At 40.5% G+C, this 70,252-nt stretch overlaps 1 protein-coding gene and 1 non-coding gene across 3 annotated transcripts; one reads left to right on the forward strand and one right to left on the reverse strand.

Annotated features, from left to right (window-relative positions):
• The first annotated feature begins 6,732 nt into the window (after positions 1-6,732).
• On the forward strand, positions 6,733-52,137 carry FRZB (frizzled related protein). Of its 2 annotated transcripts, XM_002712232.6 has the most exons (6): positions 6,733-7,588; positions 16,977-17,024; positions 40,625-40,690; positions 47,687-47,891; positions 48,223-48,286; positions 51,202-52,137. In XM_002712232.6, exons 1-6 carry the CDS (start codon positions 7,132-7,134, stop codon positions 51,316-51,318), a joined length of 957 nt encoding a protein of 318 aa, XP_002712278.1. In that variant the 5' UTR covers positions 6,733-7,131; the 3' UTR covers positions 51,319-52,137. The 2 variants fall into 2 exon arrangements, with proteins under 2 accessions (XP_002712278.1, XP_089185165.1); XM_089329039.1 differs by lacking the exons at positions 16,977-17,024; positions 40,625-40,690; positions 47,687-47,891; positions 48,223-48,286; positions 51,202-52,137 and adding an exon at positions 12,913-13,097.
• LOC127491883 (U6 spliceosomal RNA) lies at positions 17,928-18,033 on the reverse strand. Its single transcript, XR_007920815.2, has one exon. It is a non-coding gene; the product is annotated as a U6 spliceosomal RNA (small nuclear RNA).
• Positions 52,138-70,252: the final 18,115 nt, after the last annotated feature.

The following is a 70,252-nucleotide window of genomic DNA, read 5'->3' on the forward strand; positions in this document are numbered from 1 at the left end:
TAAAAAAATGACTTACTATATGATCCAGCAATTCCATTCCTAGGTATCTACCCAAGAGAAATGAAAATACATATCCAAGCAGAAACTTCTACACAAATGTTCATAGCAATATTATTCACAATAGTCAAGAAGTGGAAACAACTGAAGTGTTGTGGGGAGCAACTCAGACTAGACTAAGTTACTGGAATTAAGACTTATTCTATGCATCTGCTCTCCCACAATATGGCGCTGGGAGAGGAGTAAACAACTTTTACACAGCTGCCTCCAGTTCGACCAATAACCTGCAGGAGCTGATCCTGCTCCTGATTGGAGGAGAGCAGCGTACTCGGCGTGTGGGTAGCAGAGTTGGGATTGGTGGAAGAGGACTATAAAGTAGGAGAGAGACAACATGCACCAGGAACATCTAAGGGGAACATCCGGATAACATCTGAGCAGCCCCCGAGAGAGCCGGCCGGCGGTGTGCCGCTCCCCCGCGGAAGTGGGGAAAGTGGTGGGGGGAACCGCCCCTCCACGGAGGTGGAGGGTCGGTAGCCAACCCGGGAAGAACCAGCAGCAAACCCGGGAAGGGCTGAGCAGACAAAAGAACAGCGCAGGGTCTAGTGTCGTCCCTCCGTGAAGAGGGGGAGCGACAAGTGTCCATCAACTGAGAAGTAAAATGAGGTATATCTGTGTATATATATATATATATATACTATATAATATTCATGTATTATTATTCACCAGTATTCACCACCAGTAAAACATAATAATGTACTCATACATGCTACACTGTGCATAAACCTAAAAACACACAGGGGGAAAGAAGTCAGTTAAGAAGACCACAGATTGTGTGAGTCCATGTATACAAATAGGTGTGTATATATATATATTATATATATATGTTCATATATGTTCAGAACAGACAAATAGCTATGTTACTGGCTGTTTAGGGTTGGAAGGTTAGGGGGGAAATGGAAAGTTCTAATGAGTATGGGATATCTTTTGTTGGGTGAAGAAAATGTTCTAAAATTGCTTGTGGTAATATTTACACAACTATGTGAATAAACTGAGAACCACTGAGTTGTATACTTGAAACGGGTGAACTGTATGGTATGCAAATTATAACTCAATACAGTTGTTATAAATCAAGTTATCTGAGGGACGGCGTGCAGTTTAATATTCATACTAAAGTGTACCAAACAGTTCCTCATGGGCACTGGGTCAAGGTTGGAGGAGTCAGTTTCCAGGCAGAGGCAAGGCAGCGCTGATAGGAAGAACACAGGACTTGTAGCTGGATTGCCTGGACTTCAGTCCGACGTGGTCTCTTACTAAGTCATAGGAGCTGAGGAAAATTATTCATTCATTCTGTAGCCCAATTTCCTCATTGTAAAATGGGAATAATAATGGTACTATGTTATGGGGTTGTTGTGACAATGAAAAATTTTAACAGGGCCCAGTACAAAATAAATGTTGAATAAGTACTTGCTATTATTATATAGGATACCAAATTCAAAGCATAACTCTGGTGCTGACCAGATTCCAACTTTTTCTGCTTTCAGATTAGTAAGTAATCACATGAAAAAAGGATTCCAAATTTGAGTAAGGGAAAATAGATTTCTAAGGCACAAATTTCAGGCAGATAATAATATTAAACAGTAGAAGAGTAAAATATTTGCATTAGCCTCCTCATCTTGCTACATTCTAAGAAATAATATCTGTGTCTGTGAAAGGTGATTAAGTACACCCTAAGAAAGAAGCAAGATGTCTGCATTCACCCTTTGAGATTTAGGATTAGGAATTAGTCACTAAAGTTGTAGCATGGAGTGGATCCTGCTCTTCTGGCCTAAGTTGCATTATACTAATCTGATTCTTAGAGATGGAAGAATGGAGGAAAAAATTGAAAGAGTACTAGCCAATGATAGGATTGGGGTTTCAGTTAGAAAGGATCTTGGAGCAACACTTGTACAGGATGATTAATATTCTTGTGTTAGCAAGAATCTCAGTGAGTTAGGGTGCCCAGTTGGGGTTAGTTAATTGACTGGTGATGTTGGGATTACTAAACCTATTTCCAGGAAGGGTTCTATGTGCACTGGGAGAATATACGTTGAGACTTAAGCCCTTTACACTGGCTAATTTATTTTGAAGTATCTCACTTTGACTCTAGAAATATTTCAGTAGCCATTAAAAAAAATGTTTTTATTTATTTGAAAGGCAGAGGAGAGACATCTTCCATCCGCTGGTTCACTCCCCAAATGGCTGCAATAGTTTGGGGCTGGGCCAGGTGGAAGCTAGGCTGGGAGCTTCTTTCGGGTCTCCCACACGGGTGGCAGGGGCCCAAGCACTTGGGCCATCTTTCACTGCTTTCTCAAGCTCACTAGCTGGGAGTTGGATTTGAAGTTTAGCAGACGGGACTCCAAACTGAGCCCAAGTGGGATGCTAGCATTGCACACAGAGGCTTAACCTGCTATGCCACAATGATGGCCCCTTTGTAGCCATTGTTGACATTCTGATGAGCAAAGCTGAGGAAAAACTTTAGAAAAAATTCATTGGATTTGTAGTTATATAGTTGCCGACTTGACCAATTTGTGCTCTGATTATTTCTGTATCCACATAAGAGACTGGTTCAGCTTCAAGGTTAACAAACCACAGATGACTGAAGACAAGGTCGGTTACAGCTTCTTATCGACTGTTTTGTAGAATTTCTAGTCTTATGGAGATAACTTTAAGGTTAATTTCTAATTTGAACCTGGTCATGTTTTGGTGTTCAGTTTTCACATTATCACTTTAAGGCCTAAAGCACAAGTTGTTGATCTTCTGCTTCTTGATTTATCCTCTAAATTTGGGTCTGTTTGAAGCCCCTCATTTTCTAGGCTACAGCTCATCCACAGTGGATGAGCATATCTCCTAATTTTCAAACTTAGCTATCATTATTTACTTAGATTATATTTCATTTCTAAGAGAAGACTTTAAATTTCAAAGATTTTGAAATTTTACTTATATTAATTGTACTATTTTATTTATTTAAATTAATTCCTTTTATTTTCCTTTGACATTTTTAGAATATTGTGTTTCAATTATATCAATCAACAGCTCTCATATATATATATTTTTATTTTTGACAGGCAGAGTGGACAGTGAAAGAGAGAGAGACAGAGAGAAAGGTCTTCCTTTTTGCCGTTGGTTCACCCTCCAATGGCCGCCATGGCCGGCGCGCTGCTGCCGGTGCATCATGCTGATCCGAAGGCAGGAGCCAGGTGCTTCTCCTGGTTTCCCATGTGGGTGCAGGGCCCAAGCACTTGGGCCATCCTCCACTGCACTCTCGGGCCACAGCAGAGAGCTGGCCTGGAAGAGGGGCAACCAGGACAGAATCCGGAGCCCCGACCGGGACTAGAACTAGGCGGAGGATTAGCCTATTGAGCCACGGCTCCAGCCTCTCATATATATATATTTTTTAAAAGATTTATTTATTTATTTGAAAGGCAGAGTTTCAGAGAGGCAGAGGAAGAGGCAGAGAGAGAGAGAGGACTTCTATCCACTGGTTCACTCCCCAGATGTCCACAATGGCTAGAGCTGTGCTGATCTGAAGCCAGGAGCCAGGAGCTTCTTCTGGGTCTCCCACATGGGTGCAGGGGCCCAAGGACTTGGGCCATCCTCCACTGCTTTCCCAGGCCATAGCAGAGTGGATCAGAAGCGGAGCAGCCAGAACACAAACCTGCTCCCATATGGGATGCTATGCCACAGTGCTGGCCCCTCTCTTATATCTTTTTATTTTTTTAAAAAAGATTTTATTCATTTATTTGAGAGGTAGAGTTACAGACAGTGAAAAGGAGAGACAGAGAGAAAGGTCTTTCCTCTGATGGTTACTCCTCAAATGGCCGCAACAGAGCTACGCCGATCTGTAGCCAGGGTCCAGGAGCTTCTTGCCAATCTCCCACGCTGGTGCAGGGGCCCAAGTGCTTGGGCCATCTTTCACTGCTTTCCCAGGCCATAAAAGAGCGCAGCTGGGACTAGAACCAGTGTCCATGTGGGATGCTGGCGCCTCAGGCGGAAGATTAACCTCCTGTGCACAGCGCTGGCCCCATCCTCTGGTGTCTATTTTCAAAAGAAACAAAAGATGGATTCTTCTTTCAAATATCAAACATGCTGTTTAGAAAGGTAGAGCATACCCAGAAGAAACAATGGAAGAAAAAATTTTGAATAAATTGGTAAGTGCTAAGAATAGTTTGTGTAAATGAACAATGTTCAAGGGAAGTAACTAGAAAAATGAGCAGAATTGAATGAGATACTGAGAAAGGCTTTCTGGAGGTAATGAATTTTTTAAAAAATATTTATTTGAAAGGCAGAATTACAGAAGGGGGGAGAGAGAGAGAGAGAAAGAGACATTTCTTCCATACTTAGTTCACTCCCCAAATGGCTACAGAAGCCAGGGGTTTCTTCTGGGTCTCCCATTTGGGTGAAGGGGCCCAAGTACTTGCTTTCTCACACCATTAGCAGGGAGAAGGATTGGAAGTGGAGCAGCTGGGGGCCGGCACCGCAGCTCACTAGGCTAATCCTCTGCCTACGGCATCGGCACGCTGGATTCTGTTCCGGTTGCCCCTCTTCCTGTCCAGCTCTCTGCTGTGGCCCGAGAGTGCATTGGATGATGGCCCAAGTCTTTGGGCCCTGCACCCGCATGGGAAACCAGGAGAAGCACCTGGCTCCTGCCTTCGGAGCAGTGCAGTGCGCCGGGCCACAGCAGCCATTGGAGGGTGAACCAGTGGTAAAGGAAGACCTTTCTCTCTCTCACTGTCCACTCTGCCTGTCAAAAAAAAAAAAAAAAGGAAGTGGAGAAGCTGGGACTTGAACTGGCATGAGACTTCATGTGGCAGCTTAACCGAGGCCCCTATTTGGAGTTTTGGTAAAGACTGAGGAAATTCAGACTGAGAGGACATGTGTTAGACAAAGGGGAGAGCCGACTTTGTGCAGGGAAAGGAAAACACTTTACCTTAGATGGGTGTAGAGCCACTAAAGCAATTGGTTTGCTGTTCTCATGCTGTACGATTTAAGATGAACAAGTAAACATATTTAGCAGGAAATCTATTATATCTGCCCCTCACTACTTATCTATTTTCCTTATTCAGAATGTCCCCCAAATATTCTAATATTGACTTGTTTTCTCCCTAAATTTTAGATGCTGGCCCATTTTGCATCTACTTCTATAATTTCTGACTTTGTTTTCTTATGTGATATTAAATAAGAGTAGCCCAGGAAAAGTTTGTGTACTAGCTGACTCCCTATCTACCATCTGTTGTTTTTTCTTTTCTTTTTTTTTTTTTCTTCCTAAGTGGAACAGAGTTCCTTTTGAAAAAATTTACTGCAGTCACAAAGCGCTGTTTATGGTCATTTTAGAGATAAAATTCCATCAGCTCAAGTTAGCGCTGGCATTTATACGTGCTGTCAAGTGCACGCTGGGGAACGGAAACCAAAGTCTCTCTGGGTGCTCTGAAGTGGGGACACACGTTCTCTGCTTATTATCCACGGGGAGAATTATTTCAATGATGCAGAGCAAAGGTGACTTCCTGTTTTGTTTTAGGTTTTGTTTCTGCCTCATCTCAGTGGAGGCTGTTTTCTGACAGTCCGCAGCCTTTGGCTCACTGATTTCCCATTGGAAGGGCTTGGTGATAGGGGCTCTGCAGGTCATTTCACTTACAATACGCTGAAAAGGGACGGGATGGGGGGGAGAGGAAGAGAAAGAGGGAGTCATTAGTGGAAGGAGCCGACCAGGAGAGCATCTGTTTTCTATTTTCTCCTCTAAATGGAACTCATCTGGATGGAGATCTCGGCTTGTGTCGTTGCTAGCACTATCATCATCACCAGTTAGTTACCTGTATGGGGTTCAGCGGCATTGGTGACAAGAGTTCGATGATAAATGCCATTTTATAGCAGTGAGCAAACTCAGACAAAAAGACCAAGTGCTTTTAAGTAGTTACTTTCCACTCGTACGCTTAAAAGTAAAACTCGAAAGTTCCATAGGGCAAAGAAAAAAAAAAAAAAAAAAACTACTGGGTTCCTTGCTTCTGGCGGCCTGTTTGGAATCCCGCCCAGCGTGGCTTCTCTTTTTATGAAAGGCAACCCCCGACCCCGCGCAGACAGGCACACCGCTGCAGTCGCGACTCTGGGCGGTCAGGGCTGCCCGGGCGCTGGCAGGCGCGCCCGAGCGCTCCGCAGCTTAAGCCCCTTTCCCTCGCGTCTGACTTTGTGCAGAGCCTGTGATCGCTCGTACCTCCCGGGAGAGAGGGGCTCAGCGGGTTCCCAAGAGGGAACCTGGGGGGCGGGAGGAAGGACAGGGAACTTTTCAGTGCGGGGCTGGGGGCTCATCTTTGGGGCCAACGTCGGGCGGGTACTGTCCTGGTTCTGGCATCCTCGCTGCTGGGCAAGGCTTCCCTCCGCACTGCTCCTGGGAAACCGAGCTGGCAAGAGGGAGCAGGCGGCGGAGGGCGGGCGGAGCTCTCTGTCCCGCCCGGAGATGGGAAAGTGAGGGGCTGCGGGATCTGGGGGCACCGAGACCTCCGGGCCACGCTCCTCCCGCGGGGGCCCGCTGGCAGTCGCGGTCACAGGGGCGGCTGCGCACACCGAGACTTGCAAACTCTTCCTGCACCCTCCCCTCGCACGAGAGTTCCCCCTCCTCCCCCTCTCCCTCTCCCTCCTCCTCCTCCTCCATCTTCTCCTCCTCCTCACTTTAGAGGATTTAATGCTGCTTCCAGCACCTTTTTTGTGATCCGGGGGACGTGATACCCCAGAGCTCGAACTACCGCAGCGGAATCCTACTTTTGTTTTGATTCCTCCCTCGCTTCCCCCCTGCGCTGCGCGCATCTGATTGATCTGCGAAGTTCGACGCTTCTGCCAGCGGGAGAGGAATAAATAGATGCTGTTGCCCCCGAAGGCTTAAGCCTTGGGAAAGAGCGGCCAGAGCGGCAGGGGCGGTGGCGGCTGGAGCTCAGCGAAGCTCGTGGGACCCCATTGGGGGAATTTGATCCAAGGAAGCTGTGAGATTGCCGGGGGAGGAGAAGCTCCCAGATCATTGTGTCCACTTCCAGGGGACGGGAGGAGACGGCGCAGCGGGCCTCTGGGCGTCCACGGCACTGCTGCACGCTGCCCCGTCCTGCCGGGAGCATGGCCTGCGACAGCCAGGCCGGGCTGTTCGCCCTGGCCGTGTTCTGCTTGCTCCAGGTGCCCGGAGCCTGGGCTGCAGCCTGCGAGCCAGTGCGCATCCCCCTGTGCAAGTCTCTGCCCTGGAACATGACCAAGATGCCCAACCACCTGCACCACAGCACCCAGGCCAACGCCATCCTGGCCATCGAGCAGTTCGAGGGTCTGCTGGGCACCCACTGCAGCCCCGATCTGCTCTTTTTCCTCTGTGCCATGTACGCGCCCATCTGCACCATTGACTTCCAGCACGAGCCCATCAAGCCCTGCAAGTCTGTGTGCGAGCGGGCCCGGCAGGGCTGTGAGCCCATCCTCATCAAGTACCGCCACTCGTGGCCGGAGAGTCTGGCCTGTGAGGAGCTGCCGGTGTACGACCGAGGCGTGTGCATCTCCCCCGAGGCCATCGTCACTGCGGACGGAGCCGGTGAGCTTCCACCCTGCGCACCCTCCCCTCTTCCTTTACTCTGAATTCTGCCTTTTCTCTTCGGATCACTTATCTTACCCTCTGTCTTACTGTTCTATGGAACACCACGCTTCTTTTCTTTAACTCTCACCTCATCATCCTCCCAAAGGGCTGCCCTCTATTCCAACAGGCAATGTGAGTTTCTAAAACATTCGGTTCACTCCACCCTCTCACACTTCCCCAACATTCTGACCCTCTCTACGCCTTTTTTGTATGGTGATGCTCTTAATGTCCTTCTTAATGTTTGTAATCACTTTTGAGTTTTCTCGCCTGGTTCTGTTTTTGCTGCTTGCTAAGGTTGTGTGGAGAAAACAGAAAGCTGAAGCCCCCATTCACTTTTAATCATAGAGATAATTTCTAATCATTAAGGATAATTTCTAGTTTCTCATCATGCCAAGATAATTTCAGTAACCTTGCTCCAACCCACAGATGTTAGTGGCATGTGTTTGCTTAAAACCCAATTTGAGCAATTACCTTCACCTTAAATTTCCCTCTCCTTTCAATGAGATAAATTGTTCTTCCATTCCAGACTGAAACAGCTGTGAAGCATTGCTATGCACTGCTAATTAGTTTCTGTGGCTTGCTCCAGCAGTAGAGCTGGCACACTGAAATTACTGGGCTCTTTCACATGTCCACATGCCTTTAGGTCATTTTGCAAGTGGCTTATGGATGGAAGAAGTTATATTTAAGGCATGTTATCATCATACATTCATGTAATGTTATTTTTAATCTCACCCCTCATCCCAGTCTCATACACTATAAATGATTTGTCTTTAATGGCTTGTTTTATACTCTCAATGTGTGCCTTAAGAACACCTTCATTTAGGTCTTTCCCTACTGTAAAACTTCATTGCAGTTCTACATTTAACAGAATCAATCACAAGTTGTTTTCTCACTAGTGTGTAGTTTGATTATGACATTCCTAATTCTGACACTCCCATTGAAACCTGGTTCTTCATGGTCCATTTAATTCAAAGTCAATACCACTCCTGCCAACTAACCCAAACTTCACTTTCACCCTTCATATATATATTCTCTATAAAAAAAAATCAAATTTTCACTTTAATACCTTCCTCAGATGTGTGTTGACTTGGTTGCCTCCATTTCTGTTCGTTTCTTGAATATCAGTTTTTCTTTACTCAGCCTAGGCTCACATCTCCAGTCCATTACTGTGTAATAGTTTCTAGATACCAGGGAATTGATTTGTAAAAATACTTTCTGTGCACATTGATTTTGTTAACCCTGAATGATAGGGGAAAGAAAAAATACTTGCACAAATAGCTGAGAAACCAATACCAAGCAGAACGAGGTCATCCCACTTAGTCTATCACTCTTTGAATATACCTCTTGTAATCTTGACCTTAAGACCCAGGAGTTGGTTGTAGAAAAATCAGAAAGAAATGTATTTCTTTTTACTCTTTGAGCTTAAGGAGCACCCTGGAGCCTTTGTGCTCACTGTAGTCATAGGCTCTGCAGACTCTGGAAGAGCTCAATGCACTTGGCTGCCCTGCTTTGCCAGGCACTTAGCATCCGTTAAATGCTGGCACTGCTCTCAGGCCAAGGGCGAGGAATGAAGTGGCAGTGGTTCATGCTGAAATGCATTCCTCCCCTTGAAGGACAAAAGTTGCTCTTAAACCCCTTTCGAGGTGGACCTCCAATGAGCCAGGTTTGGCATGGTTAATAGCTCTCAAAAAACCATAGTCAGGATGGATAGGAAGCAGTTCCATTAAGTGTTCCTGAGTCACCTATCACTGTGGACCAAACGGGGAACAATTGCCTCATTGAAGGACTCAAATAGGACATGCATGGAAACAATTTGTTAGTCCATGGAACTTGGTTTCTGAGCTTCTTTAAGATATCATAATACTTGCTTTGCTGACAGCATCCTTGCTAGAAAAATAAGTAGGAGTAGGCGGTAGTTGGAATCATAATTTAGTAATGGTCTCCCCACCCCCTACCATAATCCTCAGTGTGAATCAGATAGTGGTGGCAGGAGGGAGCTGAAAGGGAGGTGGGAATAAGTTGTGGAGGGTGGATTTTAGCCTGAAGGCTCCCCTAGCTTCCAGGGCTAGCTTGTTGAAAATTACATTCCCTGTGTTGGGTCAAACTGTCAGACACCTGGAATTACTTAGGAACTACCACATGTGACCAGTTTAATTTACAGTGCAATATATCCCTTGGTTTAGTGGGCTAGGACAGTTCACCAAGCGGGTTCTTTTTTCTTCCTTCAGGTATAAACAGAATCCCTGTGTCTTACAACTAGAATCTATCCAGCCAGATACAAAAATGAAGTCTCCCTGAATAAAACGGGATAATGTTTTACATTCCTTCAACATTAAGAGGATTTTCAGATTCTACCATTCTAGGGCTTTGTTCCCTCATTGTGTATTATTATAACTCCACAAGCAAGCTTAGAGCATTTTACAAAGCTTAGTGTTACTGTAATGGAGTAATGCTTCAAACTATGTTTTGCTTTAAAATACTAACGGTAAACATACTTTTATAAAGAATAGGTCACATCCTGACTATTAATATTAAATTCACACAAATTTTTTTAAAAGATTTATTTTATTTATTTGAAAGGCAGAGTTACAGAGAAAGAGAGAGAGAGAGAGAGAGAGAGACAGAGACAGAGACACATCCGCTGGTTCACTCTGTAAATGGCTGTAAGGTCCAGAGCTAGGCTGATCTGAAGCCAGGAGTCAGGAGCTTCCTTGGGGTCTCCCCCATGGGTGCATCCTCTGCTGCTTTCCCAGGTACCTTAACAGAGAGCTGGGACTCGAACCGGCACACATTTGGATGTTGGCACTGCAGACTGGGGCTTTAACCTGCTGCAAAATGGTGTCAGCCTCATGGATTTTGTTCTTACACATTTTATATTTCCATGCATGTGGTTTCATGTATGAGGGCAACTTTATCTAATTCAGTTCAATTTAGCCATTCTACCAGTTAATTAAACATTTAATTAAACTTTTTTAAAATAATTTTTTATTATTTGGAAGGCAGAGTGACACACAAAGAGAAAGAGACACAGAGAAATTTATCTATTGGTTCCTTCATCAAATGCCCACAATAGTTAGGGCTAAGCAGGACCAAAACCAGGAGCAAGGGATTCCATCAGGGTCTCCTGTGTGGGTGGCAGGATCCCAAGTTCTTGGGAAGTTATCTGTTGCCTTCCAGGCACATTAACAGTAAGCTGGATTGGACGTTGAGGTGTGACTTGATCCCATGCACTCAGATTTGGGATGCGAGTGTCCCAAATGGCAGCTTAACTCACTGTGCCACAATGCCCAGTCCTAGTGAAATCTTTATTATTGCTTGGTGAATAAAGAGTCAGGCAGATCAGTTATTAAATCTGTGTGTATGTGTTTTAAAGATTTATTTATTTATTTGAAAGGCAGAGTTAGAGAGAGAGAGAGAGGTGTCTTCAGTCTGCTGATTCACTCCCCAAATAGCCACAGAAGCTGGGGGCCAGGAGCTTCTTTCGGGTCTCCCACATTGGTGCAGGGGTCCAGGTACTTAGGCCATCCTCCACTGCTTTTCCAGGTGCATTAGCAGGGAGCTGAATCAGAAGTGGAGCAGTCAGGAGATGAACTGGTGCCCATACGGGATGATGGCACTGCAGGCGCTGGCTTACTTAACCCATTATACCACAGTGCTGACCCCAGATGTTGAATCTTGACTTCTCAATATCAACTGTTGCTAAGGGAAGATTATATAACTTCTTCTTCTTCTTCTTCTTCTTCTTCTTTTTTTTTTTTTACAGGCAGAGTTAGTGAGAGAGAGAGAGAGAGAGAGAGAGAAAGGTCTTCCTTCTGTTGGTTCACCCCCAAATGGCCGCTGTGGCCGGCTGCTGTGCCAATCTGAAGCCAGGAGCCAGGTGCTTCCTCCTGGTCTCCCATGCAGGTGCAGGGCCCAAGCACTTGGGCCATCCTCCACTGAACTCCCGGGCCACAGCAGAGAGCTGGGCTGGAAGAGGAGCAACTGAGACAGAATCTGGTGCCCCAACTGGGACTAGAACCTGGGGTGCTGGCGCCGTAGGCAGAGGATTAGCCTAGTGAGCCGTGGCATCAGCCTATATAACTTCTTTGATTCAAAGTTTTAAAATCTGTAAAATGGGGGCAAAGCTAATTATATCCTGAGGGTAAGGTGAAGATGAAATTAAATAGCACGTAAAGCTCTGAACCTAGGCCCTCATACATAGTCAGCCCTGATCCAATTGCTGCTGCTGCTACTGCTGTTTTAGTGTTATCCTTGTTATAGGAAATTGACCGGTACTTTCTGTTTTGTGTTCTTAAAAATATACTAGTAAAGCAGATACAAACTGGAACTTCTATCAGTTCATCTCTGAGAAACAAGCTCTATACTGCAACATAACCAGAAGAGAGATTTTATTTCTTCTGAATATATAAAGTTAATATTTCATTTCACACAAATCGACCTGCACTTCAGGCTCAAGAGCATATCCCTTTGGGAGCAACAGAAAAAAAGAATGAAGTCCAGTGGATGTCTGTTAATTACAAATGGTTTATCTCAGAAACCCAGAATCCAAGCATTTAAGAAAGTTTATGGTAAGATATTTCACAGCTATTTCTACAACACCTACAGTTTGCCACGCCAAGCACTCCATAATCACTCCTCAGTCATTGCTGGTTTCCGTGGTAGAACTAACTTGTCATCCCAGCTCTTGCCCAACACATTTCTGCAGGCCCTTTCTCGCCTGGCAGAGCTGCGCCAACTTTCACATGCAGGAACTGCTGTTTAATCATTTCTCCACTCCTGGAGGAACAGGCAGCCTTTTCTTTAGCCCTGGTCTACAAATATTTGAGGGGCCAAATACCAAGAAGGAAGAAGAATTATTTACTGTGATATGAGAAAGAAAATAGAATGGAAAGGAGAAATGGAAATTTTAGATTAGAATGTTTTCTCTCCAGTCCTAAAGATCACTTATTATGTAAAATATAGAAAGACAGTCTGAATATGGTACAGAAAAGTATCTCAGAATGTTATTAAATTTATTTACAGCTAACTTGATTATCAGTGGAAATAGAATCTTATGTAGTCTCTAACCCCTCTAAACTGTATTTAATCATTCACTTTTTATCTCATTTCTACCACATTTTCAAATAGCTGTGACAAACAGCAAACTGACCAAGTTATAGTAAACCTTTCTATATTTACTTGATGTCTAAAAAGAAGAGACCATGGAGCCGGCATTGTGGTGTAATGGGTTAAGCCACCGCCTGCAGTACCAGCATCCCATATGGGTACCAATTCCCATACAGGTACCAGTCCCAGCTGCTCCATTTCTGATCCAGCTCCCTGATAATGCACCCGGGAAAGAAGCAGAAGATGGTCTAAGTGCACTCACGTGGGAGACCTGGATGAATCTCCTGGCTCCTGGCTGCTGCCGCCATCTGGGGAGTGAGCCAGTGGATCAAAGCTCTCTCTCTTTGTAACTCCCTCTCTCTGTAACTCTGCTTTTAAAATAATATATATATATTTAAAATAAATTTAAAAATAAGGAAACCAAGAGTTACCATATTATAGTTTTGAATAAAGAATTGGCTGTATTTTCTCAATTTTGAGGAAAAAATTTTGGAGTTATAGGCCCTTAGTTGGAATTCCAGATTTGTCATTGATTTTGTGTTCAAACATGTCATTTTGCATTGACATTGATTGGATATTGTGAAGAAGAAAATATTCATATGAAGTGATTCATTTATTTTGTGAATGGTGAAGCATAATATAAGTGTTTTACAGCAACATTACTGGGAAGAGGACATGACATCTGTAGGATAGGGCTCATTAATAGCAACAGAATAAAAACCAACACATGTTCTGGGTGCTCTTCTACGTACATTATGCATGTTAACTAACAATTACATAGGAGGCACTATTCCCATTTTGCAGAAAAGGATGCAGAGGCACATAGAGAAATTAGGTGACTTGCCCAAGTTAATACAGCTTATAGGAAACAGAATTCAGGGGTCAGCATTATGGCATAGTGGGTAAAGCCACACTGGCTTCCCATATGGGTACTGGGTCATGTCCTGGCTGTTCCACTTCTGATCCAGCTCCCAGCTAATGTGCTTTGGAAAAGAAGCAGAAAGTGGCCCAGGCGCTTGGGCCCCTGTCACCCACATGGGAGACCCTGCTGAAGCTCCTGGCTCCTGGTTTTTGGCTTCAGCCTGGCTCATCCTGGCCATTGGGACCATTTGGGCACTGAATCAAGGGGTGGAAGATCTCTCCCTCTCTATATAACTCTGACTTATTTATTTATCATTTGAGAAGCAGAGTTATAGATAGAGGGAGAGACAGAGAGAAAGGTCTTTCATCTGCTGGTTCACTGTCCAAATGGCTGCGATGGCCGGGGCTGGACTGATCTGAAGCCAGGAGTCAGAAGCTTCTTCTGGGGCTCCCACATGGATGCAGGGGCCCAAGTAGTTGGGCCAGCTTTCACTGCTTTTCCAGGCACATTAGCAGGAAGCTGGATTGGAAGAGGAGCAGCCAGGACATGAACTGGCACCCATATGGGATGCTGGTGCTGTCGGTGGAGGCTTAGCCTACTACACCAAAGTGCTGGCCTCCAAATAAATCAATCTTTAAAAAAAAAAAAAAAAAAAGGCTTAAAATCAGAATCCTTTCTTCACTATACTTCCTCTCTTACTAAGAAAGATGATTTGAATTTTAAAGAGAAGCTGTGTCTTTTGCCCATCAGATTGCAGTTAAAGAAAATTTTTGTTGTATTTTGAAAGCCTGTTTAAATATGGCTTAAGAGGATAAAAGAAGGCTCTGGACAATAGATTCCAAGAGATAAGAGATTGCTGCATTTTTGGGATAGCAGAGAACACTCCAGATTCTCATGTCTGATCCAAGCCCCTCGGCATGCCCTAAAGTGAACTCATCATCTCATTGCCCTCAAGCACTGCTCCTTTCTGGTGTTTTCTGTCTTGTGGAGAGGCATCACCATACCCTGGTCATGCAGGCCCAAGAATGAGCCTTGATTCTACACATTTCCTCGTCTCTCACATTTGATAGGTAGCAAGCGCTGTTAGATCTACTCTGAATCGAATTCCCTTTCCTCCCTGTCTAATGCCATTTCCTTGGTTTGGATTTCACCGTTTCTGACATAGACTGTGGCCGTAGGATGGTCGTTGGTTACAGTATTCCCCCTTTGAACACCTGCAGGATGATCTTTCTGAAAAGCCAGCTTCTGCTTAAAATCCTTTGATATCTGCCACTGGCCTTCATGATCTCACCCCTCCCAGCTCTTGAGCTTCCTCTCTGTTTACACGCTCAGTGTTTCAGCTTCCCTGGAGGACTTCCAGGTCCCTTGATGGCTACGGCAATTTCTCAGCCTGGTACTTTTGCAATCCTATTCTTCATTTGGAAGACATTCCCGACCTCCCCCAGTTCCTTTCGGACTCTTCTTCCGGAAACCTCTGTGCCCTCCACTGGAAATCCTTGGGACAGTATCACCTATTTTAATTTAAAATTTTGTTGATAAAAATCATTAAAATTCCTGCAATCAAAGTTTTTAGAAGATTTAATATGCAAAACTCATACAAAACACTGTGTATGAATTTCAGGGTATTTTGCATCTGATTTTTATCTGATTATTCTAATAATTGACTTCTAAGCATTTTTAAAAGTGTTGAAACATTTTCTGGTGAATAAGAATGAAAGAAAGAAAATACTCTTCTTGACTCACTTGTTTCAAAAGGGTTTTCTTTTTCCAAGAGAAGAGTTTCTTCCTCATTTTTATTTCAGTCTTTGAACACTCAACATTTTAAATGTAGATCACTGTAATTGCTTCCTTATAGGTAGATTATTTTATATTGGCCATATAAATTTATCATGTGATTGTTATTCAGGAATGGAAAAAACTATTGGAAGATTACTTTAAAATGTGGGTACATTTCTCATGAATGATGTATTTGAATATAATAAAAGCCATTAAATTAACAGTTTATGCCAAGTTGAATTAAATGTTTTAGAATTATTGTTTGTCACTTGCTTCTCTATTCATTTATTGGATGACTGCTATCTTTCCTTGGATATAGCTTTTTAAATAGCAGCTGATGCTTACTCAGCCCGAGAAAGTAATTCATTAATTATAATTGTGGTTATTGCCCTAAAACAATATTAATCCCTCCTTGTTAAGTTTACTCATGATATGACCCATGAAGAAAAAGCACAAGAGTGCTGTTTTTTGTTGTAACACAGAGACACATTTAGCTGAAGTGTTAATACAAATATGAAGCTCTTATATAGAAGTACTGAGCTGGAGTGCCAAGAACATATAACTTGGTACAGCATTTGAACATAGTGCTCTGCTCAGGCACTCAGCATTACTCATTAGGGGCTGCTTTCTTGATTAGAACACAGAATACCTTTGTTACCATTTTCTGGGATTCAGACATCCTAAAATTAGTGGCAATTTCTCATTATTTGTCACATCTATTAATTGCACAGCTTGAATAGTCCCTGGACAATAGACTTCCTCTCTGGTGAAGAACTATTTAGACTGTGATTAAAATATGGCATGAGCTTGCTCCCTGAGTGTTTTCCTTAGGCACTAAGGATTTAAATGTATCCCAGTACCGTGTGATAAATCTATTTATTGAAGAGATGTGTTTGTTTTTTTTTTTTTTGAAATTCATTTATTTATTTGAAAAAGTTACAGAGAGAGAGGAGAGGCAGAGAAAGAGAAAGAGAGCAAGCGAGCGAGCGAGAGAGGTCTTCCATCCGATGGTTCACTCCCCAACTGGCCGCAACGGCTGGAGCTGCATCAATCCGAAGCCAGGAGCTTCTTTCGGATCTGCCACGCAGGGGCAGGGGCCCAAGGACTTGGGCCATCTTCTACTGCTTTCCCAGGCCACAGCAGAGAGCTGGATAGAAAGTGGAGCAGCTGGGTCTTGAACTGGCACCCATATGGATTGCGGGTGCTTTGGGCCAAGGCATTAACCCACTGCACCACAGCCCTGGCCCCTAGCTTGTTTTTGTAATCAAGTCATAAATGTTGGGTGAGTGCCTATTTGTACGGCTTTATTGTGATAGGGTGCTCATCATTTACATATTTTGCAAAATTTTAACATTAAATTCTGAAATTTCAGGCACAGCTGAGGATTCCAAAGAGCATCACCTTTTAATCAGATGGAAAAATAAATCTCATCTGTATTCAACTCACAAATGATCAGAATGCCAACCAGGTGACCCTAATAAGAATACGCTTCCTGAGACACCTGGGTTCTCACCCAAGTCAAACATTATGGATTTATATTTTTAGATATGAATTCTTTATTAGATATGTTATAGTTCTTTCTTTATTCTATCTTCCTTTCAGATTTTCCTATGGATTCTAGCAATGGAAACTGTAGAGGGGCAAGCAGTGGTGAGTATATCACCATCTTCTCGGTTTTCATTTGTGGTTAATTTATTCTTCAATGTAACCTAGATACTCAAGTCTTCTTTGTGAATGTTTTTGTCCTACATTTTAAAAATAAACTTATACATTATTTACTTATTTATAATAACTTTGTTTCTAATATTAACATATAACAACATTGACTTTTTATTTTGGTATATAATTTGGTATACATGAATTTTAAAAGTGTGTATGGATATGTAACCACTGTCACAATCAGGAGACAGAACAATTCCAAAACCCTGAAGAACTCGATCAATCTATACCCATTTCTATGTAAGATTTCCCCACATTTCACCACTGGCAATTACCAATCTGTTCTTCATTACTGTTGTTTTGTCTTTTTGAAACTGTCATGTAAATGGAATGCTACAGTATGTAACCTTTTGAGATTGACTTTTCATGCAGCATTATGCCTTTGAGTTTCATCCAAGTTGTTGCAGGTATCAATATTTCATTCCTTTTTATTGCTGAGTATTTTATTACTTTGATGTGTTATCATTTGTATATCCATTTATTCCTTGAAGGATATCTGGAGTGCTTGCAGTTCGGAGTGGTCATGAAGAGAGCCGCTGTAAATATTCATGCACAAGTTTTTGTCTGAACTTAACTTCGTTTAAAAGTTTTTGATTAGCATGTATTACTTGTACATTTGTGTGGAGTACAGTGCAGTATTTTGAAACTTGTAAATATAGCACAAACTGATCAAACCAGGAAATTAGCAGGGCAAACATTTCTGTTTCCTTATCATTATGTTTGGAGTCTACAAGCTTTTCTCTTGCTAGTCTCTAAGGCAGTATGTAATACATTATTGTGAATTACAGTTAGCCCACTAGAACCTATTACTGCTAACTAATTGTTCTGGTCCTCAAAAACATGGAATGCTTCACAAATTTGCGTGTCACCCTTGCACAGGGCCTTGCTAATTTTCTCCTTTTGGTTCTAATTTGAGCATATGTGCTGCTAAGGTGAGCACTGTACATATATTTTCATTTCTGTAGGGTAAATATCTAGGAAAGAATTGCTGGGTTATATGGTAAGTGTATATTTTACTTTGTGGAGAACTGCCAAACTGTTTCCAAAATGGCCCTCCAATTTTGCCCTAGCAATTTGTAAGAGTTCCCGTTGCTCTATATCCTCTTTGGCACTTGCTATTGTCAGTTTCATTTTTGTTAGTCATTTTAATAGGTGTGTAAAGACAGCTCATCAAGGTTTAATTTGCATTTCCATTATGGATAATGATGTTGGATATCTCTTTTTTTTTTTTTTAAAGATTTACTTTATTTGTTTGAAAGTCAGAGTTATACAGAGAGAGGAGAGGCAGAGAGAGAGAGAGAGAGAGGTCTTCCATCCGTTGGTTCACTCCCCAGATGGCTGCAACGGCCAGAGTTGCGTCGATCTGAAGCCGGGAGCCAGAAGCTTCTTCCGGGTCTCCCATATGGGTGCAGGGGCCCAAGGACTTGGGCCATCTTCTACTGCTTTCCCAGGCCATTGCAGAGAGCTGGATTGGAAGTGGAGCAGCGGGGTCTTGAACCGGCAACCATATGGGATGCTGGCGCTTTAGGCCAGGGCTTTAACCCACTGCACAGCAGTGCTGGCCCCTGGATATCTATCGGTTTGCCTATCATTCACATATATCCTTTTTGTTGTGTCTATGCAATTCTTTTATCCATTTAAAGTTGTATTTTTTTTTTTTTTTTTTTTTTTTTTTTTTTTTGACAGGCAGAGTGGACAGTGAGAGAGAGACAGAGAGAGAAAGGTCTTCCTTTTGCCGTTGGTTCACCCTCCAATGGCCGCCGCTGCAGCCGGCGCACCGCGCTGATCCTGGCAGGAGCCAGGAGCCAGGTGCTTTTCCTGGTCTCCCATGGGGTGCAGGGCCCAAGCACCTGGGCCATCCTCCACTGCACTCCCTGGCCATAGCAGAGAGCTGGCCTGGAAGAGGGGCGACCGGGACAGAATCCGGCGCCCCCACCGGGTCTAGAACCCGGTGTGCCGGCGCCGCAAGGTGGAGGATTAGCCTATTGAGCCACGGCGCCGGCTCTAAAGTTGTATTTTTTTTTTACTATTGAGTTTTGACAATTCTTTATTCATTATGGATACAAAGAACCCTTTTTGATTTCATTTGTTTTCTTTATTTTTTGTTTTCAGTTTTATTGACTTCTATTTCTTTCTGTCTGCTTGCCTTGGATTTAGTTGGCCTTTTTATTTTTTAGGTCCTTAGGGTAGCACTTATGTTTTGAGACTTTTTTCTCTTCTAAGATAAAGTTATAAATATTCATCCTAAGAATGACTTTAGTTACATCTCATAAATTTAATAGTCTCATTTTCATTTTTCTTCAGTTCAAAATATTTTATAATTTCCCTTGAGTCTTCCTCTGACTTGTGCATAATTTAGGGTTATGTGGTTTAATTTGCTGTTGTTTGGGGATTTTCCAGTTGTCGCTATGTTCTTATTTTTTCTAATTCTTTTATGGCTAGAGAACATACTTCGTATGATTTTAATTCTTTTAAATTTGTCAGTTTACTAAATTTTTAAATTTTGATTCTTTTAAATTTGTCAAGGTTTATTTGTTAAGGACATGATCTATCTTGTTGCATACTCCACCTGGAAGAAATGTGTATTTCTATTTTCTATTTTGCTTTTTGTTGGAATGTCCTTTAAATGTCAATTTGATTCAGTTGATTGATGCTGTTATTTAGTCTTTTATATTCTTGCTGGTTTTCTGTCTAGAAGATCTATTTAGCATTCAAAGAGTTGTGTTTCAGCCCACAAATATTATTGTGGAGTTTTCTAATTCTCTTTTTAGTTTTGTCAGTTTTGCTTCATGTTATTTGATATACACCAAATATTTTGTGTTCACTATATTATGTGTTAATAGTGAATTGATGTTTTCATTACGTTATGTCTCTCTATATCTGGTAATTTACTCTAAAGTCCATTTTGTCTGACATCAATGTAAAGGTACTTCAAAAAGTTCATGGAAAATGGAACTAAAAGTATGAGTTTATTTTGGTACAAAGCATTTTTGATGCAAAAATATTCTTTTCCCAAGATACAGGAAACTCATATTATAGAACACACCATGCATGGATTTCAAGGTTTTTTTGCACCAAAATGAACTCATACTTCTAATTCCATTTTTTGATGAACTTTTTGGAGTCACTCTGTAGAGCTGCTCAAACTTTCTTTTTATTAGTGTTTTCAAGTGGATCTTTTTTTTAAACTTTTATTTAGTAAATATAAATTTCCAAAGTGCAGTTAATGGATTACAATGGCTTTCCCCCCATAACTTCCCTCCCACTTGCACCCCTGCCATCTCCCGCTCCCTCTCCCATTCCATTCCCATCAAGATTCATTTTCAATTATCTTTATCTACAGAAGATCAATTCAGTATATATCAAGTAAAGATTTCATCACACTTTACTTTACTTTAAGTAAAGATTGCACCCACACAGAAACACAGAGTGTAAAATACTGTTTCAGTACTAGTTATAGCATTACTTCACATTGGACAACATATTAAGAATAGATCCTACATGAGGAGTAAGTACACGGTGACTCCTGTTGTTGACTTAACAATTTGACACTCTTGTTTATGGCATCATTAATCTCCCTAGGCTCTGGTCATGAGTTGCCAAGGCTATGGAAACCTTTTGAGTTCGCCGACTTTGATCTTATTCCGACAGGGTCATAGTCAAAGTGGAAGTTCTCTCCTCCCTTCAGAGAAAGGTACCTCCTTCTTTGATGGCCCCATTCTTTCCACTGGGATCTGACTCACAGAGATCTTTCATTTAGGTCTTTTTTTTTTTTTTTTTTCCCAGAGTGTCTTAACTTTCCATGCCTAAAATACTCTCATGGGCTCTTCAGCCAGATCCGAATGCCTTAAGGGCTGATTCTGAGGCCAGAGTGCTATTTAGGACATCTGCCATTCTATGAGTCTGCTGTGTATCCCGCTTCCCATGATGGATCGTTCTCTCCCTTTTTGATTCTATCAGTATTAGCAGACACTAGACTTGTGTGATCCCTTTGACTCTTAGAACTATCAGTGTGATCAATTGTGAACTGAAATTGATCACTTGGACTAGTGAGATGGCATTGGTACATGCCACCTTGATGGGATTGTATTGGAATCCCCTGGCATGTTTCTAACTCCACCATTTGGGGCAAGTCCGATTGAGCATGTCCCAAATTGTGCATCTCCTCCCTCTCTTATTCCCACTGTTATATTTAACAGGGATCACTTTTCAGTTAAAATTTAAACACCTAAGAATAATTGTGTGTTAATTACAGAGTTCAACCAATAGTACTAGAACAAAAAATATACTAAAATGGATAAAGTATTACATTGTTCATTAACAGTCAGGGCTATGCTGATCAAGTCACCGTTTCTCATAGTGTCCATTTCACTTCAACAGGTTTCCTCTTTGGTGCTCAGTTAGTTGTCACTGATCAGGGAGAACATATGATATTTGTCCCTTGGGGACTGGCTTATTTCACTCAGCATGATGTTTTCCAAATTCCTCCATCTTGTTGCAAATGACCGGGTTTCATTGTTTTTGACTGCTGTATAGTATTCGATAGAGTACCTGTCCCATAATTTCTTTATCCAGTTGCTGGGCATTTGGGTTGATTCCAGGTCTTAGCTATTGTGAATTGAGCTGCAATAAACATTAATGTGCAGACAGCTTTTTTGTTTGCCGATGTAGTTTCCTTTGGGTAAATTCCAAGGAGTGGTATGGCTGGGTTGTATGGGAGGGTTATCTTCAGGTTTCTGAGGAATCTCCAGACTGACTTCCGTAGTGGCTTAACCAGTTTGCATTCCCACCAACAGTGGGTTAGTGTCCCTTTTTCCTCACATCCTCTCCAGCATTTATTGTTGGTAGATTTCTGAATGTGAGCGATTCTAAGCAGGGTGAGGTGAAACCTCATTGTGGTTTTGATTTGCATTTCCCTGATTGCTAGTGATCTTGAACATTTTTTCATGTGTCTGTTGGCCATTTGGATTTCCTCTTTTGAAAAATGTCTATTGAGGTCCTTGGCCCATCTCTTAAGTGGGTTGTTTGTTTTGATGTTGTGGAGTTTCTTGATCTCTTTGTAGATTCTGGTTATTAATCCTTTATCTGTTGCATAGTTTGCAAATATTTTTTCCCATCTGTCGGTTGCCTCTTCACTTTCCTGACTGTATCTTTTGAAGTACAGAAACTTCTCAATTTGATGCAATCCCAAATGTTAATTTTGGCTTTGACTGCCTGTGCTTCTGGGATCTTTTCCAAGAAGTCTTTGCCGGTACCTATATCTTGCAGGGTTTCTCCAATGCTCTCTAATAATTTGATGGTGTCAGGTCATAGATTTAAGTCTTTAATCCATGTTGAGTGAATGTTTGTGTAAGGTGAAAGGTAGGGGTCTTGCTTCATGCTTCTGCACGTGGAAATCCAATTTTCCCAGCACCATTTATTGAATAGACTGTCCTTACTCCAGGGATTGGTTTTGGATCCTTGATCAAATATAAGTTGGATGGAGATGTTTGAATTGATTTCTGGTGTTTCAGTTCTGTTCCATTGGTCTATCCATCTGTTTCTGTACCAGTACCATGCTGTTTTGATTACAACTGCCCTGTAGTATGTCCTGAAATCCTGTATTGTGATGCCTCCAGCTTTGTTTTTGTGGTACAAGATTGCTGTAGCTATTCAAGGTCTCCTGTGTCTCCATATGAATTTCAGCATCATTTTTTCCAGATCTGAGAAGAAGGTCTTCGGTATCTTGATTGGTATTGCATTGAATCTATAAATTGCTTTTGGGAGAATAGACATTTTGATGATATTGATTCTTCCAATCCATGAGCATGGAAGATTTTTCCATTTTTTGGTATCCTCTCTCTTTCTTTCTTTAAGATTTTGTAATTTTCATCATAGAGATCTTTCACATCCTTGGTTAAGTTTATTTCAAGGTATTTGCTTGTTTTTGTAGCTATTGTGAATGGGATTGATCTTAGAAGTTCTTCCTCAGCCGTGGCATTGCCTGTGTATACAAAGGCTGTTGATTTTTGTGCATTGATTTTATATCCTGCTACTTTGCCAAACTCTTCTATGAGTTCCAATAGTCTCTTAGTAGAGTTCTTTGGGTCCCCTAAATAAAGATTCATATCATCTGCAAAGAGGGATAGTTTGATTTCTTCCTTCCCAATTTGTATCCCTTTAATTTCTTTTTTTTTTTTTTTTTTTTTTTTTTGCCTGATAGCTCTGGCTAAAACTTCCAGAACTATATTGAATAGCAGTGGTGAGAGTGGGCATCCCTGTCTGGTACCAGATCTCAGTGGAAATGCTTCCAACTTTTCCCCATTCAATAGGATGTTAGCTGTGGGTTTTTCATAAATTGCTTTGATTGTATTGAGGAATGTTCCTTCCATACCCAATTTGCTTAGAGCTTTCATCATGAACAGGTGTTGTATTTTATCAAATGCTTTCTCTGTGTCTATTGAGATAATCATATGGTTTTTCTTCTGCAGTCTGTTAATGTGGTGTATCACATTGATTGTTTTGCGATGCAAGTGGATCTTTTTCTATTATTCTAATTTTAACATATCTATCTCATGTTTTATTTTATTTTATTTTATTTATTTTTTGACAGGCAGAGTGGACAGTGAGAGAGAGAGACAGAGAGAAAGGTCTTCCTTTGCCGTTGGTTCACCCTCCAATGGCCGCCACGGCTGGCGTGCTGCAACTGGCGCACCACGCTGATCCGAAGGCAGGAGCCAGGTGCTTCTCCTGGTCTCCCATGGGGTGCAGGGCCCAAGCACTTGGGCCATCCTCCACTGCACTCCCTGGCCACAGCAGAGAGCTGGCCTGGAAGAGGGGCAACCGGGACAGAATCCGGTGCCCCAACCGGGACTAGAACCCGGTGTGCCGGCGCCGCTAGGCGGAGGATTAGCCTAGTGAGCCACGGCGCCAGCCATCTCATGTTTTAAATATATTTCTTGTAGACACTATACAGTTGAGTCATTTTTTTTTTTGGTGTTGTTGATTTTTTAAAAAAATCCACTGTACCTGTCTTTGTCTTTTGATTGCTGTGTTTTGACATTTATGTGTAACATGGTTATTTTTATGTTTTTATTCAGGTCTTACATTTTAATTTTTTGTTTGATCCCTGTTTCCTTGTTTCTTTTGTGTTGAGTTGCTCTCATCCCCATTAGACAATGTTTATATATATATGTTCATATGTGTGTATGTATGTATTTAAAGATTTTTTTTTTGTTTGTTTGAAAGGCTGAGTTATAGAGATAGGGATGAAAGGACAGAGAGATCTTTTATCCTCTGGTTTACTCCCTAACTGGCTACAACAGTTGGGGCTGGGCAGAAGCCAGGAACTTCTCCGGGTCTCTCATGTGGGTTCAGGGGCTCCACTGCTTTCCCAGGCACATTATCAGGGAGCTGGATCAGAAGTGGAGCAGCCAGGATTTGTGGGCCTCCAGCATCACAGGCAGCAGCTTAACCTGCTATGCCACAATGCTAGTCCATAGATTTTTTTATTTTAAGTATTTGATGTGTTTTAAGAAACTTAAGCAATAGAAGAACAGTAGCCTAGTGTGCTTATGCAGATGTTGATAATTTCTATTGTTCTGCCTTTTTGAAGATTTATTATTTGTTTGAAAGGCAGAAAAACTGAGCGAGGGTGGTGGAGTAGGGGGATGTGGCAGGTTTGTAGGCGAGACAGAGACAAAAAGAATTACTTTCCATCTGCTGATAGACTCCCCAAGGGCCATGTGAAAGCCAGGAGCTCAGGACTCCATTCAGGTCTCCTATGTGAGTGGCAGGGCCTGAAGAATTTGGGCCCTCATCAGCTGAAGTCCCAGGTGCGTTAGCAGGGAGCTGGATCAGAAGCAGAGCAGCAGGGACTTGAAGCATTGCCACACGACAACACAGCCCCTGTTTTTTCTTCTTCCCCAAGATTCCAGGCTTTCTTCTGGTATCATTTCTCTCCTGTCTGAAGAATTTCCTTTAGCATTCCTTTAAACCAGCCTGTTGGCAGTAGATTTTATGTTTTCCTTCACCTAAACATATCTTTGTTTCACCTTCCTCACCAAAGAATGTCTTCACTGGGTACAGAGTTTTGGGTTGGTAGTCCATTTAGTGCTGAAAAAATATCGTGCTTACTTCTGGCCTCAGTACGTCTTATGGAAGACCAGCAGTCATTTAAATCATTCTTCCCCTTTAATGCATCTGTTTTCTCTGGTTTCTTTGAAGGTTTTTTTTCTTTGTCTTTAGTTTTTAGCAATTTGATTATGATTATTGATCAATGCTTGGACATTGATCTCTTTGAATTTTCCTGTTTAGTCTTAACTGAGCTTCTTGAATCTATGTTTATTCATTTTGCCAAATTTGGGATGTGCTCAGGAATTATTTCTTCAAATACTTTTTTTTTAACTTTTATTTAATGAATATAAATTTCCAAAGTACAGCTTATGGATTACAATGGCTTCCCCCCCATAACGTCCCTCCCACCCGCAACCCTCCCCTTTCCCACTCCCTCTCCCTTTCCATTCACATCAAGATTCATTTTCGATTCTCTTTATATACAGAAGATCAGTTTAGCATACATTAAGTAAAGATTTCAACAGTTTGCTCCCACACAGAAACATAAAGTGAAAAATACTGTTTGAGTACTAGTTATACTTTCTTCTGTGAGGATCTGAATGTCGATCCTTGGTAATGTCCATAGCCTCTGTTCATTTCCCCTCACCCTCCAACTTTTTTCTCTGTTTAGATGGAGAGCATCTATTGACCTGTCTTTAAGTTCACTGGCTCTCTTCTTGGTTGTCCCTATTCTATTATTGGGAACTTTCAGGCTTTTTTTTTTACTGTATTTTTAAAAATTAAAATTCCCTTTTGGTTCTTTAATATATTTTGTATATCTTTGTGAAGACTTTCTATCTTACCATTTATTTCCAAGGTGCTCATCATTAGCCCCACAGGTCCTCCTGTTGGGGAGGAATGTTCTCCATCAGAGCTTTCTGCTTCAGCCAGCCTCCCGTGCTACAGCTGTTGCTGTTACCCCTGTCCCGGGATGGCTTGAGGGGTGGGATACAGGAGACTGGCATGCTAGACACCCCTTTCCCACATCTTGAGCCAGAACTGAGGATTTTTCCTGGAGTACTCCCTGACTGTATAATTCCCCTTCCAGCTTACAGGCTGGAAACCAGACTGGTGGGCAGCAGAGGGGGAAAACTGATGACTCAGCTGTCAGTTTGATGGCACGAATGTTCTTCCCCAATCTCCTTGCTATTGTTTACTTTTTACAATTCTTTTTTTTTTTTTTTTACAGAGAGAAAGAGGGAGAGATAGAAAGGTCTTCCATTTGCTGCCTCATTCCCCAATTGGCCAAAATAGCTGGAGCTGGGCAGATCTGAAGCCAGGAGCCAAAGCTTCTTCCAGGTCTCCCATGCAGGTGCAGGGTCCCAAGCGCTTGGGCCATCTTGCACTGCTTTCCCAGGCTATAGCAGAGAGCTGGATCAGAATAGGAGCTACCAGGACACAAACCGGCACCTATTTGGGATGAGGTGATGTAGGCGGAGGCTTAACCTGCTATACCACAGCGCCAGCTTTCAGAGTTCTAAAGTAACTGCTTCACACATTCTGTCCAGGTTTTATTGCTGTATTCATTGGGAGAAATGGAATGTAGTCTACTATCCCATTTTACCATATAATAAACCTTTAAGTATGATATATCTTCATAAAAGTACATAAGTTATAAGCATATAACTCAGTGCATTACAAAGTACACTTATAATCACCTCATAGATCAAGATATATAATATTACCAGCAGTCCAGAAGTTTCCAAATCACTACTCCCACCCTTTGTCCCAATAGCAGGAATTTTAATATCATAGATTAACTTTACCTTATTTTTTGCTTTATATGGATGGAATCCTGCCTATACATTTCTTTCTGTGCATGTGTGTTCTGTTCATTTTCTCTTCATTATGTTCTGTATAGCAGCAGTTTTTCATTTTTGTGGCTATGTAGTATTCTGTCATTGATCGTATCACACTCTATTTATTAAATGTTCCTGAGTATTTGGGTTGTTTCCAGTTTTTGTTACCATGACTAATACTGTGTCAGTTTCTATAAAAATATTATAATATTATAAAATTATAACACTATAACACAATGAGTTATTATATTCTTTTATTTCATTTTCTCCTAGTGACTTGTACTGATTTTGGTCAGTGTGTCCTACTTTGTAAGGTGTCTTGTATGTAGAAGTGGAAAATTTATTGAGTTGTAAATAACTTTGAAATATCAACTTTAGATATTTCTAAATATCAACTTTAGTTATTGGAATGGTTTTTACTGTTAAATTTTACTGAATCTTATTAGGGTGACAAGTTTTTGGCTTGAGACAATGTCCCCCAGAGGTGGTCCCAACAAACATTTATCTTAGTAAAAACACAAGTGAATTAAAATGTTTTAGAATTAGTTGTCCACTCTTATAGTTTTCAGTGTCTATTTGGAAATCATTGATATCCAGCAATTTTGCTATTTTAAGGATCACTCCTTTAATTATGTTTGCTCAAAACAAACCAAAAAAGCTCCTTTGTATAATAGTGTAATTAGTGAGTCGCAATTTCTGGCCAAGTGTTTATGTATGCTATCAATTTATCCAGAAGTTATAGTTAGAAGAATACAGAGCTTCAGCGTATGAAAGAGAGAATATGTCAACAGCACTATAAACAATATACAAAAATAGTTCAACATGTAAAACTACCTAAAATGAATTCAGTGTTCTGGGTTCAGTGTTTACTGTTCCTCTTTTTAAAATGTTTTCCATTCCCTGGTATAATGGGAGAGAAGAAAACAAACAGGGAAAACCAAGGATCATGGTGTTTGGGAAAGAAACACTAACATATTCACATGTTCCAAAAAGAAAACTTAATTTGTTCACACTCAAAAATTTTATGCTTGGGAGGAATTTAACAGCTGAGGTTGATCATGATAAAACAGGAAATGAAGAAGTCACAAAAAACATTGTAAGCCACATAACTACGTCTTCCCACAGTGTCAAGCTGTTTCTGTCTGGAATTTGGAAAAGAAATTCTTTTACTCCAATTAATTTACCCATTGCTTTCAAGCGGAACAATTTTCTTTTCTTTCTCTTTTGGAAATAATGACTTGTAAGCAGCTTCCTGTTGTGAGTGTATTTTACAGTTGTAAATCCACCAACGTAAAGAATACTCAAGTCCTGTCTATTTTCATAGCATGGAAGAAGAAGAAAAACAAATTTAGTTCTGTTCTCCTGAGTCACTTAGTCTGTTAGATAAGAAAATTAAGGTCGATAGTCAAATGGTTCAATTCTACTTTGTGATGAGTCAATTTTGAGAATTTGCATTTGAAAAACATGGATTTCTCCATATTGTTGGTAGGTTACTAATTAAATTTATAAGCTCGGCCACATTATTTCTCTGGGTCTGATTTGTAACAGAGCAATCAGTCTGTGTTGACTTATAGGGTCCCTTCTGACACAATTCATGTTAGGAAACCCTTAGCAGGGTTCCCTTTTGCAAATCAGATACTCTACCAGAGTTTCCACTATCCACTTTCTGAACTTCTCCAGGTGTAACAGACTTTGGGAGCTGGGTGGGGCTATGAGTACCTGGAGATTCCTGGTGCCTGCAACTGCCCCAGTCACCTACCTGTGTCAGATGGCCTGTGTTTAGCTTGGGTAGTGTAGATCCATTCTCCCTCTCTTTCCTTATTTAAACATCGTTCCTCCCTTTTGGCTTTCTTCCAGCTTGGGGAAGGAATTCAGATTTTTTCTTTAATGCAAATATTAATTGACTATAGAGGCTAAATTAACTTTGGGTAATTTCCACATTGGGAAAATGGTAGGATAGGTAAATAGTATTTTTGTAATTATACAGTAGCTTATAACCATAGGTATTTGCCATTCCCTTGTAGCTACTGGTACTTTTGACCAGTTCTTTTTTCTGAGCATTCTTCTCCTGGCTCTATTACCCCAGTTCTGCTCCTGCCCTTCTTCTGGGCACTTTCCCCAAAGCTCTTGCTTGGCCTCTGTTCCTCTCTCCTCAGGGTGATTTCATTCTACTGAAGTTCATCCAGATACAAGCACTTCATTCTCGCTTCTGTGACTCTAGTGCTGATCATTCTGTCACGTGTGGTATCACATTTCCTTTTCAATAAATACTTCAACCTAGGTGTTCTGTTTGTACTTCAAACATAATGTATTTAATAATTAATCTTCATGAAAAATTTCCTCCTTGTAACTTTCTTATTTCTTATGTAGCAACATAATTTTTCTGGGTCTCCAGTACTGAAATGTATTAGTTGCTTTTATTATTAGTCTACTCATCCTACCATTCATAAAAAATGTAATGAATACTCACTTGTACTATGCACTCTATATGCCAAAGACATGAAATGGAGGAGTAAACAGATGACTGGAATTTTTCTTTTTTTTCCACCTCTTTTCTATGTTCTTGGCATTGAATAGATACATGTTTTTTCAAGATTTTATTTTTTTGAAAGGCAGAGTTATAGAGGAGAGAGGGAGAGACAGAAAAATATTCCACCTGTTGATTCACTTCTCAAATGACTGCAATGGCTAGGGCTAGGCCAGGCTGAAGCCAGGAGCCAGGAGCTTCCTTCAGGTCTTCCACATGGGTATAGGGGCCCAAGGACTTAGGCCGTCTTCTGATGCTTTCCCAGGCACATTAGCAGGGAAGTGGAGTAGTTGGAACTTGAACCAGCACCCATATGTCAGCATTGCAGGTGGTAGCTTAATCCTTTCCACCACAACACTGACCCCCCACACCCCCCATGATCTTCTAAAGGCTACGTTAATTGACTTCTTGAGTATATTATGAAACATAACACTTAGGATGTCATGGGGAAAAATAGGCAATGCTTCATTGTCTCCTATGTTTTGGATATCTGGAATGACTTTTGGATGCAGAAACTGTATGAAAGGTAGTTAATTCAAAAATTTTCAATGACATACATCCTAAAGGAATAAATTGAGCTTCTTATTTTTACTCGTCTAGTGCCAGTCTTCTCAATCTTAAGCAATTCCCTTTTACAAAGTGCAAATTACTCTGAATTGAGTCTTTTATTACAATATTTAAGGTTTGTTTTTACAGCTAACTCAAATGAATATTACTTTTGCTTTCTCAAGCTTTATTATATTACCCAAGTTCACCAGTTGACCTTATCACTTTTTCCATATGATATAATGTTTTTTTGCCCTATGTATATCTTTAGGAAATAAAAATTATTTTGAACACATAATGAATGGTTGCTGAGTCATGACACACTTCACTTTCTGGAAAAAAATTCAAGGAGCATCTTAAATGTATTTATATGTTATTGGTACATTATTATTTATTTATAGTAAAATGCACAAATTTGAAATGCATGTCACCTTGAGTTTTGACAAATGTTTCTTCCCAAGCAGCCATTGCCCACATCAAGGTAAAGAACTTTTCCATCACACTTGGAAACTCCTTTGTGCTCAATAAAGAGGAGAACACAGTTCTGATTTTTATTATGATAGATTAATATTGTCTTTCTTTAGCTCCATCTAAGTAGAATCATACAGTAATATTCTTAGTGATTGCTTTTGTCTACCATGTTTTTGAGATTTATCCATTTATCTATGTGCATCATGTCATTTATTTTTTTGTATAACAGTGCATCTTTGCATGAGGATGACACCGGTATGAATTCCATTGGTTGGTTTTTATTTGAAAGGCAGAGTTAAAGGGGGAGGGAGGTTCTTACATCTGCTGGTTCACTCCCCAAATGGCTGTAACAGCTGGGGTTGGGCCAGGCTAAAGTCATGAGCTAGGAACTTTATCTGTGTCTCCCATGTGGGTGCAGGGGCCCAAGCTCTTTGGCTATCTTCTGCTGTTTTCCCAGGCACATTAGGAGGGTGCTGGGTTGGAAGTAGAGCAGCCAGGACTCAAACTGCCACCGATATGGGATGCTGGCTTTGCAGGAGGCTTCTTAACTTGCTATTGCACAATGCCAGTCCCTAGGCCAGTGCCACGGCTCAATAGGCTAATTCTCCGCCTGGGGCGCCGGCACCCCAGCTTCTAGTCCTGGTTGGGGCACCGGATTCTGTCCCGGTTGCTCCTTTTCCAGGCCAGCTCTCTGCTGTGGCCCGGGAGTGCAGTGGAGGATGGCCCAAGTCCTTGGGCCCTGCACCTGCATGGGAGATGGGAGAAGCACCTGGCTCCTGCCTTCGGATCAGCGTGGTGCGCCGGCTGCAGCGGCCATTGTGGGGTGAATCAACGGCAAAGGAAGACCTTTCTCTCTGTCTCTCTCTCACTGTCTAACTCTGCCTGTCAAAAAAAAAAAAAAAAAAAAAAGGGCAGCCAGTCCCTAAATTCTAGCTTTTTAAATATAGCTCTTGGTTTCTTTTTCTGTAGGAGTTGTGCTGTTCTTTACCCCCTTTCATCACTGTGTGATCAGGACACTAGGGCCCTGGGGTTTTTCTTTACTTTTAATCCCCTAGGAATAATAACATCCTAGATTGTGTGTGTGTGTGAAGTACCCACTTGATGCTTTGCAATTTTGGGAAGAGGCAATGTGATCCTTGGGGTGGAATCTGGGATATTTTACCATCTCCTTGTTTCTAGGATGACTATGGAACTGATCTAGTAGGCCAAATATCATATTGCCCATCTTTCAACATACAGCTATCTGAAGAAGTCCATAAAGAAATCTGTCTCCTTTTTTGATGATAAAGTAGATGAACTCTCTAGTGCACTGACTTCTTTATTTATTAGCTTGCTTATCTATTCTGCCCCATCTACACTGGAAATTCTAGATCTTGTCTTCTGTCAATGGTGCTAACTTTATAATGTTAATTTCAGGTATCACACATATCTTGCCTACCACCTCTTTTTCATTCCAGTTGATTTGTTCTGGAAAATTGTTTTTACTCCCCCAAGACTGCCTACTCATCAACTACTTTTTACTCTCTTCAGTCCCTGATCTTCTTGTGTACCTGAGATTTCATACTGTATTTTAACAACCATTCCCTTGAGGTATCCTCAATTCCCTGATCCGCTCTTTGTCTGCCATATTCACCTGGCCGATTCCTAACTCTAGTTGCTGGAACAAATCACTCAACCAGGGTGACTGGATATACTGTGAGTTCAAGATAAAAATTTCAAATAATCAACACTACCTAGCAATTTTGTCTACTAAAAATTTTGCCTTCCCTCTCAAAATAATGGCTTTATACTTTCTCTCCTCATGCTTCCTCACTTTGCCTGTCTTAGCTCTTCACTCCCCATAGCTAATGACTTAACTTCATCCTTCAGCGAGAAAGTAAAAACAATTAGAAGCAACTCACTCAACACTCCTCCAACACATTTATCAACTTGTCAACATCAGTTCTCCTCTCTCCTTTTTCTTGTGTAGTGGGTGGAATTCTTTTGCTTTCAAAGTTTTATTCTCTCTTTTGTTCAGGGTCCCATCATCTCCTTGACAATTGAATCTGTGGATCCTTTTCTCTTCCAATCATTTGAGCTCTGAGGATCATTTGATACACTGGACCGCCCTCCTTTTCTCTTAGAACAGCTTTATTCAGCTTTCTTGGCTCCACCCTCTCTTGTATTTCTTATGACATCACTGGATGCTCCTTCTCAGTCAGAGACTGTTTATCTTGGCAGTTGAAGCAGAAATGTGCCAGGGCAAGGGCTGCAAGGTGATCTTTCAAGGATGTTAGAGGATGTTTGTAATCTTGAGTCAGAAAATGGATGCTTGACTCCATTTTGAATTTTAGGCATGCTCCTTTTGTTTCTCTGCTCTGATAGAGTCTAAATTTTTGTATAAATGTAGAGAAGTAATAACATATCCTTAGAGTTATTGTTTTTCTTTTTGTCAGTTATCTGGACAGTGGTGATGGATGAGTGTTTGCCCTAACAGCTAGGGTACTGGATTGGATTGCTTGCATCCCAGATTGGAGTTCAATACCTGACTCCAGCTGTGAATTCTAATTCCCTAGTAGTGTAGAACCTGGAGGCAGTAGTGATGGCTCAAGAAGTTGAGTCTTGGCCACCCACATGGGATTCCTGGATTGGGTTCCCAGCTCTCAGATGCTGCTCAACACAGTCTTCATTGTTGCATTGAGGGTATAAACTAGAAGATGGGAGCTCTCTCTTCTGCCCATCTTTACTGAGTTGTCACTACATATATTACAAACAAATATCTGAAAACAAGCAATCGGAACACAAAGATAAATGGCTTGGCATAGGATCATCAAAATTAGCAACATTCCTAAGAATGTAATTACTACATAAATTATAAAATAAGCATGAGATCTACATAACAAGTTTCAGTATTTAAGGATTGTAAAGGCCTGGTCCAGGGTCTCAGTTGAAAACAGTGAAACATCAAGCTGTCAGTCATTTTTCTTCCTGGTCAGACAAAGCTTGCGGTCAGTGATGCTGAAGGGCTAGACTATTAAAGCGGGATCAGTCTTTTTTAGGTGGGAAATGTGGACCCAAGCATCAATTATCTTGAGTTTGGCTGCATAGGGACTTATGAGAAGTACCTGGAAAGGACTTTCCAGTGAGGCTGTAAGGAATTTTTAAGGAGATGTCTGTCTTTTTCAGTACATGAACTCACCAAGCTGGATTCTGTAGAGTTGAAGGTCAATTTCCTTGTCATTGTAAAAAGATTGTTTTACTAAAGAGTGATTTTTATTAATATTTTAAAAATATTTATTTATATATTTGAATGTCAGAGTTAAATAGGGAGAGGGAGAGACAGTTATATATAGAGAGAGTTCTTCCATTTGCCGATTCACTCCCCAGATGGACTGGGCCATATGGAAGTCAGAAGCCAGGAGCCTCATCTGGGTCTCCTACATGGGTAGCAGGAGGCATCTTCACTGCCTCTCCCAGGCCACTAATAGGGATCAGGAAAAGAAGGGGAGCAGTTGAGACATGAACCCTCATGGGATGCTGGCATTGTAGACAGTGGCTTTACCACTAAGCCCTTTATTAACTCTTTTAATGAGCTCTTGACAATATGTAGGAATTCTGCTTTTTATGACTGAAGAGTCCAGGACTTCAGGGGACATATGCATAATGGATTTTTGTTCTGTTTGATATATTAACAATTTTATAGACCCAGTTTTTAAGTTGTGGAATGTTTTTAAAAATATTTTATTTTATTTATTTGAAAGGCAGAATTACAGAGACCAAAGGAGGGAGGATAGAAGGAAGATTTTTGTTATGATTTATTTTTTTATTTATTTGAAAGACAGAGTTACAGAGAGAGGTAGAGACAGAGAGAGAGGTCTTCCATCTGCTGGTTCACTCCCCAGATGGCCACAATGGCTGGAGCTTCTTCTGGGTCTCCCACGTGGGTGGAGGGACCCAAGGACTTGTGCTATCTTCTATTGCTTTCCCAGGCCACAGCAGAGAGCTAGATCAGAAGAGGAGCAGCTGGGACTAGAACCGGCGCCCATATGGGATGCTGGTGCTTCAGGCCAGGGCTTTAGCCTGTGGTGCCACAGCGCTGGCCCCAGAAGGAAGATTGAGAGAGAGACACCTTCCATCTGCTGGTTCACTCTCTAAGTGGCCACAATGGCCAGGCTGGTCCAGGCTGAAGCTGGAAGCCTGAAGCTCCATCCAGGTCTCCTATGTGGGTAACAAGAGTCCAAGCACTTGGACCATCTTCTGCTGTGTTCCTGGGCACATTCCCAAGGAGCTGGATCTGAAGTGGCATAGCCAGAACTCAAATTGGTGCTCATATGGGATGTTGGTGTCATAGGTGGCAGCTTAACACATTGCACAACAATGCCACCCCCTAAATTCTGGAATTTTTACTCAATCCAGTATGTGACTTTAAAGTTACCAAATATCTGTATTCAACATACAAATCTTAAGATTATAGTGAATTTCAAAGATCATTCATAATCAGCATCAGAATAAAGCATTTTAGCTATGGGACAATAGGACTTAACTGTCCCGGTTGCTCCTCTTCCAGTCCAACTCTCTGCTGTGGCCCAGGAGTGCAGTGGAGGATGGCCCAAGTCCCGCACGGGAGACCAGAAGAAGCACCTGGCTCCTGGCTTCGGATCAGTGCGGTGCGCCAGCCGCAGCAGCCACTGGGGGAGTGAACCAACGGAAAAGAAGACCTTTCTCTCTGTCTCTCTCTCTCACTGTCCACTCTGCCTGTCAAAAAAAAAAAAAAAAAAAATTCAGAGAAGAGGGTCTGGCGCTGTGGAGTAATAGGCTGAGACTCCAGCGCCATGTCCCATATGGATGCTGATTTGCATCCCGGCTGTTCCTCTTCTGATCCAGCTCTCTGCTTTTGGTCTGGGAAGGCACTGGAAGATGGCCCAAGTGGTTGGGCTCCTGCAGTCACGTGGGAGGCGTGGAAGAAGCTCCTGACTCCCGCTTCAGATCAGCTCAGCTCTGGCTGTTGTGGCCATTTGAGGAGTGAACCAGTGGATGGAAAACCTTTCTCTCTGTCTCTCCCTCTCTTTGTCTATAACTCTACCTCTAAAATTAATAGATAAATAAAATCTCTTTTAAAAAATCAGAGAAGAATTCACTATCACCAGCAATGTGCTTTGCTTATTTCTGTGTCATTTAATATAATCAGATTTCTAGGAATTGTATGATTTTTATCTTCTCCATCTTACATATAATGGTTAGGTCCTGCCTAGGTGAAAGCAACTCAGCTTTCAGATTTCTGGCATAAATATAATTTCCTCAGAGCACTTTTCAGGTTAGACTAACTTATTAGGTCATCAGGTTACATGTTCTCACTTTACTTACACAGTGTACTTTTCTTTCATAGCATGTGTCAATGTGATTATAATTTATTTTATGTGTATTTGTTCAATAGCTGTATCCTCTTCTGTTTCTGTTGCCTATTGTTCATCCTATATACCTGTTACCTGGAATGTAGCAGATACCCAATACATATTTATAGAATGAACACATTAATATGTAAGTATCTAAAAAAGTTCAACCAATGTTAGTACTTTTCTCTTTGCCATCTCCCCTTTAGGGAAGGATGAATATCTCAAAGTCATTATGTGAGAGGACACTATTGTTTCTATAGAAGAAAGAAGAATTCATCATGTGATAACCATTAACAGATGTTTAAATTACTTTAGGATGTATGTGCCCATAGATAACCTTTATAAACAGTTGAAAATATAGATTTGAATATCAGTAAAGAGGTCACAGTTAAGGATCTAGATCTTGAAATCATAAAATGTGTACTTTATATCCTTTAAAATTTGTTGTGATCAGCTCCTATGGAGGGAGAGGACCAGTGCATTTCAGTGGGTCAAATGCTGGGATATATGACCTACAATGCTTTTGGCACAAGTTAAAACTTATTTAAACTGTGATCTGATTAGCAAAGGTCCATCTTGAAAGATTAACAATAAAATTCTATAAATAAGTAGAATTTATGTTTTCTTTCACCCTCTTCCCCCTACTTTGGGACAGATCCTAAGCACAGATCTAAGAAGTTTCCCTAGAAAAGCAGAAAAATATCCACTCAAAGATAGTATTCCAAGGTCATGGTGCATGAAATGTTATAGGATTTTAAAATCTAGTAAAGTTAATTATAGTCTTGGAGCTCTGAATCAGAGCCAAGAGAATTCAATAGGAAACAACAGTCAAGGCTAATTAGAAAGTTGTATCCCATTGAACTCAGACAAGGTTGCATTATAAAGTGATGCTGCAGTGAGTATCAAACTCCATAATTGTATCAGAATTATAAACTTAAAAATTCTTTAGAACTTGTAAAGCCATATAAAAATACCATTATCCTTATGTATTTTCAATGAATGAAGCTATTTATTGAGCAAAACAGAATAAAAGAGAATATGATCATTTTCCCCCTTGAGCTTTGTATGTCTCACTGTTGAGACAGCAAGGCTGTTCATTGCCCAGATGCCGCTGTGTACACTGGGGCATCTCCCCTGAGTTGCAGATTAAGTTCTGTGGAGCTCTGGACATCTTTTACTTTTGCTAACTCACTTCTGTACTAGAGCGAAACACTTATTTTGTACTATGACAGTCAACAGTCTTGTTTTACTAGTAGAGATAGTATGAGATAATTGATTTTAGGAGAGTCCCTTAAAGAGTGGAGCAAGGAGAGTGAAAGGATGAGGAAAAATTGTCAAAGACAGTTTCCTGGCGGTGGCCCTGGTTGCTCTTAGGGTATGGTAATGCATTGTTCCAAATTCATTTTTTTATATTTAATACTAGAAGTTGATGTGAACAAATTGTTAATATTAAAACTTTGCCCACTTTTAATATTAAAACTTTGAAGATCTCTTTGTCATGATTTAGGCGATGTCAGAGCCAACTCCTTTAATTTTTTCATGTATGTTTTCCTTAGGTGAAACACCAGTGTAGACTCTTTATAAGCTTTCAACATTAGAATGCAGGAAACTCGGTTGCTAATGATTTTAGTACAATAATTTCATTTGACACTGTAGAAAACAAAATTTAAAATCTTGTACCATTGGAAAGCTGCAGGAGGAAGACTCCTAACAATTAAAGCAGAAAGGATGGTAGTGCTACTGACCCAATAAAAAGTGAGGTCAAGAAATGAACTATTGGTTATAAAGAAACATTAAGTTACAGTCAAATTTAGAGTGCTAGGCACAAAAATGTGGTAAATAATGTATGCAGTATATTTCTCTACAACTCTTTACAATTTCAACCTTCTTAGGTTTTGGGGATCCATATATATGTAAATGTGTGTCAAAATAATTTAGAAGAGGGATAATGCTTGGGATCTGTTCATCTAAGATATGCTTCATGAGTACCCTCAGATATGAACATTTGGATTGAGTAAGCGTATAGAAGTGAAAGGAAGTTCTTTCACTTTTGAGCCTTGTATGTATAAAAGTTTATTCCTCCTCATTACTGTTAGTGAGTTATTAGTTACTTAAACTAGACAGATATTTGCTTATAGCAAGAATTAGCGATTGGGGCCTGGAGAGGGCCTCACTATACGAGCAAGTGGTAAGGCATTACCACTAGTAGGAATGATAGGCACATTGCAAATGAGCAAGATTCAGTTCTCAGAGTGTAATCGCTTAGCTTAGTAGCTATTAGGTAATAGTTCTACGTATATTTGTATACACAGTTGTGTAAACACCTACCGACAATCTTCCCAAATAACCTTAATATATAATGTTTAAAAAATCTCTTGTTAGAGTGTTTTATGGAATCCATTTGTTTATGCTTCAAACAAAGTTAAATGGGTAGTAACAAAAAATAGACTCCAGTCAGTGAAAGTTGCTATCTATTTTAAAATATGTATTTATTTAAAAGGTAGAATGACCAGGAGAGAGGGAGAGACAGAGATATTTTCTATCTGCTGGTCCACTTCCCAAATGCTCACAAAAGCCAGGGGCAGGACAGGCCAAAGCCAGGAGCCAAGACCTCCATGTGTGTCTCTCATATCTGGTGGCAGGAATGCAAGTACTTGGGTTGTCATCTGCTGCCTCCTAGACATTTTAGCAGGAAGTTGGATCAGAAGCGTGGAGTAAGCAGGACTCCAACCCGACACTGATTGGGATGAGGGAATACCAAGCAGCAGGTTACCCTGCTGTGCCACTATGCCTGCCGCAGTTGCTATGTTTTCTTTTTTAACATTTATTTATTTGAAAGGCAGAGTTATAGAGAGGGGTTTGGAGAGAGAGATTGATCTTCTGCCTTCTGGTTCACTCTGCAAATGTCCGCAACAACTAGTCTCCTGAACCCAGGAGACTGGAACTACTTCTGGTTCTCTCATGTGGATACAGGGGCCCAAGGACTTGGGCAACCTTCTGCAGCTTTCGCAGGCGGGTTAGTAGAGAGCTAGATAGGAAGTGGAGCACCTGGGACTCGAACTGGCACCCACATGGGGTGCCGGCACTGCAGGTGGAGGCTTAACCTATGCCACAGCACCAGCCCCTGGGCCATCTTAACTATACTATACAGAAAAGTTCTTAAAAACTCAGTTGGACAAGGGAAGGTGCTGCGTGCAGTGCTGCCAAACTCACCTCTTTCATGGTGACAGTGACAGTTGCTGCTGCTACTTGTGCCCAGTAGAGATACTGCTTTCTGGAACTTAAAGCTAGTAGGAATGGCGCTCCTGTCTCAGAGCTGCTACTTGAACACCTGGCATTTACAGTTTCAACTGGACATAAGGTTTATTTTGATTGGAAAATACAATATTTAGTGGTCAACAAAAGCTTCTGGGCTTTATTGATCTTCATGCTAACATAAAACACTTTTTAAACAAGACATTTTTGTTGGCTTCCTTTCTCTGATTTGTATGTTCTTTTTCCCTTCTGTCAAAACAGAAGGAACACATGCCATTTAACTTATAACAAAGCTTTCTCAGGGTGTTATTTTAAAGAAATCTTTATATATAATCAAATATTTTCTAAAGTAATTGTGTTATTTTGAATTTTTATATTGATTTTAACTGCTTACAATTTATCATGTTTATGATGTATGTTTCTTAGCTAAATAATCCTGGCAGCTCTTCTATAGAAGGTATAATAGCCCACTTTCCAAGATGTTAAATTACTGGTACTACAATGATCACATTTTGAGATAACTAGAACTTTTATTATATGTATATAAAATATATGTTCTAGTTTCTATCCATACAGGTTTGTTCTATAAAATTTTTTTCATTCTATTTGGAAGACAACGAGGAAGAGGGGGAGAGGGGAGAGGAAGGAGGAGATGGGAAGGGATCCTTCATCCTCTGGTTCACTCCTCAAATGCCGGCAGCAGCTAGGACTGGGCCAGGCCAGGACCCGGAGCCAGGAGTTCTGTCTGGGTCTCCCACGTGGGTAGCAGGGATCTATGTACTTGAGCCATCATCGTTGCCTCCAAGGATGCCTTAGGAGGCTGGGTTGGAAGTAGGAGAGCTGGACTCAAATCAGGCACCCCAGTGTGGAATGTGGGCAACCCAAGCAGTGACTTAAGTGCTGAGCCAGATGCCCACCCCTCATCCAGACATTTTTAAAACATGGAATTACTCTTTTCAAGATATGTACATAGTAATTTCCTCCAAAAAGCACAAAAAATATCATTAAGTGAAATGATATTTATTCCACCATCAGAAAGGGCTCACTGATTCTTTTCTTAAAAACTTCATGAAGTTCCCTGTGTTGTTAAAATACCTGCTCATCTCCTTGAGTTGCTTTTAGGTCCAGGAACTCATATTTGGAGGAGTGCTGTGTAGTTTGTCAAAAGTGTATGAAACTTGTGTATTATTCCACATGAATGTACCAATAACCTGAGCATAAGCAGCACATTGCCTCTCAGAAGGCAATCATTCCACTTTGTTTCGTGCATGGGGAGAACACGGCTTCTTCAGGATTTGGGTGGTCTATTAGGGAGTAGGACCTGATATCGGATAAGAAGATACGTAGATTGCAGTTCGAAGAGAAAGAGAATACCATCAAATTCAGATTTAGCCTTTATAAGACATGTGAATGAACAACAAAAAGCTGATCATAAAAATTTTCTTATAACAAAACTGTGTTTTTCAGAACGCTGCAAATGCAAGCCTATTAGAGCTACACAGAAGACCTATTTCCGGAATAATTATAACTATGGTAAGGATAACTTCATGGTTGCCTGATAAACTGCTGTGCTAAGAAAGGTGTAAGTGTCTGTGTTTTTGTATGCATGTACATGTAAATGAAAATAAGAATAAGCCTTAAATGTGAATAAAGGACAATTTTGAAAGCTTAGTCCTCCTTGTTGCAAAAAATTAAAATGTTTCGCATTGGCATTTTTTTTTTTTTTTTTTTTTGACAGGCAGAGTTAGACAGTGAGAGGGGGAGAGACAGAGAGAAAGGTCTTCCTTCCGCCGATCCAAAACCAGGAGCCAGGTGCTTCCTCCTGGTGTCCCATGTGGGTGCAGGGCCCAAGCACTTGGGCCTTCCTCCACTGTCTTCCCAGGCCACAGCAGAGAGCTGGACTGGAAGAGGAGCGACAGGGACTAGTACCCGGCACCCCAACCAGGACTAGAACCTGGGGTGCCAGCACCACAGGCGGAGGATTAGCCAAGTGAGCTGAGGTGCTGGCTTGGCAGAATTCTTAACTACATGGTTGGTATCTTAGAAGCATATAATTAAGTATATAGAGTTAAGTTCAAGACAGCTGGGACTCTGCTATATCTGGGAGGCTGTGGAGGATTTGAACTCATGTTTAGAGCTGCAGGGACCATCAGTTCTGCTGCACTGGAGTAAACAGAAGAGGACTTTGATGTACAAGAAATGGTTATAAAAGGGAAACTTGGCTTCTCCAGTCAATCTCATGGAAAACATTCCCAAAGTTGGAAAGTAACACTTAGAGAAGTTTCTGGTATTCAGTTGAGGGAATGTTTTGGTATCTAGCTTGACCTAAAATGTGACGTTCTGATAAACTGAACATTAATTAAAGAGATACCAATCCAAATGTAGCTGAGAAGCTGCATTGAGGAATGAAAAGGCATGCTGTCTCCATGCCAGGGACTGTGTTGGGGGATCCCTGTGTATAATTCTTCATTTAATTTTCACAACATCACCGCAAGATATGCTATTATCCTGATTTTATCCATGATTGATGAACCTCCTTTAATCATTTCTAATATTCGTTTGGGTACTGATGTGTTTCAGAGTCATAAATATCATTCACCATCAAATGTAGATGGGATAGTTAATGGAGTTTTCCAGTAGATAAAATCATGGAGGAATCAATATTTACTGTATTCTGTAGGTGTTTTATTGTGATTTTTGCTAATATCTATGAGATTAATGAAGGTCATGTTACTATTGCTGCAAAAGACTTGCAAATCTGATGTTGACTCAATAAGTAAATATAAGTAGACTTTCATGATGAATTTTTTATGAAAAGGAGAGCACTGTGTTACATGCCTTATTGCAGAGGACATAGGATTTATAGGGCAGATTTATTTATAATTTTGCATTTTTGGGAACTGGAAGGAGAGAAATGTGCAAGACTATATGAGTACTCTTTGATATCTTTTAAAATACTCTGTTTTAAAAACATAAAGTAGGAAATTCCCAGTGAAGTCAAATCTGTTTAAAATAAATGTACCTAATTTCCCAACTTTCTCTTTAATGACATCAACTTTTATTTTCTTTTTCTTACTACTCATCTTAAAAGGAATCTAGCTTCTCTTAGCCAGTGATGGACACATTTTCCAAAGTTGAAAGGTCATGTTTATCTAAGAAGTCAAATGACCGGGCTGCTTATCTGAAGACCATTCCTGTACAAATTGATGTGAAAAACCTCAGAGAAAGGGGAGGTCTCAGCTGGTAGGAGGTTAGCTTTTTAAGATTGAAAGCTGCTATATGAACTTTTCTATATAGTTATACTAAAACTAAAAACACAGTAAAATTTGTTTATTAGGGCAATTCGCTTGTTTCTGTATTACTTACCACTTTTTACCTTAGCTTTTTAGTGCTGCAGTAGTTGGTGCTGCTCTTTTTGTTAAAAGCTAAATACTAGTCATTATAGCACAGAAGAAGAAATCCTAGAGGAAGTAGCTGGGCGAATACTGTAAACTAAAATGGGATATGTGTCACAATTAATGGAAAGAAACAGCAACTTTCTTTTTCAAAGCCAACCAATAAACTGGCTTGCACATAGTTTAAGGCTTATCATTTGTGTGGAATGACTTACAACTTCTTTGAGGAAGGCATGCCCTTGACGGATGGAATAGAAGGAAAAATAGCTAAAAAAGGAAATATATTCTTATTTCAAAAATAGGTTGATTTTTACTTTATATATTTTTATGTATATATTAGAAAGCAACGCGAGGGTGAGAGCCATGGGTAATTCAGACAAAACCTCTGCCTTATTCAGATTAATTACATTAAAAACTCTTGAGCTTTAACAAAATTACTTGAATAATAAAGTAGGTCTTGTAGAGAGATATTTATTTTGGAGTGGGTACATGTGCTAAAATGTGCTAAAAATTTCTAATGAAAATAGTAGACACACTGGGTAAATAAATCATTAGTTTGAGAACGTTTGCACAGCTCACTAATCTCTAATGGTTGATGGATGCTGTGAAGCACATTTACTTAAGCCAGGACACACAAAAATGCCTGCTAGCTGGGGCTGAGAATTTATCATCTGTTTCTCCCAAATGACATTTCAAAAGGCAATCTTATCTTTTGTTAAAATACAGATTAGAGAGACCACAGATAGGAAAGGGACTCCATTTGCAAATGGAACCAAGTAAGGCCAGCCAGGCAGTTATGTTTTGTATGCTGCAAATTCTCTTACTTGAGGAACTAATTCTCCGAAGGCTGAAACACCTGAGAAGCAAAAGTAGTTTTCTTCTGAGGTTTTAAAAGTGAATGAGTATGTGTGTTGAGCTGGTGCAGCATCATCAAGTTTCTGTAACAGAGCTGAAGTGCTGACAGAAGAATAGTTTATCCCCTGGCTTTGTATTCTCATGGACGACTCCCTCCCCTCCTCCACCTTTGTAGTCCAAAGCTCCTAAGATCCATGAGAAACTGTTCAGATGAAAGCGGTTTGCAGATATTCCTGAGAAGCTTGCAAAAACCATGTTCCTTTGGATAAATTGTGTTTTGCCTTTTTGGGATTGGCTTATTTTACCAAGTATTCCTGATCTGTGGTAACTAATAGAGTACTTAAAAGATAATCTTTCAAGGTGGCATGTACCAATGCCATCTCACTATTCCAAGTGATCAATTTCAGTTCACAATTGATCATAATGAAAGGACTAAGAGTCAAAGGGAGCACATAAACAAGTCTAGTACCTGCTAATACTAACCGATAGAATAAATAAAGGGGAGAGTGATCCAACATGGGAAGTGAGATACTCAGCAGACTCATAGAATGGCAGATGTCCTAAATAGCACTCTGGCCTCAGAATCAGCCCTAAAGGCATTCGGATCTGGCTGAAAAGCCCATGAGAGTATTTCAGGCATGGAAAGCCAAGACACTCTGGCAAAAGATCTCTGCGAGTGAGATCCCAGTGGAAAGAACAGGTCTTCAAAGAAGGAGGTACCTTTCTCTGAAGGGAGGAGAGAACCTCCACTTTGACTATGACCTTGTCTAAACAAGATAAGAGTCGGAGAACTCAGAGGGCTTCCATAGCCTTGGAAACTCATGACTGGAGCATAGGGAGACTACTGATGCCATAAACAGGAGTGTCAATTGGTAAAGTCAACAACAGGAGTCACTGTGCACTTACTCCTCATGTAGGATCTCTGTCCTTAATGTGCGGTGTATTGAGATTTAATGCTATAACGAGTACTCAAACAATATATTTCACTTTGTGTTTCTATGGGGGTGCAAACTGTTGAAATCTTTACTTAATGTATACTAAACTGATCCTCTGTAAAAAAAAAAAAAAAAAAAAAAAAAGAAGAAGAAGAAATTATCAACTCCCAACTTGACTCTCACTGGGATCAAACATGACAATAGGTCTGATCTGATTTCATCATCATTTAAAAAAAATCATCTATTATTTTTCACTTTATATTCTGTGTGGGAGCAAACTGTTGAAATCCTTACTTAATGTATACTAAGCTGATCTTCTGTATATTAAGATAATCGAAAATGAATCTTGATGTGAATGGAAGGGGAGAGGGAGTGGGTAAGGGGAGGGTAGTGGGTGGGAGGGACAGTATGTGGGGGAAGCCATTGCAATCCATAAATCGTACTTTGGAAATTTATATTCATTAAATAAAAGTTAAAAAAAATTTTAAAAAAAAGGTAATCTAGGCTGGCATCGCAGCTCAATAGGCTAATCCTCCGCCTGTGGTGCCGGCACACCGGGTTCTAGTCCCAGTTGGGGCGCCGGATTCTGTCCTGGTTGCCCCTCTTCCAGGCCAGCTCTCTACTGTGGCCAGGGAGTGCAGTGGAGGATGGCCCAAGTGCTTGGGCCCTGCACCCCATGGGAGACCAGGAGAAGCACCTGGCTCCTGTCATTGGATCAGCGCGGTGCGCCGGCCAAAGCATGCCGACCACAGCAGCCATTGGAGGGTGAACCAAGGTAACGAAAGACCTTTGTCTCTGTCTCTCTCTCACTGTCCACTCTGCCTGTCAAAAAAAAAAAAAAAAAAGTAATCTACAGGAGTGTAACTGACATTTTTAGATTTGATGATTGTTTACAGCCCTTGTCTCAACTGTTGAGGACAATGTTTTTGTTCTTTATACTATTTGTTAAACTCTTTACTTTGTGTAGAGTTAATCTTATGAGTATAAAGTAAACTGAAAATAGATCTTTATAAAAATTAAGAATGGGAATAGGAGGAGGAGGAAGAAAGGTGGGAGCATGGGTAGGAGGGAGGGTATGGTGGGGAATAGTATTATGTTCCTGAATCTGTATATAGGAAATACATGAAAGTTGTGTACCTTAAATAAAATTAAAATAATAAATAAAAATAAAGACTAGGTTCTGAGTTAAGAAAAAATTTTGTTTTGCTCTGGGTAACATGTATCACTATTGAACTAGAACAATGAGGGTACCTGGGCAAATGCTATTGGCTTCTTCCTGGTTGATATTTCTACTCTTTCTCAGTTTTTATAAACTTCTTTATAAAGTTCATTTACCAGGGGAAGCATTGTGCTACAGCAGGTTAAGCTGCTGTTTTTGACGTTGGCATCTCTTGTGAGCCTCAATTTGAGTCCTGGTTGCTCTGCTTCCGATCTGCCTCCCTGCTCTTGTTCCTAGGAAAGCAGCATAAGATGGCCCAAGTGCTTGGGGCCCTGCATCTTTGTGGGAAACCTGAATGGAGCTCCTGGCTCTTGGCTTCAGCTTGACCCATGTCCAGCTGTTGTGGCCATTTGGGGAGTGACTTAGCAGATGGAAGAATTTCTCTCTCTCATCCTTTCTCTCTCGATCTCTATGTCAATGTGCCTTTCAAAGAAGTAAGTAAATCTTAAAAAAAAAGAAAAAGAAAAGATAATCTGTCCTGAAACAAAGGAAGAAAGGAACTAACATCTGAAGTGTGAGTCCAGGTGAAGAAGGTGAAATGGTTGCAGACACGTTTGGTGACATTATCATCCAGGACTTTATTTTAAAGATGCTACTATTATATGAATTCTTTAAAATATTTTCTTTAAAGTTTGTTTATTTGATAGGCAGCAGACAGACAGGGAGACCTCCCATCTGCTGGCTCACTCCTTAAATGCCTGGGAACTAGGAAAGCAATCCATGTCTCCCATGTAGACGACTGGGACCCAAGTACTTGAGCTATCACCTGCTGCCTCCCAGAGTGTGCATTAACAGGAAGCTTGAATCAGGAGTGGAGCGAGCAATAAAACCCTGGCACTCTGATATAGTATGCAGATACCCCAAGTGCTATCTTAACCTCGTCACCTAATGCCCATCCCACATAGAATAACCTTATAACACTAAAGAGACTCCCAACTTGAGAGAAATCTATTAATAGACCTGATAGAAGAATTCTGTTGAAGAAGCAAAACATATTTGAGTATGAGGTCTTTACATAAAGTGAAATTAATATAGTTTAAATTCCTGTTAACAGTCATTAGAACTTTAGACATGTGGGATGGGTGTTGTGGCACAGCAGGTTAAGCCAACACTCAGGATGCCCATATCTCATATTGAACTCCTGGGATTGAGTCCCATCACCACTTATAATCCAGCTTCTTGCTAATACACCTGGGAGGCAGCAGATGATGGGCCAAGTACTTGGGTTCCTGCCACCCACATGAGAGACTCTGATGGAGTTCTGAACTCCTGACCCTCTCAGTCCCTCCTGTGGCGGAAATTTGGGGAGTAAATGATCAGAAGAAAGCTCGCTCGCTCGCTCTCTGCCTTCCTCTCTCTGTCCCTCTCTCTTTCCCTGTGTATGTGGATATATATTCCTTTCTCTGTCACTGTGCCTTTCAAATAAATAAAAAAATTTTTTTTAAGATTTATTTTAAAGTCAGAGTTATGGGGGCAGGGGAGAGAGAGAGAGAGATAGAGAGAGAGAGATTTTCCATCTGTTAGTTCAATCCTCAGACAGCCAGGATTGGGCCAGGGTGAAGCCAGGAACAGGGAGCTTCATCAGGGTCTCCTACATGGGTGGCAGGGACCCAAGGACTTCTCCCAGGTGCATTAGCAGGGAGCTGGATCGGAAGTAGAGCAGCTGGTACACAAATTGGCACCCACACGAGATGCCTCCATCGAAGCTGGTAGCTTTACCTGCTAAGCCACAATGCTGGCCCCATAAATAATTTTTTTTTTAAAAAAAGAACTGCACACATACACATTTGCATATCCAAGATAACATTCTGGAGTAAAGTTACATGAAATTATTCATTCTACCTTTGATGACCTAAATGGATTTCTCTAAATGAAACATGTGCACACACACAAATATGTGGGTATACACAAATTGGTAGGGAGTCAGAGATGAGCATTACCTGGGAGCAGTTCTGGTGTTTAGTATGTCACTAGTCTAATACAAAAGCATCTGGTTGTCTCTTCTTCTGCATTCATCGAGCATCAAGCATCTAGGGATGGACTAGAGGGAAGATGCTTGTCCTCTTTGAACAGGGCACTTTTGTATGTCACATTACCATATCAGCTTTATTGTCTTTTATCCCAGTCATTCGGGCTAAAGTTAAAGAAGTAAAGACTAAGTGCCATGATGTGACTGCAGTAGTGGAGGTGAAGGAGATACTAAAGTCTTCTTTGGTAAACATTCCAAGGGATAACGTCAACCTTTACACCAGCTCTGGCTGCCTGTGCCCTCCACTGAATGTTAATGAGGAGTACATCATCATGGGCTATGAAGATGAGGAACGCTCCAGGTAATTCACTGCTTTAGGACTCAGAATAATTCCTTTGCCTACTCTGCTCTCACTGTTTTCTGACCTTGAGCTCTGTTTACATTCCTGGGGATTACAGATGGGTTTTAGTTGGGTTCCTCAATTTCATATGTACATTAAATAGAAAAGTATATGTGTGTGATTTGTAGTTATATATTTTTCTATGGAGAGGGATCATTAATTTATTTGTTTCTTAAGGAACTCCATGGCTCTCAAATGGTTAAGAATTAGTGTTCTAAGTTAGTTAAATCATTATATTTTTCAGTAATGTGTTTCAATGTTTTAGAAATGGTTCTTTCTTTTAAAAATGCAGATTACTCTTGGTGGAAGGCTCTATAGCTGAGAAATGGAAGGATCGACTTGGTAAAAAAGTTAAGGTAAGCCTATATATTACACTTAGACAATGCCATACCAAGAAAACAAAAGTAGAAAACCAGCCAGCTGTCAATTAAACAAAATAGCTACCCTCAACTACATGAGAAATATTCCAAGTTGATATACATGTATTTATATAGTTAATACTCCTAGGAATGAATTTGGCCCTAATGTTGATTTCATTTAAGAAGTGAATTCCATGAATGTGTATAAGAGCTCTAACTACAGTTGGCTGGTAATAGCTACTCCAGTGACAGGGAAAGCTCCACATTTTGGCAAGGGCTCCAGGCTCCTAGCGTTATTGTTCACCACTTTTAAGGGTATTGCTTCCATATCCATGTTCACTTGGAAGTTACAAGATGGCTACTTCCCCTGTAGAATCACACTTATATTTCATGTAGAAAGAAAAATGTGGTAAAAAAGGGATTTCAAGAGCCTTTAGAAACTTTTCACTTAGGATTTTTGGTCAGGACTCAGTGCATGTCTATTCCTAGCTGCAAGAGAGGCTAGGAAATTCCAGTTCTGTTTCAAGAAGAAATAGACATTAAGAAAACACCAGTGTTATCCAATGTGTAGATGCTGATTGCAATGTACAATGTGCAGCCACATTTGTGTGTATATAAGCGACTTGGCTATGTTAGGTCCTTAGATCAGTAATGTATCTATTTTAAAGCCAATGGCTGGTATGTTCTGGGATTGGTGCATTAAAAAAAAATCACAGTAAAGTGCTTTGTTGTAGAAATCTTCATTTCTTTTTCCTGCACTAAGCAAATCTGTTTCAAAGCAGAGAATGTGGGGGGAAATGCATAGGGAGACAAAGACTCTAAAAGGATGTGTGGGGGTGGGGAGTGGGAACTGTACCAAACATAATATACCCTCTTCCTTTTCTGTGAATTGGAAAGCTTGGGAAACATTTACAGGGTAACTTAAACACCCCTGGGCAGTTTATATTTTACATCTGGCACTTGACATAGCAGACACATTTGGGCTTAAGTGACCTACAGAAATGTAAAGGGCATTATTTTTGGGAAAAAACTACCCTCCAGTATGTTTCTTTTTTTCTCCAATGTATTTGTCAAAAGTGGGATGCATTTGAAGTGCAGGCTTGTGGGCATTCTCTGTACTTCTCTTCAATTAGTTTCATGTTTATTTAAAAAAAAAAAGTGGTTCTTCTTCAGTATCATGGAATCTCTTATTGTCCTTTTAATTTGGTTTTCTTCAGGCTAATGCAGAATAGGAATTTGTCCTAAATTCCTGTAAGAGTTCGAAGAGCTTTCAATGTCCCTGCTGTAAAGCATGTAACAAGTCTTACTATTTCTCCTTTGGTATCAAAATAACAATCATCATGTTGTTGACAGGACACATGGCTTATTTGTCCTTTTTTTAGTAAGGCAACCATGGTTCAAATTGCTTTCTATAGGACACTCAGAGTTATTATGGCAAGGTCATTTGTATGCTAAATCTATAAATATGCTAATAGGAAAAAAACAAACCAGCAGCTCCACCAATTATTAACTGTTATACAGATACCCCTGGCTAAAGGATTTAGGTGGAAAATCTCTTTGAGCCAGCATTATTGATGTTCTTTATATTCTAATTTTAGTTTTCTAGTCAATTTGAGGATATAAAAAAGAATTTTCTGGAGGCTATTAGTTTTTTGTTATTTTTATAAAATCAGAGTTACTGTTTTCAGCTGATTTTTGCTCTCAGGTTTTAAAATACCTTTTTTTTTTTAATGCAAATTGTTGTTTCTCTAAGTCTCTGTTATAGCAAATTGTTCCAATCAAGATATTTAGACTGCCTTAGGGAGCTGAGATTCAGTTCTTTAAATATTAAAACAATAAGATTGTGGAGTGAAGTATGCTAAAAAGAAGAATTACTATCAGTAATAGAAAAATAATATGAGCTAATATTTATATACCAATTACTCTATACATTTTCCTTCAATCTTTAAAGCATTCTTATGAGTTTATTTGATTAAGTCCAATGGGATAAATTAAAAAAGGATCTAGTAAGTTCAGGAAACTTTGCATGTTAAGTGACGGAGTTAGAATATTAACTTGGGCCATCTGACATTAGCTCTTTGCCTCTTAAAGTGTGGTCCCTGGAAGGAAGAGCAACATAAGCATAAGAAAACATTATTAATACACTCTATATAAGCAACTTTTCCCCCCTTTTCAATATTAAAAATATGTTATTGGGAAAAATTGGTTTGTTTCTTAGTAACAGTTTATGGTGGGGAAAAGCAAAGTGGGTGCTGGGAATCAAACCCCCAGGGGAGGCACTCAAGCTTCCCAGAATCCCTTGTCCCATGGGGGAAGGGCAAGGAAGAAAGAGGGGGTGACTGATAAAGCTAAGCATAGATAAAAAGTGCTGGTAGGTTACATTCTGGGCCTGCGGGAGGGAGGCCGTGGGCCAGCCCCAGATGAAGCCAGGGCGCCTTGCCTTCGCAGTATGGCTTCGAGTCCTTTGGTGTCCCTTTCCTGGTTTTGGTCTTAGGGGTACAGCTGGATCACGCGGAAGGTCTCCTGGCACTGGGCATTGAACCAGACCTTCTTCAGGGTGCCTTGGTGGGCTCTGATGCCTGTGCCTCATTACACGGCCCCCCAGCTTTCAAGCTTGTACTTGCAGCTGGCTTCAAACCCTGTCCAGCTGTAGGGCAGCCTGCAGCGGATGCGCTCCGTCTGGGCCCCCGCAGACGCCCTGGCAGAAACCCACGCTGCAGTCATTGCTGCTGGGGGTGCAAGACCCCTCCATCCATTCTGTGCGCTCGCTGGGAGGGCTGCCCTTGACCTTGGCTGTCTTTTTGGCCACCGTGGGGGTGAGCGCCCTTAGGGCAAAGAGGGTGCTGATAGAATCACACAGAAATGACATTGGTGAGATGTGCACGTGACTGTTTTCATTTTAAATTTCACAGCGTTGGGATGTGAAGCTCCGTCATCTTGGCCTGAGTAAAAGCGATTCCAGCATTAGCGATTCCACTCAGAGTCAGAAGCCTGGCAGAAACCCCAACCCCCGGCAAGCCCGCAACTGAATCCCGAAATGCAGAAAGTAACCTCAGTGGACTTCCTGTTGAGACTTGTATTGTTGGACTAGCAAAGGAAAATTGCACTATTGCACGTCATATTCTATTGTTTACTACAAAACTCATGTGGTAACTGATATTCTGTTTTCTCTATTGTTTTCTGCTTGTCTCTCATCTCCCCTCCCCCCTTTTAATGGCCTGGGCGTAGGTCCTTAAATATATGTTTTCTATTTCACTAACTATGGGAAAGCTGTTCCTTTGCAATAGTAATCCATTAAACATGCTGATACTGGGGCCTCTTTGCTGGAGTCTCCAGATGTTAATTTACTGTTCTGCACCCAGGTTGGGAAGGCGGTATTGGATGCAAGGAGACTTCTGGTACAGACAGAATGCTGGATATATTGTAAAACATATTCTACTCATTTAATTACAGTCTCATTTTCATTTGCCTTGTGGGCATTCTCCTCATGCTTAGAAAATCCTAAATGTTTAGAAAGGTAAAATGGCAGTTTGAAATCAATGCCACATAGGCAGAGCAATCAAGCACCAGGAAGCATTTACGAGAAACAACACACAAGATGAATTATTTTCAAGATTGACAGGAAGCAAAATAAATAGTGTTAGGAGCTGAGAAAGGACATCTTGCTTGACAGTGGAAACCAGTAGCCACTGGGGTATGAACAGTAGCATTGATCTTTTGGCAACACATTTGATTTGTTAAAATGAATATATTAATCAGCATTAGGAAGGTGAATTGTTTAGATATCTGCTGTTGTCACTATAGTTCCGTTTAATTTGCTTCCTTTTAAATAAACCTGTTGGTGGAAATCTTTTTCTCTGTCTCTCTTTTTCTCTCTTCTTTCATAATAAATTGGACTTGCTGTATTGATGAGGAAAGGAAAGTATGTATGCATGTGCACTGGGGTGTTATTTTTAACAGATATGTATTTCCATAAATGCTGTAGTTTACAGGACAGTGAAATGTGTAAGTTGTTTTTGTTTCTGTTCTTTTTGGAGTGTGTGTGTGTGTGTATTTGTATATGTGTGAATCTATGCACTCACATCCAAGCTGCATTAAATTACAGACCTACACTCTGGCCAGTACTTTAGCTTTTTGATTTGTGCTGTTTAATGCTTAGTTAAAAAATATCTAGTAAAAGGAATTAGGGCTAGGAGAGAGGTTATTCTTTTGAACCAAATGTACATTCTCATTGCCCAAGCTGCAGTGAGATCCCCAGGGACCATGGGGACCAAGTGATATTTGTACTTCCTTCTTCCAGCAGGGTCCCTTAGAGCTTGTTCCAATCACTTGAAAGTCTCATTCCCTGCAGTTTCCATGTGTGATATGAGTAGAACCAAACTTCTAAGCCAGGGTGTGCTGAAAATAAAACACTAAGGAAGCAAAGTGGTGCTGTGGTTCCTTCTGTAACAACAATCATGCAAGGATGAAATTCATTCCTGAACGGAAGATTCCTCAAATGGTAAACATTCATCTAAATTCTCTTTTAGAAGTTAAGAGAACATTTCTGCTGTTTGACGGACTCCCAACCCCAACAATCTCCACAATCCCAGATGAGTGAGTTCTCACCTTTTGCTATAGCAGGACCGTGTTCAGTGCTTTTGGCTACCATGGGGTTCACTTCAGACAGTTTTGTTGTCCACCTCTGGGCTGTGTGTTCCAGTTGCTAGTGCAGCAGCATCTCTTCCTACTTGCTGCTGGCATAGCCTGACAAAGGTGAATTTGGGTGCCATTGGCAGTGATGAAGTGCTGCATGGAGGGGTTGCACCTTGGAAGCTCTCTTTCCTTGAGCTTTGAGGAATGAGGAGTACAAAGTACTGCATCCACTTTGTCCTGTTTCCCTCAGACTTTTATAGTCACTTTGGGAAGAAGGGCAAGCACTGACTATAGGAGATTTAAAGGAACTGGTCTCCACAAAATGTCATCAAGTCTTCTGAAGCATATTAAGAGCATATTGCGTAAGTAAGGAGATATTATGATAACAGTGAAAGCCACTGATATTTTGAGTCTTGGTGTTTTTTGGAGAGATGGGGGAGAAGGGGACAGGAAAAAGCAGAATAATTTCTGTGTAGGAATTTGACATATTTATGCTTAATACAAAAAGACTTCAACAAGCATGGAAAATGCATGTTATAAAAAAGCATGCATGGATTTCAAAACATTTTGCACCAATGTAAACATCTTTTAATTCCATTTCCCATGAAATTTTTGAAGTCCCACTGTACATGTAAAACAATTACATTTACAAATGAAGGAGGAACAAATTAGTAGATTTAGCAGTGCCTTTTAATACTTGCCATTTTAACAATCTATCCTAACAATGTTTGATTTTGCTCACCCACATCAGTGCTACTATTTATTTTTAAAATCTCAAATAGTATCAGGTTCATGAATAAAGTGCATGTGATTTTCCAGTTTGATAACTGCAATATCTTTATTAATGAAAGTATGTGTAGGCCTTTGTGGGGGATGGCTTGATTTGTTCATGATGCTCATGTTACTAATCAGACTATAAAACCATTTTTTTAAAGATTTATTTATTTATTTGAAAGAGTTACAGAGAGAAGGAGAGGGAGAGAGAGTGAGAGAGTGACGGGGAGGTCTTCCATCTGCTGGCTCACTCCCCAGATGGCCGCAGTGGCTGGAGCTGGAACTGCGCTGATCTGAAGCCAGGAGCTTCTTCCGGGTCTCCCACATGGGTGCAGGGGCCCAAGGACTTGGGCCATCTTCTACTGCTTTCCCAGGCCATAGCAGAGAGATAGATTGGAAGTGGAGCAGCTGGGACTGGAACCCGTGCCCATATAGGATGCTGGCACTGCAGGTAGTGGTTTTACTGCTACGTCACAGTGCCAGCCCCTACAAAACCATTTGTACACTGCAGTTACCATTAACACAAAAACGTCTTATTCATGATTCTCTACAGGCTTCTCTTGCAGGTACTAACTTTTAAAGTCACAGATTTAATAGATATGTGTCGTTGTCAGTAACTGTGATATATAAAATTAATTTAAAATTTATTTAGGTAATTTTGTTCACCTTAAAGATTTTAATTTTCTTAGCCAAAAAACAAAAAGTCCTCAGATGTATCCTGACTAAATAGTAAAAACTAACAGCAAACTTGGTTTCACTTTGCCACAGACACATGCATCTTTCACTGTGTTCCATCCAGTGTAAGCTGATTCGGTGCCATATGTTGCACTGAGCATTTGGGGGTGGGGTGGGACAAACCCATGTCTTTTCACATCTGTTGTATATTAGGAAGGCAAATACAAAAGTTACAATCACTTTGAGTAAATAGTGCTATTTATTGCCTTCTGCAAAAAAATTATTTGCTATTATATTTTGACAATTAACAACTAAAATATTTCTTTTTTTTTTTTTTTTTTTTTTTTTTTTTTTTTTTTTTGACAGGCAGAGTGGACAGTGAGAGAGAGAGACAGAGAGAGAAAGGTCTTCCTTTTGCCGTTGGTTCACCCTCCAATGGCCGCCGCTGCAGCCGGCGCACCGCGCTGATCCTGGCAGGAGCCAGGAGCCAGGTGCTTTTCCTGGTCTCCCATGGGGTGCAGGGCCCAAGCACCTGGGCCATCCTCCACTGCACTCCCTGGCCATAGCAGAGAGCTGGCCTGGAAGAGGGGCAACCGGGACAGAATCCGGCGCCCCAACCGGGACTAGAACCCGGTGTGCCGGCGCCGCAAGGTGGAGGATTAGCCTATTGAGCCACGGCGCCGGCTCAACAACTAAAATATTTCAAGATCGATATCTAGCATTACAAATTTTAACATTTTAATGCAGCATTCAAGAGGTTGGAAAAAGTGAAGTAAGGCAGAGATTTCTAATACTGTGTTTATATCCAGCATACAGAGTTTAAAAATATAGTATAGTCATACTTTTGGTAATAATTTCTTTGGGGTAATAATGTCTAACAGTGGCTACAGTTGCACACAACACGTGCACACAGGTTACTTACTCCTTGAAGGTTGTGCAGTAGATATTGTTGCTCTCACTTTACAGATGAGAAAATTGAGGATTTGGAACTTCAGAGAGGAATAGCAAAGCTGAGCCTTACAACTTCTTAATCTTATTTTCCAAGCTACGCGTGACCCACCAATGCAATTGCTGATAGAAAAGTAAACAAATACATCCTAACATTGTAAGAAACTAAACAAAACACATAGTGCCAGGCAAGTAGTGACCACCTAATATTGATTTATTGAACTGAGGTCTACGGACAGTAGGCCAGAAAGTCTGTATAATGTAGTCTCAACTCTAATTGGAAATTCTGTCACTTTTCCTCTTCAGATCTCTCCTACAAAAGCGCTATTTCTGTGTGCTTGTTCCTGTAGAGAATGGGCATTATAATGATTCTTTCAGAATTAGCAGTTTAAAGATACGTGATTCTCAGTAGAAAAATACGGCATTTTCCTCTCTAAGTTGCTGTTTTCCTTTCAATTTGGAGACAAGTATGGAGTTAATACTCAAAAAGAAGGAAGGTTGAAATTAAAAGTTCATGGTTACTATAAATAAAAGCGTAACAACTACTTTCCACTGGGACTCTCATCACTTACTCTTAAATCATTCTCCCTGTCCCTCCCACCAGCAGAATCCTCCACAGTCTAGGAGGAAAACCATTCTACATGACCTAATTGCTCCTGCTTTTCTTTCATTAAATATTCTTATCATAAAAGGGATTCAACACATTGTAACATGACTGAATATGCATTTCTTTGGGTAAAATGCAAACATCATTCAATATGTTTCTAATCTAGAGGATGTTGAGAACTCCAGTAGTCATACCATGAAGAAGGAATTGATGTGTTTAGGCAAGGGTGTCTAAAAGGAAAGGATTTGTGGACTCTTGAGGAGACAGACACAGAAATGAAAGAAAATGCAGAAAAAGAACTTCCCACGAACTACCGGGATGTGGAGGGGGCCATTCTACTCATCATATAATGGCACTATAGCCACACTTCCAAGCAGGCACCACCCCATCCACACACACTTAGCATGATGAAATGGGCTAATGTCATGGCCAAGTGTGGACCAGTGGTGATGTATGATGCTTGAAATCGCTCTGAGATGTTAAGTTGTGCATGAAACAGGGAACAAAGTACTTACTGTTTATACTGGATGATAAATAAAGCTAATAAACAAGGTTGGTCAGGTGCATTTTAATGTCCTGATTTCTGCATTATTTTAGTGATTCTGGAGGAATCATGGCTTCCCAGAGATGGTAACCCTGTGTTAGTTTTGAATAGCAGAATTTGAGGTGAACAGTTACTACTGTGGAAGAATTCAGGAGAACAAGAGGTCAATAGCAACAAAATCTCACTGAAGCACTTTCCTTATACCTTGAAATTGAAGTAATATACAAAAGTTTTAAAAAGGACTTCAGAAAATATGATAGCACAAAGACAGTATTGTTCTGTCTTTGCATTTATCTTGTTTCCTCTTGGCCAGTCACTTCTATGCAGCATCCCTTCATATCGGTGAGCTAATTCAATCAAACATATGCCTACAGGATGTAGACTCAGAATTGCTAGAGATGATCAAGCATGTAGCAAGCAGATAGACTCTCTGATGTCTTTTGAATTCATTCACCAATATCCACAAAAACTCATTTGGATTTCTTTCAGATGCCCAATTCCAGCAGTCTTGTCCTGAACATCTCTTCACTGCGTAACACATAGAGTTATAGTTAAGTATGTTTCCTTTCTCAGGAATAGCACTTTCGAGGCATTCAATCATTCAAAATGGATCCCTTACCTCAACTTGAAAAGAGCTTAGGAGTTAGGACACCTGGATTCAGATTCTCGCTTTGCAACTTACTGGCTGTTTGACCTTCTTCCAAATTTCCAGATCAGGAGAGATGGGGTGGGTGGAGCCTGTTGAATGCAGCCTGTAATGTGTATGGTATGTGCTTAATAAGTATCAGCACTTTTCTACCTCTTACTGCTAAATACTCTCTTTGGGTACACAGTTCCTTCCTTCCTTCCTTCCTTCCTTCCTTCCTTCCTTCCTTCCTTCCTTCCTTCCTTCCTTCCTTCCTTCCTTCCTTCCCTCCCTCCCTCCCTCCCTCCCTCCCTCCCTCCCTCCCTCCCTCCCCCCCCTCTCTTTCTTTCTTTCTTTCTTCCTTTCTTTCTTTCTTTAAGATTTTATTTAATTGAGAGGAAGAGAGTTACAGAGAGATGGAGAAACAGAGAGCAAGGTCTTCTGTCTACTGGTTTACTCCCAAATGGCTGCAACAGCTGGAGCTGGGCTGATCCAAAGCCAGGAGCCTGAAGGTTCTTCTGGGTCTCCTATGTGGGTGCAAAGGCCCAAGCACTTGGGCCATTTTCTACTGCTTTCCCAGGCCATAGCAGAGAGCTAGATTAGAAGAGGAGCAGCCAGGGCTGGCACCGCGGCTCGCTTGGCTAATCCTCCGCCTGCGGCGCCGGCACTCCGAATTCTAGTCCTGGTTGGGGCGCAGGATTCTGTCCCAGTTGCTCCTCTTCCAGGCAGCTCTCTGCTGTGGCCTGGGAGTGCGGTGGAGGATGGCCCAAGTGCTTGGGCCCTGCACCCCATGGGAGACCAGGAGGAAGCACCTGGCTCCTGGCTTCGGATCGGTGCGGCGCACTGGCCATAGTGGCCATTTTGGGGGGGTTAACGAACGGAAAAGGAAGACTTTTCTCTCTGTCTCTCTCTCTCACTGTCTAACTCTGCCTGTCAAAAAAAAAAAAAAAAAGCAGAGGAGCAGCCAGGACACAAACTAGAGCCCGCATAGGATGCCCATGCTGGTGGTGGAGGCTTAGCCCACTCTACCACAGCACTGGCCCCAAGTGAAAAGTTCCTGAACAGTGCTCTAGTGAATGCCTACCAAACCTGGAAGAAAAGTGGCCTTCAGGAGATCCCACCCCTGCCTTGTTTTTTCTCTATCAGGAGATTAGATACACATTCAATCATAAAATGATAAAGTTCTAGGAAAACCACATAAAAGTCACTCCTACAGATAGTTATATCATGGGTATATAACATCTGGATATATTCATATCATTGATATCTAAAATATAAATATATGTTTTCTATTTTATATGGATATATAGAATTATTTACATTGTATTTATTTGGATATATAATATTTTATTTAAATATTTATTTTGGAAAAACTCAAGACTTCTACAGCCACTTTTAAATACAGAGCATTGCAAACCTTTGGAAATTTAATACTTCATGTTGGTTATTATTTAATCCTTGAAATTTTCTGTGGAATTGGGTTTTTATACCGTATTGTTATCTATTGTAAGTAATATATATTTCTAAAAGAGTAAATAAAGTAAAATAATTTTCTCCCAATGTTATCTGTAAAGATTTGGCTCCCCGAAAAGGTTGCTGTTCATAGCTTAGGTCAGAAAGGAGAGACACTTGGGCAGATATGTGTTCTCAATAAGAGCTGAATTTTTGTCTGAGGAGCTTCTTGGTGTTTTTCATTTCCTAGGGAGTTCCAGGAGTACTAAAATTATATCTAGACAAAGTGTTTATGTTTCAAAAGTGCAGGCTCTGCATTCCAGGCTACACACTGAGGGCTCTCAAAACAGAGGCTGCTTTTACTGAAACTGGGAAATAAGGATAATTCATAAAAGGCTTGGACTAGTCCATATTGAAAAAACAGACGATAACCAGTGAGCCAGCTGGAAAGGAACAACCTAACCCTGGGCTTGGCAAACTTCTCTGTGAAAGATCCCCTAGTGAATATTTAAGGTTTTGCAGGCCCCTATCGTCTCTGTTGTAGCTACTCAGCTCTGTCATTAAGACTAAAAAACTGACATTGACAATACATACATGAATGAGTATGGCTGTGTTCCAATAAAACTTTATTTACAAAGACAGGCAGTGGACTGGATTTGGCAGTTGGGTTGTAGTGTGCCAGCTCTTGTAGGCCTTGTCAAAAGCTTACTAACTAGGCCGGCGCCGCGGCTCAATAGGCTAATTCTCTGCCTTGCGGCGCCGGCACACCGGGTTCTAGTCCCGGTCGGGGCACCGGATTCTGTCCCGGTTGCTCCTCTTCCAGGCCAGCCCTCTGCTGTGGCCCGGGAGTGCAGTGGAGGATGGCCCAAGTCCTTGGGCCCTGCACCCCATGGGAGACCAGGAGAAGTACCTGGCTCCTGCCATCGGATCAGCGCGGTGTGCCGGCCGCGGCGGCCATTGGAGGGTGAGCCAACAGCAAAGGAAGACCTTTCTCTCTGTCTCTCTCTCTCACTGTCCACTCTGCCTGTCAAAAAAAAAAAAAGTTTACTAACTAGATTCAATTATCTTATTATTCTTTGGGCTTAATGAAATTGGTGATATAAAGGTTTTACTGTACTAAAATGGTTAGCCATGTGCTTAAATGGGATTTTGTCTGAAATTTTACCAGTAGAAATTCAGTCTTTTCCATTGAACATCATTCTCTTCACAGATCTTCTTGAAATGCAAGAGCTTGTGAACTATATTAAGTCACTGCTTCTTTAGTGACAGTTAGCTTCGAACTCTGAGGCCGGATGGGATCCTAGCAGCCGCATGCGGATACACAGTCCCTAGAGTAGAGAAAAGAGAAGAATGGCCTGTCTTTCCCACGTAAACAATTATTCACAGGACCCCTTGGACACCTAGTGATATTTTTGTTGTTCTTGCAAAGGAGTTTTCTTTAGGAATAAAGTACGGCTTGAATCAGTGCTCATGTTCAGGCGGAGGATACCCATGGTTAATGCACACCATTCTACAAACACCTATTTTGTTGCAAGACTGTGTGCTAGGAGCTGAAGGTAGGAAGCAGAATGGTACAATTTAGCAGGGAAAATTCATAGGTAATACAAAATGATAGAGTCTACAGAAGAACAAAGGATAATTCTGTTTTAAAAGTCCCTCAAACAGCTAGTCTCATTTTCTCTTTTCCTCTCTATTTATTCTAGTTTGATGTATTAAAATGAAGCCCTAGTGCTAATTAAAACTTATTTTTAAGTTGGAATGACAGGGATCATGAAAAATTATAAACATGGTTGGTAGTTATTATTTTTAAAAACCTTATTTCCTCATTGCTGTTTCCTTAAAATTTTCATTTAAATTGCAAAAGCTGGAAAAAGAGCTTAGGCTGGGCTGCTTTAGTACTAAAACCCTCTTGTGTGTTTAACCCATTCACCATAGGGTTGATTTACAGCTGCTTTCCCTGCTTGATGAATCCCACATGCCCCATAATTTAAACATCTTAATGCGCCTCTCTGGAGTGCCTTTTTATTTGAATGTAAATTGATTCTGAAACTGCTCCCAATCAGAAGTTCTGTTTGATATACTGTAGCTTAGGGTTGAATCTGGTCATAATAAGATTCAGTCTATAAGGTATAGGATTGAGGTTCAATTGCTACCATAATTAACCTAGTTCAGGTTAATTTAACCATAAAGTATACACTGCAGTGGACTGTTCAACTTGTCACAAATAAATGAATGGCACAGATGCTGAGCCACTCAGAAAATGGACTGTAGTTTGTTCATAGTAATACAAAAGAAGATGGAGTTTCCTCCTAAATCTGCACAGTTTACTTATTTTAGAACTTTGAAGAATTTTCAGGCAAACAAGATTTTTGTAGTATTCTAGACTAGAAAGCCCTATTAACTTGTCTAAGTAAAAACAGATGCAAGCCATGTAAGATAATGGCTTATCTATTCCATTGGAAGAGAATTTACTAGAAGACATGTAATAATCTCTACTTGTTGATAGTCCTAGAGATAAATAATTCCTGCTACTAGCCATTTACACTGCAGATTTCAGCATAAGAACATGTCAAATTATGTGAAATATTCAGCTAAAATTCTGGAAATTATGGCTTTCCCCCTAATTGCTTTCTCAACAAGTCATGTTGGCTGCTGCTGCTGCTGCTGCTGCTTAAGATTTTATTTATTTATTTGAAAGGTAGAGTTACAGATAGAGAGGGAGAAACAGAGAGAAAGGTCTTCCATCTTCTGGTTCGCTCCCCAAATGGCTGCAACAGCTGGAGATGGGCCAGTATGAACCCAGGAGACAGGAAGTTTTTCCATGTCTACCACATTGGTGCAGGGACCCAAGCACTTAGGCCATCTTCCACTTCTTTCCAGTCCAATAAGCAGAGAGCAGGATTGCAAGAGAGTCAGCCAGGACATGAGCTGGTGCCCATATGTGATGCTGGCACTGCAGCCTAAGTCTTAGCCTACTTCGCCACAGCACAGACCCTAAGAGTTAACTTTTTTTTCTTTTCCCAAAGTAAACTTTTATTTAAGGAATATAAACTTTATGCATTTCATAAGTACAACTTTAAGAGAATAGTGATTATACCCACCATTTCTGCCCTCCCACCCATACTCCCAATCATTTTCCTTCTCTCTCTCCTATTACCATTCCTATTTTTTACTAAATTTTTCAATTAACTTTATGCACATATGATTAACTCTATATTAAGTAAAAAGTTCAACAAATTTTATGAAAAAAAAAAAAAACTGTTCCTCAACAGTTGACACAATGGCTGTTCAAAGTCATTGCACCTCAACTTCTATAGATTACTTTTTAGGTATTCTATTAATTATCATAGGTCCAGGAGAACATATGATATTTGTTCTTTGGGGACTGGCTTATTTCACTAAGTATGATGTTTTCCAGTTTCATCCATTTTGTTACAAATGACAGGATTTCTTATTTCTTTTTTCTTTTTTTACTACTGTGTAGTACTGCATAGTATACACATCCCATAATTTCTTTATCCAGTCTACAGTTGATGGACATTTGGATTGATTCCATATCTTAGTTATTGCGAATCGAATTGCCATAAACATGGGGATACAGATACCTCTTTCATATGCTGATTTTATTTCTCTTGGGTAAATTCCCAAGAGTGGGATGGCTAGGTCATGTGGTAGGTCTATATTCAGATTTCTGAGGTATCTCTGTGCTGTCTTCCACAGTGGCTGTACCAGTTTACATTCCCACTAACAGTGGATTAGGGTACCTTTTCCCCTACATCCTCGCCAGCATTTGTTGTTTGTTGATTTCTGTATGAAAGCCATTCTAATGGGGGTGAGGTGAAACCTCTCTATAGTTTTGATTTGCATTTCCCTGATGACAAATGATTCTGAGCATTTTTTCATGTGTCTGTTGGTTATTTGGATTTCCTCTTTTGAAAAATGACCATTTAAGTCTTGCCCATTTCTTAATGGGGTGGTTTGTTTTGTTGTGGTTGAGCTTCTTGTATATTCTGGTTGTTAATCTTTTATCAGTTTCATAGTTTGCAAATAACTTCTCCCATTCTGTTGATTGCCTCTAACTTTGCTGATTGTTTCTTTTTCAGTGAAGAAGCTTCTCAATTTGATGTAATCCCATTTGTCAATTTTGGCTTTGAATGCTTGTGCTGATGGGGTCTTTTCCAAGAAGCCTTTGTCTATGCCAATGTTTTGCAGGATTTCCCCAATGTTCTCTAATAATTGGATGGTATTGGGTCATAGATTTAGGTCTTTGATCCATTTTGAGTAGATTTTTGTGTAAGGTGTAAGGAAGGGGTCTGGCTTCATACTTTTGCATGTGGAGATCCAGTTTTCCCAGCACCATTTGCTGAAGAGACTGTCCTTGCTCCAGGGATTGGTTTTAGCTCCTTTGTCAAATATAAGTTGGTTATAGATGCTTGGATTGATTCATGACATTTCTATTCTGTTCCATTGGCCTAACCAACTGTTTTTGTGCCAGTACCAGGCTGTTATAACTGCCCTGTAGTATGTCTTGAAATCTGGTATTGTGATACCTCCAGCTTTGTTTTTGTTGTATAAGATTGCTTAATCTATTTGGGGTCTCCTATATTTCCATATGAATTTCAGCATAATTTTTTCTATATCTGAGAAGAATGTCCTTGGTATTTTGATGGGTATCACACAGAATCTGTAAATTGCTTTCAGTAGCATGGACAATTTGATGCTATTGGTTCTTCGAATCTGTGTACATGGAAGACTTTTTTGTGTCTTCTTCTTTCTTTAATGTTTTCTAATTCTCATCATAGGGATCTTTGACATACTTGGTTAAATTTATTCCAAGGTGTGTGTGTGTGTGTGTGTGTGTGTGTATGTGTATATATATATATAGAGAGAGAGAGAGAGAGTAGTCATTGTGAATGTGATTTATCTTAGAAGTTCTTTCTCAGCAGTGGCATTTACAAAGACTAATGCCTTTGTGTATTGATTTTATATCCTGCCACTTTACCAAACTCTTCTGTGAGTTCCAGTAGTCTCTTAGTGCAGTCTTTTGGATCCCCTATATATAGAATCATGTCATCTGCAAATAGGGATAGTTTGACTTTCTCCTTTCCAGTTTGTATCCCATGATTTCTTTTCCTTGCCTAATGGCTCTGGCTACAACTTCCAGGACTATATTGAATGGCAATGAGTGAGCACCCTTTCCTGGTTTTGGATCTCAGTGGGAACGCTTCCAACTTTTCCCCATTCAATAGGACGCTGGCTGTGGGTGTGTCATAGACTCCCTTGATTGTGTTGAGGGATGTTCCTTCTATACCCAATTTGCTTAAAGTTTTCATCTTGAAAGGGTGTTGTGTGTTATCAAATGCTTTCTCTGAATCTATTGAGATAACCATATGGTTTTTGTACTGCAATTTGTGAATGTGATGTATCACATTGATTTGTGAATGTTGAACCATCCCTGCATACCTGTGATAAATCTCACTTGGTGTGGGTGGATGATCTTTCTGATGTGTTGTTTGATTCCTTTAGCTAATATTTTGTTGAGAATTTTTGTGTCTATGTTCATCAAGGAAATTGGTCTATAGTTCTCTTTTCTGGTGTATCTTTTTCAAGTTTAGGAATTAAGGTGATGCTGGCTTCATATAAGGAGTTTCAGAGGATTTCTACCCTTTTCAGTTGTTTTGAATAGCTTGAGAAGAATTGAAATTAGTTCCTCTTTAAATGTCTGGTAGAATTAAGCAGTGATGCAATCCGTTCCTGGGCTTTTCTTTGTTGAGATGGTCTTTATTTCTGATTCAATTTCTGTCTTGGTTATTTTTCTGTTTAGGTTTTCTATGTCTTCATGGCTCCATTTAGTTATGTTGTATGTGTCTAGGAATCTATTCTTCCAGGTTTTCTGACTTGTTGGCATACAGCTCTTTGTAGTAATTTTTGATGATTCTTTTAATTTCTGTGGTGTCTGTTGTTAAATTTCCTTTTTCATCTCTAATTTTATTGATTTGAATATTCTCTTTTTGGTTAGTTGGGCCAATGGTGTGTCAATTTTGTTTATTTTTTTTTTCAAAAAACCCAGCTCTTTGTTTTGCTAATCATTTGTATTGTTTCAATTTTGTTGATTTCTTCTCTAAATTTAATTATTTCTTTTCTTCTACTAGTTTTGAGTTTGGTTTGCTGTGGTTTTTCTAGGTCCTTGAGATGCAGTGATAACTCTTTTATTTGGTACCTTTCCAATTTCTTGATGTACACATATATTGCTATAAACTTTCCTCTTAACATTGCTTTTGCTGTATCCCATAAGTTTTGATATGTTGTGTTGATATCTTCATTTGTTTCCAGAAATTTTTTTAATTTATCTTTCGATTCCTTCTATGACCCACTGTTCATTCAGGAGCATGTTGTTCAGTGTCCATGTGTTTCATATGTTCTAGAGATTCTTGAGTTGTTGATTTCCAGGTTCATTCCATTGTAGTCCAAGAAGATGCATGGTATGATTTCAATTTATTTGAATTTGCTGAGACTTGCTTTATGGCCTATCATGTGGTCTATCCTAGAGAAAGTCACATGCACTTGTGAGAAGAATGTGTATTCTGCAACTGTAGGATGAAAAGTTCTGTAGTTATCTGATAGGTCCATTTGATCTATAGCGTTGATTAACTCTTTTGATACCTTGCTGATTTTCTGGTTGGTTGATCTGTCCATTGATGAAAGTGCAGTATTGAAGTCCCCCATTACTATTGTATTGGAGTCTATGTCTCCCTTTAGATCCCTTAACATTTCTTTTAAATAGCCAGGTACCCTGTGATTAGGTGCAAATATGTTTATAATAGTTACATCTTCCTTTTTAATTGATCCTGTAATCATGACATAATGCCCTTCTTTATCTCTCTTAACATTTTTTTATGTAAAAGTCTATTTTGTCTGATATTAGGATGGATACACCAGCTCTTTTTTTTTTGGTTTCTGTTATTTTGGAATATCCCCATTCTTTCAGTCTCAGTCTATGTGTATCTTTGTTGGTGAGATGTGTATATTGTAGGCAGCAAATAGATGGGTTTTGTTTTTAAAAAGATCTAGCAAGTCAGTATCTTTTACCTAGAGTTGAGGCCATTTACATTCAATGTGATTACTGATAAGTAATGACTTGGCCCTGCAATGTTTTTATAAATATTTCTATTGTTTACTTTGGATCTCCTTTGTACTTTTACTAGGAGATTTTATGCATCCATCTTTTTCCATACTGATGACCATGTTTCTGGGTGTAGCACATGCTAAAACATCTTCTATCAAGCTGGATGAGTGGTGACAAATTCTTTTAATTTCTGTTTGTTATGGAAGTTCTTTATTTCATCTTCATTCATAAATCAGTGCTCTGCAGGATACAGTATTCTGCACTGACAGTTTTATCTCTTTTTTTTCCTTAAGACTTAGAATGTATCTCACCATTCTCTCCTAGTCTGCCGGGTTTCTGGTGAGTAGTCAGCTGTGTGTCTAGCTGGAAATGCTCTGAATGTAATCTGGCATTTGTCTCATGCTTTGAGAATCTTTTCTTTATGTTTTATTGTGGAGATTTTGACCATAATGTTTTATGGTGAAGATCTTTTCTGGTCTTATCTATTAGGAATTCTATGTGCTTCCTGTACTTGGCATCCCTTTCTTTCTCTAAATTAGGCACGTTTTCTGTAATTATTTCACCAAAAAGGTCTTCTAATCCATTCTCTCTTTCCACGCCTCCAGTAACTCCTAAGATCCATATGTTAGGTTGTTTGGTAATTTCCCATTAATCTCCAACACTGTGCTTTAGTTTTCTAATTTCTTCTTCTTCTTCTTCTTCTTTTTTTTTTGGTCTGACTGTAAAATTTCCAAGAGATTTGTCTTCTAACTTGGATATTTTTTCTATTGTGTTACCCAGTCTGTTGTTAAGGCTTTCCACCACATTTTTTTTTGTTCTTTTGTGTGGTGGAATGAGAAGGTCATGCCAAGATGGCCACTGGCAATGGAAACTGACTGGCCACAGGCTGTGATTGGTTAGGGCATAGACTGCCCCTTGACCGGATTGGCTGCCTTGGCTATATAAGCTGCTGTACCAATTGAAATAAATGAGTCAGTAGGCTGCTCACCTCTGGCCTGCTTTCACCAGGCTCCCAGGGTCTGTGTGGTGACTCTGTGCCTCTTGCCCCCACCACGTTCCTCCTCTCAGAACGAATCCACATCAACATTTTTGAATTCTTCATTTCCAATATTTCATTTGATATCTCTTTAAAATCTCAACTTTGTGGGAAAAATTTTCTTCATGTCATGTACATATTTCTTTAGTTCATAAGGTTTCTTCTGATTACTTCTAAGTAATCAGAACAATTTTTTGAATTCCATTTCTGGCATTTTGTCAGTCTCTTCATCTTCACTTTCTAGTACTGAAGTGTTGTGTTCTTTTGGGAGCATGATGTTGTCTTCCTTATTCTTGTTTATTGAATTGCTGCATATATTTTTAGGTATTTGTAGAGATACTTCTTTTTTTTTTTTCTCTGTGATGGCTTTTATCATTGAAGTATTCCTCTGTGGCTTAGTGGAGTGTCTGCTCTTTCAGTGAATATCCAGAGGCATGTGCTAGGTGTGGTCAGGGAGCTCTGTTCAGTGCTCCAGTGTGAAGGGAGTGCACAAGGCAACACCCAAGTTGGGCATGGTAAATTCTCTCTCTTTTTTAATCAGAGGGGAGGTTTTTCTACTCTGTTGGCATATTCTCATGCTCACCTCTGCTCCTCAAAGGGGACTAATGCCTGGGCACTAGCCCTAGTTGGTACAATTTTCATTCACGCTACCATAAGAACCACACAAAAGATCCATGCAGTTCTCAACATAAACACATATCCTGCAGCAAATGACCCTCACCAGGGACTCAGGGAGCCCCGAGCATGTGAAGCCACCCACAGTGACTGCCCAAAGTCTCAGCCAAACCCTGTGCCTTCCCTCACAGCCACAGTTTTTTCACAGTCCCAGCACAAAAGGCTCTCACAGTCACAAGCTCCCAGACTCCTGTTAATTCTCCCAGCTAGACTCAGGCATCTCCAGCTTGTTGCTGGGTGTGCAGACATGAGCTCACAGAGCTGTTACATATGTCTGAAATGGCTCCTGCTCTTTCTCAGTTAGTTCTAAGATGCTGGAGCCAGGGGTCAGGGAGAGAGAAGCATGCCCCCTTTTTTCCTCTCCAGTTTGGCAGGTACACTGTCCCCCATAGAGCTCCAAGCCAGACTCAAGCCAGGCTCTTCCCGCAGGTTTATTGCCAGTGACCTGGAGGGGAAAAACATGGAGGGCCATGGTAGATACATATTAGGAGTTGGTTTATATCAAAGTGATATGTAAAACCATTACAGTGTTGTAAGCAGGAGAATGAAAGAATCAGATTTGTGTTTCTAGAAGATTAATCAGACTGTACAGGCAGAATTGATATGGGGTTAGGACTTGATTAGAAAATGGAGGTTGTTGCAGGTGTCAGACAATGGTAGTTTGGTTTAGGCTTGTGGCAGTGGTTAAGGAGGATAATTGAGAGATGTAAGATACATATTAGACTTTGAAATCATACGACTAGCTGATGATTTGGATTTAGAGAACTGCTAGGGCACTTTTCTGATGTGAGCTACTGGTGTGGGACAGGATTACTACTAACTAAAGGCTCAGGAAAAGGGAGAAATGTGTGTGTGTGTGTGCACGCGTATGTGTGTGGGATGCTTGTGGGAGTTGTTGGAAAATGAATTCTGATTTGGTTGTGACAACTTTGAGATATTTATTAATTACTCAGAAGGAATATGCTGAGTAGAAAATTTGATACATGGGGCCGGTGCTGTGGCATAGTGGGTTAAGCCGCTGCCTGCAATGCCAGCATCCCATTAGGACGCTGGTTCAAGACCTAGCTGTTCCACTTCTGATCCAGCTCTCTGCTATGGCCTGAAAAAGCAGTAGAAGATGGCCCAAGTTGTTGGGTCCCTGCACCCATGTGGGAAGACCTGGAGGAAGCTTCTGGCTCCTGGCTTCGGATCAGCTCAGCTCTGGCCATTGTGGTAATTTGGGGAGTGAACCAGTGAATGGAAGACCCCTCTCTCTCTCTCTCTGCCTCTGTCTCTGCGTCTTTTCTCTCTGTGTAACTCTGACTTTCAAATAAATAAATAAATCTTTAAAAGAAAAGAAAATTTGATAGATGAATTTGGGACTTAAGCTATAAGTTAAAAATTTGGGAGTTGCCAACATATATTTGGACAATATAACATATTTCTAAAGTCTATACAAGGTGGGTTTTTTTTGTTCGTTTGTTTCTTATTGTTGACCCTTCATTCCACATTTTAATTGAGGCCTGACAGAACCTTTAAACTGGATTAAGTAAAAATGTTGAATTAAAGAGTTGCTTTCATGTCAAACTACAGGATTCTTAGTAAAAAGATGTTGGGGGTTAGGTGTAAGTACTGCCAAGGGGCTTCAGTACTCATAGACAACAATATCGGGAATATCTAGGGAGGCATTTATGAATAGTATAACGGATATGGCTTTCTACATGTAAATATGTCAACGCTGACCTCTCTTTGAAGGTGATATAAAAGTAGGATTATGGATTTAGACATGTTTCTGCATCATTTAATCCCACTCGAGTGTGCAGGAGTGAATTAGGTATGTGAAATATGTATACAGTACCATCTTAATAAATCAGACCTTAACTTTTTTATCTGACTTAGTTTACATTTCTTAGTGGCCTGTGAGAAACACTTATTTGAGTACCACTGAATCATTCCAATTACTGAAGAGACCAGGCTTTTCAAGCATACATGAAATAGGGCCAACATTGTATTTGTCTGTGGGTTAAGACTTTAAGAGGTATCCATTAAATATTTTCTCTGGCTTAAAAACATATTTTTATAAATAAGTAACAGAGTATTAGCTAATTTGGCTTTCTAATTTCTTTAAATATAATTGAAAGTTCTAAGTGTCAACTATAATTAAGCATTTTCTGGAAATATAGGATCCTGACAAATTCATCTTGTGGCACCTGTAGCATTAGACTATTTCAAAGAGCTGTGCAAGGGAATCATAACAAAGGGGAAGTAATTTGTTTTGCTGGCATTTCAAAAAATTCTTGTATTTTCCTTCAGGAATATAGATCAGAATATAGATAGGTAGTTGCAAATACAATAGAAATTGTGTTATTTTAAAGCACAGTTTTTATTAGACTTTTAGGGAATACAATGATATTGAAATAACTTTGGAATCAGGAATGTAGATCATGAGGCTGCAAAGTAAATTTCTTTGGGGATGCCAACTGTAGCCACAAAGCATGAGGAATGCCAGGGTCAACTCAATATTCAATTCCATGTGGGATTTTCCATGAGTGGATTTTTTATGAATTAGTTTTTATCTGATTTCAGAATCCCTTTCTTCTGATTTTTTTTTTTTATTATTGACAGGCAGAGTTAGACAGTGAGAGAGAGAGACAGAGAGAAAGGTCTTCCTTTTCCCTTGGTTCACCCCCAAAATGGCTGCTACAGCCGGCGCGCTGCGCCGATCTGAAGCCAGGAGCCAGGTGCTTCCTCCTGGTTTCCCATGCGGGTGTAGGGCCCAAGCACTTGGGCCATCCTCCACTGCCTTTCCAGGCCACAGCAGAGAGCTGGACTGGAAGAGGAGCAACCGGGACTAGAACCCCAGGGTGCCGGAGCTGCAGGCGGAGGA

This window comes from Oryctolagus cuniculus, chromosome 3 (genome assembly GCF_051225735.1).
Source record: "Oryctolagus cuniculus isolate XC-2025 breed Fujian yellow rabbit chromosome 3, ASM5122573v1, whole genome shotgun sequence".
NCBI lineage: Eukaryota > Metazoa > Chordata > Mammalia > Lagomorpha > Leporidae > Oryctolagus > Oryctolagus cuniculus.

Bases quoted from the DNA above. Each gene is read 5' to 3' on its own strand.
- FRZB (XM_002712232.6), top strand. From the start codon at position 7,132: ATGGCCTGCGACAGCCAGGCCGGGCTGTTCGCCCTGGCCGTGTTCTGC. The intron at 17,025-40,624 runs GTGAGTATATCA...TGTGTTTTTCAG, and splicing joins CTGTAGAGGGGCAAGCAGTG to AACGCTGCAAATGCAAGCCT. The intron at 48,287-51,201 runs GTAAGCCTATAT...TAAATTTCACAG, and splicing joins GACTTGGTAAAAAAGTTAAG to CGTTGGGATGTGAAGCTCCG.